Source organism: Phoca vitulina, unplaced genomic scaffold (genome assembly GCF_004348235.1).
Source record: "Phoca vitulina isolate PV1807 unplaced genomic scaffold, GSC_HSeal_1.0 scaffold71, whole genome shotgun sequence".
Taxonomy (NCBI): domain Eukaryota; kingdom Metazoa; phylum Chordata; class Mammalia; order Carnivora; family Phocidae; genus Phoca; species Phoca vitulina.
The window spans coordinates 4,177,762-4,238,709 of NW_022589774.1; the positions used below are offsets into that span (position 1 = coordinate 4,177,762).

General features: G+C 47.6%; 1 protein-coding gene and 1 pseudogene across 2 annotated transcripts; one reads left to right on the forward strand and one right to left on the reverse strand.

Annotated features, from left to right (window-relative positions):
* Positions 1-6,144: 6,144 nt before the first annotated feature.
* LOC116624850 lies at positions 6,145-6,927 on the forward strand (annotated as a pseudogene).
* Positions 6,928-35,178: 28,251 nt separating this feature from the next.
* BATF3 (basic leucine zipper ATF-like transcription factor 3) lies at positions 35,179-46,691 on the reverse strand. Of its 2 annotated transcripts, none has more exons than XM_032393218.1 (3): positions 46,437-46,691; positions 43,436-43,540; positions 35,179-35,668 (listed from the first exon to the last, which is right to left on the reverse strand). In XM_032393218.1, exons 1-3 carry the CDS (start codon positions 46,512-46,514, stop codon positions 35,486-35,488), a joined length of 366 nt encoding a protein of 121 aa, XP_032249109.1. In that variant the 5' UTR covers positions 46,515-46,691; the 3' UTR covers positions 35,179-35,485. The 2 variants fall into 2 exon arrangements, with proteins under 2 accessions (XP_032249109.1, XP_032249110.1); XM_032393219.1 differs by having other exon boundaries at positions 46,397-46,453.
* Positions 46,692-60,948: the final 14,257 nt, after the last annotated feature.

Sequence of the window (60,948 nt, forward strand, 5' to 3'; positions counted from 1 at the left end):
TACATATGAGGAAGTTGAGGCTTAGAGAGGAGAGGGACTTTCCCAAGGTCCTACTTCAAGTCAGCAGCAGAGTTCTGGCTAGCACAGCACAAAACCTAGTCCACAGTGGGTCTCAAAGAATATTTACAACTTTTCCTTCCATTTCTGACTTCCTGGAACTGAAGCCACTTGTTTTCTGTTTCACATTCACTGCCTTAACATTATGATGTCATTTCGGCCTCTTGGTCAAGGAGCAAAACCAATGGTGGCGGGCCTCTGTCCCCAGAGAGGCCTGCCCCAGCCCTGGCCCGGAACCCAGCCTTCAGAGATGGACGGGGGTCTTGTGGATGGAGCAAGTCAGGATTAGGGCAACCAGTCCCCCTCCAACCAACTGACTGTACCCAGACACAGTCGCTCCTTTCTGATGCTGAAATCCGAGAATCCTCTAAGCTTGACTAGCAACGAGCAACTAGCAACCAGTCTGAGGACTCTTCTGGGCATCCAGGGATGGTGAATTTAATTTAAGCTGATGATGACGGAAGGCAGGCTAAGGCTAAATCTGACATGACCTAGGGCAAGAGAGACTGTTTCGTCTGCTAACTCCACTTGGGAGGAGGCGAGGCCCCGAGAGCGGATCCCAGGCTGGGCCACCAGACAGCCCATAGCATCAGGGGCTGGATCTCTAGGGAGGAGCAAGGGCTGGAGAAAACCCTGGGGGTTGGCGCACTGCTCTGGGATCTCAGTGGTAAGGGCATGAAGCCTCTCAGCACTTTTTGTAACCCGCCAGCTCAGCGCTTTCGGCCACTGGTAACAGCTGTGCAAATGGAGGATAAGCTGAGAGTATGACATGGGTTTGCCAGAGGGAGAGTCCCGGAGGCTGGCTGTGTGTGTGAGGCAGGGAGAAATGGCATCTGTGGAGGGCTCTGTTGACAAGGAAGGGCCCACCAGTCACCCCTGCGTCTGGGCACAGTGCGTCCAGGGCATTCCATCCTTCCCTATGGCCCTCCCTCCCCGCCTTCCAGCAGCCCTGTGAGCCGGCTGACAGGGGGTCCTGGACATAGAGAGACACCACTAATGATGCTCAGCCCTCCCTTACCCACAGAGGCCAGACCAGCAGACCCTTCACTGGGAGTGGTACAAACCAGTCAGGCAGGGGTCCGGGCCTTTCTTCTTGCCGGGGTGCCTCCCTCCAGCTCATGTGCGCCTTCTTGCCAAACTAATAGAGGAGCAATTTCTTTTCCTTCATACTCCCCTCCTGGGGAGAGAGGGGAAAAAAGGAACCCACATCATCACCAGTATCATTTCCCAGCCTGTGGTTGGCCAGAGCCCGCGCCCGGCCCTCATCCGCCCGGCCTGCTGCCGGGGCTGCATCCGCTGGGGCCGGAAGTGCACGAGGAGCCCCCACACCGGGCACAGAGCCAAGAAACTGGGAGCCCGCCCCATGCTTCCCTCCAAGCTCCGCAGGCTTTTCCGTGCATCTTACTTGGGGCTGCCACGCATGAGAACGGTAGTATCTACTGAGCGCTTCCCCTCTCGGCAGCCACCGTTCTAAAAACTCCACAGGGGCTATTGGGTTTAGCTCTTTTTCCACAGCTCGACAAAGTCGGCATAATTATTCCCATTTCACGGATGAAGGAACCGAGGCACAGACAAGTTCAAATAACTGACCCAAGGCCGGCAGGGGTGGAGCCAGGATTAAATCCCAAGAGGTCTCCATCCTCCTGACCCCCTCATGGGCTGACTCTGTGGAGTGCGTGGCCTTAGAAGGTATCCGACCCTGCCCCGTGGTGAGCGGCCAGCCCACAGCCAGCAGTCAGTCAGGAAACTCCATGGCTGGGCCCCTGGCTGGCTCGGTTGGTTAAGCGACTGCCTTCGGCTCAGGTCATGATCCTGGAGTCCCAGGATCGAGTCCTGCATCGGGCTCCCTGCCGAACAGGGAGTCTGCTTCTCCCTCTGACCCTCCCCCCTCTCATGTGCTCTCTCTCTCTCATTCTCTCTCTCAAATAAATAAATAAAATCTTTTTTAAAAATTAAAAAATAATAATAAACTCCATGGCTTAGAACACTGGGTGCCATGTCAGGTGCCCCTGGGGGTCACTCCCTTTCCCTCCACTCCTCTGCTATGGACAGCGCCTTTCATTCAGGCCCAGGGTGTCTTGGTCACACTGGAGGAATGAGCTGCATATGTGGGCAGAGTGGTTTGTTCCTTCTGGTTCCAACCTGCTGACCTCTGTCTTACCTGGAACCACTGTAAAATCTGTCATTGGCACTTTCAGTCTGTGACACCTCAGACCATCCCTGGGCAGACCCAAGCGATGAAATTCTGGGCCAACAAGAAAGCCCCGCCTAACAGAGAGGAAAGGAATGGCCCCCAGGGAATCTGTCCGGCCAGGCACTCGCTAACTTTGACCATTCACCTCCTAGATAACAAATGTCCACGCTCCATTTTAACTAGCCACGCAGTGCTTACCCTCCCAGTCTTGCTCCCTCTTACCTCTCCCCCTCTCTCCTTTTCCTACCCGAGGGCTCCCCTCCTGTAGGCTCTCTTAGTCTCCAGTAATGATCTCCATTCTCCTTCCTTCCATCTCCACCCCCAACTTTACTTAGATCTGAAGGTCCCTCCTCACGCAACTCCTGTCCCGCCTCACCCCCCACGCCCGCGTCATGACTCGAATTCCCTCTCCTAGGTTCCACCACATTAAGGATGAAGCTTCAGGGTCCAGAAAACAGAGACCCCCCAACAGAGATCTCAGTGGGCCCAGCGTGAGGATCTGCAGATCAAGGGGATGACAAGACCTCTTGCCTAGATGTCAGGCTGCCACTCTGCTCTCTCTGAGGCTGAGGCTGCCTCGCTCTGCCACATTGGTGGACACAAAAGCTGGAGCCCATTTGCATTAATTCTCTGGGTTGCTTTGACTCAGAGTCCGGGTCTCCAAAGCATGCTAATTTTATACAAACTGAATGCAAATGAATATAGAAAACTATGCGACCCTGAATTTACTGGAAATCAGAGGCTCTCCTGACGGGAAGACTTACAGAAATTTTGGAATCTACTTCCCAAGAGAAATTTAAAAATAGAGTGGCCCCCAGTTGGGGGCTGGGGAGGGACATAGTTGGAAGTCATTCAGAGGAAGGAACACAGTCTGGGTTTCTGTGTCGTTTCTAAGTGACCCAGCAAAAGTCAGAGGAAGAGAAAGCATCTGGCCACCAAGCCTTCCCTCTTTCTCCTCTCTTGGCGCTGAACTCTGGCTCAGCTCCATGCCCTGCCAAAACCACCCTAGAGTGTACATCTTGGAGAGCAGAGCACCCAGGCCATTATGGCATCTTTGGAAATGGGCATTTTATTTAAATCCCACTTTCCATGACAACACTCCACTATTCTCTTCTCCCCTTGCATGTCCTACATTGACCTTCTTCTACTTGTTCTTCATTGGGTGTGGCTGGTCAAGGGAACAGAATATTCTGGAACCTGGCCGGGAGAGGGGGGGTTAGGAAGTCTGGATGTTCGTATAAAGAGGACCTCAGAGGATAGCTCTTGTCTCGATCAACCCAGGCACGAAGACTCAGGCATCTCATTTCCAGGCAGAGGGAGAAAAGGACCACTCTGAGAAAGGACAGGGGAGAGGAATGTGGCTCCAGAAGTAACAGCCCATTCTTCTGATCCTAAACTGAGATGTTCTGAATAACTTCAAAAGGGAGTAGCTGCCCTCTTCTTAAAGATTTCAAGAAAAGAAAAGATTTTTCCAAAATATTTCCACTAAATATGAGTTAAGATTGACCAGTAGTTTGGGCATGATAGAATCAGCACAATCTGATTCCTTTTTTAAAAAGATTTTATTTATTTACTTGGGAGAGAGAGAGAGAGAATGCGTGCACACAGGCAGGGGGAGGGGTAGAGGGAGAAGGAGAAGCAGGCTCCCTGCGGAGCAAGGAGCCCGATGCAGGACTCGATCCCAGGACCCTGGGACCATGACCTGAACCGAAGGCAGACACTCAATCGACTGAGCCACCCAGGTGCCCAGCACAAAGTGATTCTTAAAAGAGAGGGAGGCAAAGGATTATTGACAAGAAGGGAGAAGGAAGGAGTAAAAGGTTTTTAAATTTTCTTTTGAGATAGGAAATCCCGCAAGTATAATTTATAGGGGCTAGAAGACCTCTCCTGCCCCCTCCCCCGAACATTTCCATCTCTACATTCTCTACATTACGGAATTTGTTCTTGGTCTTAACACTCTGTCTGTCTCTCCCCCTTAAAATGATGATCTCTCTAGAAGAGTAACTCATAATTGTCCTATTAGTCAGTTATATCTTATCGTAATGCAGGACTTGGTGGGAACTGATATTTATTGAGTCCTTATCATGTGCCCATTATGTTCCAGGATCTTAAAAATCATGAGTACCTGCTATAATGTGGGCACGGTGCCCGCAGCAGTGAGCCCGGGAAGAGCAGGCACCCTCCTATGGCCAGTCGTTCCTGGCACCAACACTCACGTGGACCAACACTCCGGGGACACCTGGAGTCCCTGAACCTGTGCCCCACCAACAAGCACGAACAGACCTCCGAATCCTGCTGCCTGCCCAGCCAGCCAGGGACTTCCTCCGCCCAGCATCCCCACCCCCCTCCGCCCTACTTCACATAGGACCCCAGCAGCAGACCTCCACTAGCTGCTTGAGAGCCTTGAAGTCATGGCCTCTGCCTTCTGCTCTCCCAGGTGGGATAGGGTGGAGACGGAGGGTAGGGTGGCAGGCAGCTATGGTCCTGTTCTTTTCATTTTTTTTTTAAAGATTGTATTTATTTATTTGAGAGAGAGAGAGTGAGAGCAAGCTGGAGGAGGGAGAGGGACAAGCAGGCTCCAAGCTGAGCGTGGAGCCTGACGCAGGGCTCAATCTCATGACCCCGAGATCATGACCTGAGCCGAAATCAAGAGTCAGATGCTTAACCGACTGAGCCACCCAGGCACCCCGGTCCTATTCTTTTTAGCACTGTGATTCTTATCCTTGATTCTGCCCCGGCTTAATGAGTTGTTTGGGGAGAGTCTGACTTTATATTTGGGAAGAAGAAGAATAGAAATGTTCAATCTGAAAGAATTTTAATTTAAAGTACATTATTTTACTCAAGTTTCGTGTTTTATGGATGGGCAAATTGAGACTCGGAGAAGCTTAGTAATGGTCCCTGGCCACAGCGGCAGAAGTTAGATTTGAACTCAGCTTGTCTGATTCCAAAGTCCTTGCAGGTTGCACTACACCAGTGTTTCTTAAACTGAGTTGCTCCTCAGAATCACCAAAGGATTGTTAAAAATACAGATTCCCGGTCTTGACCCCAGGCTTCTGAATCCCTCTCCAGGGGCAGGGCTCAGCAGTCTGTGTTTTCACACAGCCCGGGTGTGGGTGAAGTTGAGCCAAACCGGAGATACGCTCCCCTGTGGCTCGCAGTGGGAAAGACCAGAGGGTAAGTTGAGAGGGGACGCTGAGGGAATGAAGGGGGGAGAGAGAAGGGGACTTCTGTGCTGTTGCCCAGGGCTGGCCCTGCCCAAACAATGCCGCCTGTCACTTAGTAGTTGAGATCCTGACGTTGGGCCTGGAGGACAATTAATGACATCAAGAAAAGGCCTTTCCAGTCAGCTGTTTTCCTTGCATCTCTACTGTGGAAAGGGGATATCATGCCTGTGGAATTCAGCTGCAAAATTCATCTCCAGATCTATTTTTAAATTCTCCAGAGACGAAGAAAGAAAAGACTGTCAAGGTTCAGAATGTGCTCATCATTTTCCTGACTTAGGAAAACTGCCTTGATTTAGTGCTCATTGCTTGCAAGCCTGTGCTCACAGACAAATGGACTGAGCGTGAGGTATACGGGCAGTGGGGGAGCCTCAGCCGAAGGAGACTGTGTCACAGGGGACTCTAGATGGCAGGAGGGGGGGGTCCCCTTCTCTCACTCCTCCTTGGCTGTGCCCAAGGTCTAGAGCTGCCTCAGGCCGGGTCATCTGAGCACCTTTCCCAGGGCTCCTAGTAGGAGACTTTGTGACAGTCCCTTCAGACGCTATTTAATGGATCTGATAATCTGAGGGAAGAAGTTGTTTTAAAGATGATTAAAACTGGGCTCTCTGTTCCTCCCCATTCGACAGACAGCCCCATCTTCTGGTGCAGGGCCAGCCATGTCCCCGAGACACAATGGAGAAGATCAGAGTACACAGATTTGGCCATATTGGGCACCTGGTCACCAGGGCAGGTTTTAACTCTGGCAAAGTAGATATTGTCACCATCAAGGACCCCCTCATTGACCTCCACAACATGGTCTACATGTTCTAGTATGATTCCACCCACAGCAAATTCGACAGCACAGGCAAGGTTGAGAATGGGAAACTTGTCATCAATGGAAAGCCCATCTCCATCTTCCTGGAACAAAATCCCACCAACATCAAATGGGGTGACACTGATGCTGAGTATGTTCTGGAGTCCACTGGGGTCTTCACCACCATGGAGAAGGCTGGGGCTTACTTGAAGGGTGGGGCCAAGAGGGTCATCATCTCTGCCCCTTTTGCTGATGCCCCCACGTTTGTGATGCACATGAACCATGAGAAATATGACAACTCCCTCTAGATTGTCAGCAATACCTCCCGCACCACCAACTGCTGGGCCCCTCTGGCCAAGGTCATTCATGACAACTTCAGCATCGTGGAGGGACTCATGACACAGTCCGTGCCATCACTGCCACCCAGAAGGCTGTGGATGGCCCCTCTGGGAAGCTGTGGCATGATGGCCAAGGGGCTGCCCAGAACATCATCCCTGCTTCTACTGGCGCCACCAAAGCTGCGGGCAAGGTTTCCCTGAGCTGAATGGGAAGCTCACTGGCATGGCCTCCGTGTTCCCACCTCCAACGTGTCAGTCATGGATCTGGCCTGCCACCTGGAGAAAGCTGCCAAATACAATGACATCAAGAGGGAGGTGAAGTAGGCATTGGAGGAGCCCCTCAAGGGCATCCTGGGGTACACTGGGGCCCAGGTTGTCTCCTGTGACTTTAACAGTGACACCCATGTGCAGGTATGCACATGCACATCACTCACTGGCTAGGAGCTCTCTTGCCCCATCCTTCCCTCCATCCCAGACCTGGGTCCCTGTGTTTAGGGATGGTGGGACTGATGCTGCATGAGCTTGTGTTTGACTCATTTTAATTGGAGGTCATGTGGATGATCAGAAGTTGTGCCTCAGTATAATGAACTTGCAAAATCCCAGACCACCTGCTGCTCTCTGCCTAACCAATTCAACCAGATGTAACTGGTTCCCCTATGGAGCCTCTGCTCCCATCGGTATCCTCCCTGGGTGGTCCACCAAAAAAGACCCAAGGGAGAAGCAGCTGCAGGTATGACTCTTCTCCCCAGTTCAGCTTCCTCACAGATGATGTTCCTTCCAGTGTTTGTCGTTTGTTTTTAACCATATTCTTCTAATTCCTTGAAGGTGTGAATAGCTAACCCGCTACAAACTTGGCTGACACAAACAAGTGTTAGTGTTGTAATTAAACTAAACTTACCCAACAGTCAATAAGACTTGCAAAATGATAGGAGGCATATAGGCATTACTTTGCTTCTTGGTAATTAATCCTGGTGGACATCAATAAGCCCAACTACTGCCTTCCCAAGTATCATACTCAAGCTGCAGCCTTAATAGAGGCTTTTCCAATTCTTAGATATTAGCTGGACTGTCTGGTTTTGTGTTGGCTGGACACCAACCAACATTTCTTTCCTATTGGGGGAGAATCTCCCAGCGTGTAAGGTCTTGGTAGGTGACTATTTTGGAGACTAAAAAGTCCAGGTACTCCTTCTCTCTATACTCAGGTGTCCAGGTCATCAGCCTGACTCAATACAATATATGTGCCAAGACTTCAACGTTGAACAAGTATCACAAAGCACAGAGGCACTAGAATTCTTTCACAGTGATGAGGGGTCCATACCAGGACATTCTGGCTAAAAGCATCTATTGTGCTTCCTGCTTCTTTCCTGCAGACTCACCCCATACCTCTTTCCAATAAATTCCCCTTCGGGTTACGACAACAAGACACTGTTTCTGTTTCTTGTTCCTGAAATCACTCCCTCGGTTGTGGCAGGCACTACCGGTAACCCACCCAATAGCTGCTCCACCCCTTTGTTGCTAATAGAACCCCAAGGTTTCATTCGTTGTACATCCAGCTGGTCCAAGTGGATGGATCATGATTGGTCAGTCCCATCCTCTTGTCCAGTGACCTGTGAGCCAGTTCTGGCCAAAGAGACCCAAGAGGAAGCTGCTAGATAAAAGCTTCTGGGAAAGATTTTCCTTACCGATTGTGCCCCTCCCTCATTCTTCCTGCTGGAGAAGCTGCTACAGGGGAAGAAAAGTTTGGAGTCCCTGCAGCCATCTTGCCATGATGAGGGGACACAGCGGCAGCTGTGAAGAAGGCAGAGAGAGAAGATAGAAGAGCCGGAGTCCTTCATGACCTCCTAGAGACACCACACCAATCCCAGAACCACCTCCCTCTGGTCTATGGGTTTGCTATAATGAATCAACCCATCATTTAGTTCTTTATTCCAAGTGTTGTGTTATTTGCAGCTGAAACATTCATATATGCTGATTCACTAAATTTCACTGCTTTCCCAAATCATTAATCACACGTTATTGGAGCTAGATGACATCTGGGAGATCAGCTAGCTTTGAACCACTTTGTAATAGAAGCAGCTGAAGCAGATGAGTAGGCAGAACCAGAAGAACCCGGACCTCCTTAGTCCTACCTCATGGCAGATTCCCCAACACCCTGAGGCCTGAGCACCCACCACAGGGGCACTGGTAGGCAACCACAGGGACAGAGCCTGAATCCTGGTGTCTGAAAGGTGTGGGCAAAGGGGCAGGAAAGAAGGTCAGAGTGGACTGGGCTTGGACAGGTCTGTGTCCCGAGACACCTGAGACACCAGAGCCTGAGGAAGGGCGAGATGTATTTCCAGCTCGTTCTGTCAGGGCTCACGCACACAACACACACAGGCAAACACCCACCCCCACCCCCCCCACACACACACATACGCACACATACGCACCTTCACCCTGGGCTCCACTTTCCAGCCTCTTGAGCTTCTGGAATCTCCTGTTTCCCTACTGGCCTGGCACCAGGGTCCTCTTCCTCTCATGGATTTTGGTTGGTTTCATGCCCTGTATTTTGCTCTACTTCACAATTTTTCTTGCCCCTGTGCTTAGACCAAAGATAGCTTGAGGAAAGGCTAAAAATTAACTTCTGTACTCTGCAAAGCTGCAGAAGAGTGAAGCAGACCTAGTGGGGATAGCGGTCATGGAAAGCAGCTAGCTGGCAGAGATGCCCGCGCGCTGTGATTTCTTCAGAGGCTTCAGAAAGACCCCTCTCCCCCAGCTGCCACCCCAATCATGCTTCCTTTGCCTGGGAAATCAGTGCTAAATTCCACCATTAGAGATACAGTGTAAATATTCCACAAAATGCCCCACAGCACTTCTCAGGGTGGATGAATTCTTATGATCCTTTCAGGAGGGTAGACATCAGGAGGGATGGGAGCAGTGTGATGGTTAGTTCCATGTGTCAACTTGACTGGACTGCCCGGTGCCCAGATATTTGGTCAAACATTGTTCTAGATGTTTTTGGATGAGATGGACATTTAAATTGGTGGACACTGAGTAGAGCAGATTGCCCTTCATAATGTGGGTGGCCTCATCCAATCAGTTGAAGTCCTAAATAGAATAAAAAAACCAACTTCTCCTGAGCAAGAGAGAATTCTCCAGCCAACTGCCTTCAGACTTCATATGCAATATCAGCTCTTCCTGGTTCTACCACAGATGGTTTCTGGGCTGGAACATGTGTGTGTGTGTGTGTGTGTGTGTGTGTATTTATATATATATATATATATAATAGAATATATATATATATATATATTCTATTAAATCCATTCCTTGGGAGACCTTGACTGATACAAGTGGTATATACCAGATATATTGGTGGGTCGAGGGTAGCATCAGAAGATTCCTTTCGTGGGACACCTGGGTGGCTCAGTCAGTTAAGCGGCTGCCTTCGGCCCAGGTCATGATCCCAGGGTCCTGGGATCGAGTCCCACATCGGGCTCCTTGCTCAGCAGGGAGCCTGCTGCTCCCCCTGCTTGTGTTTGCTCACACGCTCTCTCTCTCTGACTAATAAATAAAATCTTTAAAAAAAAAAAAAAGAAGATTCCTTTCATTGTACAGGATAGTCTCTGCAAGTCTATCCCGCTGACAGGGCACACACAGGGGACCAAGAGGGCAGTGAGGACAGTTGCATCCTTCCAAGGGGAAAAAAGCCAGGGGAAGAAGAGGTCAGGAAGGAGGGTGGCAGGTATGTCAGGCCACAGTAGAGGACCTAAGCCATCAGGGTGAGGAGTGAACAGTTACATTAGTAGTGGCCACTAAGAGTCACTAGAGGTTCTTGAGGCAAAGAGTGGCATAATCCAAACACTAAATCTGGTGGCTCTGCCGGGGAGGGACTGAATGAGGGGACTGATGTCAGGGACTCTAGGGAAGGCACAGTGAAAGGCTGAGCGTGGGCATGGGGGGTTGGGAGAAAAATCATGAGAAAGGAACAAAGTAGAATCCAAGTGGCCAGGTCCCCAAGGACATGATGGGGGAATGCTGACTCTGTGAAAGGAAACTAAAAAGTGAGGCCAGGGAGCTGGCTTGTGGGGAAGAACTAGTGAGTATAAGGTGCTGCTGGTAGGTCATCCAAGTGGAGATATTATTGCAATTATTATTGAGAACATAGTCTCTACCAGGCACCATGTTAAGCCCTTTGCATGCATTATCCCATTTAGTCCTCACAGCCTCCCAATGGGTTGATGCTATTATTATCCCCATTTTACAGATGAGGAAACTAAGGCTTAGAGAAGTTAAGTACTTGCCAAGTTCCCACAGCTAATAAGAACCCAGTTTTCTTGCTCCAAAGCTCCTAACTACCTCTAGGTTCTTGCACTTGGGCAAGAGGTCAGAAGCTGGTTGATGGCCACAGGGATGACAAGAGGGGTCTTAGGACTATCTGGGGCCTCCAAGGAAATTTGGAGGAGGAAATGGACAGGAGAACTAATCTTTATTGAATACCCTTAGACAAGTCACTTAACTATCACCATCTGTCAGTGAGCCTTTAATCAGACCTCTAGGAGCAACTTCCCCTTTCAGCAGGATTAAAGTGGGGTCTGGAGTTGGGGTCGATGTCCCACCAACAGCTCACTAACCACAGCACAGAGTTGCCCTTACCTGAACTCAAAGGAGGCCCCTTGCTCCTTCCACTTTCCAACTCAATTCCCCAATTTCTATTTTTTTTTTCTAACCAGGAGTTCTTTTCTAGTTGTGAATCTGGATAGCAGATGCAGCAGGAGTGGGGATCAGCTTTGGGGGTCAGTATAGTTTTCAATTATTCCCTGGGGAGCTTCAGCGACAGTCTGGGATGGGGAGGCATTGAGGAGACAAGAGAGCCAAGAGGATGGCCAGAGAAGAAGGGATGTTGGAGACAGAGAAACAGGGAAGGAAGGCTTGAGGGCACTGAAGCCACAGAAGCATTCGCCCTCTCAATTCTCGCTTTTATCCACTAACAACCCCACCCTGGGCTTCTTGACTCCCTTTTCATCTCCTAAAAGAAAAGAAACTCAAGAAAACACTTGAACTGAAACTAAATTGATCCCTTTTCCCTCAAAGCCAATCCCATGGCTCTGTCTCCCAGGGACTGCCTTCAGTGCCCTCTCCTTCCACATCCACATCTCTGCAGGAGCCAAGAGCGGACCAGTTCGCCTCAGAAACTTCTCCTTTGTCGGACCTTCCCTGTGACCCCATGAGAAAAGGGGTGAACCTTGGGAACCTGGAGGAAAGTTCCTACTTGCCTACCTTCACCCTCATTCATGGCCTGGCGAGAAGAGGTGGGGATGAATGGCAGGTACCCCACCTCGGTCCTTCCTGCTTCGAGTCTGTCTTCCTCACCCAGGTCTGAGTTCCCAGAGCCCAGCACACCTGGAGTTCTTGACAAGTGTTTGTGGGATAAATGAATGAGTGAACAAACATGAAATCAAAGGTGCCAAGGGCAGAAACTGCTGGATGGAGGAGCCTCCAGTCTCTCTGGCTGGTGCAGCGGAGAGTCACGGGGCTCTCCACACTTCCAAGGCAAAGCTCTGAAAACCATTAGCTCTGACTCAAGCCCAGCTTCCTGGGAGTGGGCTTTAGTCTGCCTGCTGCAGAGGTCACACGCCGGGTGCCCATCCCTGGGACCAGTGGCCTTGCCTCCGGTCCCCAGCGCCCCCAGCCGGCTCCAGGCTCAAACCTCCTGCCATTGTCCTGTTTGGGCAAGGGAGTGGGCTGGAAGCTCCCAGAAGGCGGGGACTTGGGCTCACCACCTGTGTACCCTCAGGGACAGGCTCGCTGTAAGTGGTGGGTGGATGGCAGGGGGAAAAATTGGCCACACAGCTGTCATTCAGGCCACACGGCAGTTCTGGGAGGCAGATGAGGAAATAAACGTGGGCAAAGAACTTAGGAGACTTCTTGAAGCTCTTTTGGTAGCAGAGAGCTGGGGTTGGTTCAAATCAGGTCTTCTGTTCTAAAGGTCATGTTCCTTCTAGCAACCTGAAAAACTCAACTCCCTGGAGCGGGGAGCCATGGTGTCCCAGAGTCCAGGCAGTTAGCGCTCCACTCCTCTCCCCACCCAGGCTGAGTAGGGGAGGACAGCAGCTCCTTTAGGTCTTGAGGTGGCTCACCGACGTGTCACTGAAACTGGGTCTCTGTGGCCTCTCAGATGCCAGGATGGGGGAGGGGCGACTCCTTCGGAGACCTACAGGGCCTGGGTAGGGTCTGGATCCCAAGGGTGGGCCTCCTGTTTCTACCCCCAAACCTTGAGGGCCTCTTCCTCTTGCTGGGGCCTGGGGGCCCACAGCACACAGCCAGAGGTCAGGCCACACCCACGCTCTGGAAGGACCCAGTGTCCCATGGGTGAGAAGAAAGGCAGAGCCAAAGAACCTGGCAAGGGGAGACCGTGGAACCCTTGGTCCCAAAGCAGGGTGAGCACGTGGGCCGACGCAGCCCCTACAAGCATGCTCGGGTGTCTGAGCGGCAGCTTGAAAGGGCCCCAACCACGGTCAGCCAACTCCAGCTGAGTCTGTGCCTTGCCTTCCAGAGCTCTGTGCCCTTGCGCAAGTCACTGGACCTCTGGGACAGCCCTTCCCTGTGATCATCAGATACTCCAGAAGACTCTGATGGGCATCGAACGCGAGTGAAGCACCGCCCAGCAAAGCAGACGAAAGAAACAGAGACAAAACATTCAATTAACGTTTGTTAAATGGAACTGTTCTTATTTCTAGCCAGATGTTGAGTGTGCAGCTTTTACTTAGTTGGATTTGGGTTAATATTCCCTCATATTTTCTCATTCTCTTTTTTAATTTGTACTTGAGTGATTGGGGAATGACAATGAACGTTAATTGACGGTCTAGTATGTGCTAGATTAGTCCTTCTCAAAGTTTGTTCCCTGGACAGATTGTACCAACAACTCCTAAGATGCAAATTAGAAATGCAAATTCTTTGGGCTCACCCCAGATGTACTGATTCGGAAACTCCGGGTGGGGCCCAATGACTAGTATTTCGGTAAGTTCTCTGCTGATGCTAGTGCATGCTAAATCCACTGTCCTAAATGTTTTACATTAATATCTCATTTAATTCCAAAAATGCCTTAGGAGGTGGGAATTAATATCTCTGATTTACAGATGAGAAACGAGCTCCGGTGAAGTTAGTGCCTTGCCCCAGGTTCCACGCTGTTGCCCTTTGCGCTCACTACTACAATGCCTCCCAGAAGTGGAACAGTTTTGTTCCCAGAGGGTGTCCTACGGGCGGGTGTGAGAGGCAGGAGTCACTGGTGAAGCTGGAACATTCTCCTGGGCTGATGAATAGGATAGCCGGATATTTTTACATGGTGTGCCAGGCCAACTGGACAGTGTTCTTTAATGAAAACAGGCAAATATTTAGTGCTAGGGCCGTCCTACTACTGAACTGGCATTCCAAGGGCGTCGCTGCTGGTTTGCGGTGTGCCCAGAGCACCTGCCTTCTGCCAATCAGGAGTTTCAGCAGCACGGAGACCTGTTGCAGACCTGTTGATGATAACACATTAAGGACGTATTGAACTCACGCTGCTAGTCTAGAGGATTTGTAATTTAATCTCCACCCAGCCTTGTTAACGCCCTTTAAAGGATGAGAAGGTGGAGGTCTAGAGAGGCTCAGGGACAAAAGCTCACAATCAAGCGAGTAGGGGTCTGGCCTGCCCGGCTCTAAGGAGCATTCCTCCCGTTATGCTGCCTTCTCATAAGGCAAATCTGGTCCTAGCCTTGGCGCCCAGGCCCCCTTCCCCTGTGGGCTCCTTGCACCAGGAGAAAGCCCGCTGGAGCCCCCCAGCGCAGGTGGGCCGAGCGCCAGGCACCGGAGCCAGGGGAGCCCAGGAGCGCGCTGCCCGCGGCCACAAGATGGCGCTGTGGTTCAGGGGACTCGGGGGCCCGCCTGACACCATCTACTACGACCGAGGACCAGGACCCACCGGGTCAGGCCAGCCTCGCGAGGGGGACCCCCAGGTCGCGGAAAGTGGTTGTGGAGGAGACTCCCCGCTCCCTCCTGCTCCCGGCCGCATCGGGTAGGCGGGACCCCGCGGGACAGGGACTCCGCAGGGCCTCCCAGGCCGCGCCCCCGGAGTCCCGCGGCTTCTCGCTCTCTTCCTCTGTCCCCGAGCGCCTCCCCGCCGGCCGGCCGGGCCCAGCCCACTGCCCTCCCACGTTACGCGTCATTTCAGCCCGCTCCCAATTTGAGGATTTTAAATATTGCAAAACTCAGCCCCAAAAATGATCTTTTCGCAAGTCAGTAATGTGGGAATAGCGTTGTATGGTGACAGATGGGGACTACACTCACCACGGTGAGCCCTGAGTAATGTACGAGCTTGTCGAGTCGCTGGGCTGTACGCCTGAAACTAATATAACATCGGATGTCAGCTATACTTCAATATTAAGAACGTTTTTAAATTGCAGTGAAATGATCTCTTCACCTAAGGTACGCTCCAACTTTAAAACTTAGCTAATGGAGCTAGCTTAGCTAGTGGAGTCAGAGTCCCGTGCCTGCTGTTCCTTCTTTCCCAGTCTTTTCCCATCACTTAAGAAAAACAGGCACAGGTGTGTTTGTGCACATGCACACTCGATGAGGCAGAATTCTGAGCTTGAATCCTGGTCTGCCATTAAAAAATGTGTACCGCCTAGCGAGTTCTTTAATCGCCCGAGGCTCACTTTTCTCACCGATGAAATGGGAATAATAGGGATGCCTGGGTGGCTCAGTCATTAAGGGTCTGCCTTCGGCTCAGGTCATGATACCAGGGTCCTGGGATCGAGCCCCACGTCGGGCTCCCTGCTCCGCGGGGAGCCTGCTTCTCCCTCTCCCACTCCCCCTGCTTGTGTTCCCTCTCTCGCTATCTCTGTCTCTCTCTCAAATAAATAAATAAAATCTTAAAAAAAAAAAAAATGGGAATAACACCAGTGGATTGTCGGAAAAATTAAATCCATATAAACCATGGAGAATAGCACTTTGACATGTAGTAAGTGCTCAATAAATGCTACCACGATGATTTCCTTTCCACTGAGACTTACTGGCGTGTGCTTATTAGTCATGTGCACCAGTCACTTGGCATTCAGTCCAGGCAGCCTTGTGTTTTGGACTGACTTCATTTGGGATATCTTATGGCCGGGGGGAGTGGGGAGGCTGTCTTATGTATCTCTATGCTTAGAAGACCCAGCTCCTCCTGCTGTGAGACACGGTAACTAAAGTGGGTCATCGCGGTCCCCACAGACCACAACCTCCGGCTGCCATTCTTCCTCCATCTTGTCTTCTCCGGCTGGTGGGTGCTCACAGAGACCTGCCATTGCAATTGCGGAGTGTCCCCCCTCTTCTCTGCTGTGGGGCAAGTGATGCCCAGTTTTGAGTGACAGAAACTATAGCCTTCTGTTTTCCTCTAGGCCAGGCAGCCCCTTCTGCCCCCAGGGTTGGGGGGAATGTCTCGAGTGGGTAGGGCGCAGCGCAACCGCATGTTTTATTTCCACTCAGTACTGGAGAGACCCTGTGTTCCGTGGGAAGGCCTGCAAGGGCCGGGGGAGGACCGTGGCTCCAGAGCCTTGGGCAGATGAAGGTGGTGTGCGACTCTCACCTTGCCATGCACGGTCACCCATGTGAACAGGTCAGTTGTAGACGTTTGTGCCTGGAGTTCTTTGGGGTTTCTATTTCTGTCTTTCCTGACTTCTGCATTTCTGAGAGCTGGGTGTTCCCTCACCATCTCTCTGTCTTGCACAAACCAGTCCCCGACAAGAAAGGCTTCGCTGGCAGTGCCCAGGCACTCCACAGTGTGTTGACTGACTGCCTCACAAACTGGCTCTGAGACTTCAGCCCAGATCTTTCAAGAAGCTGCCACTGGACCCATTAGATTCCATCAGGGGGCCCTGCTGAAGCTATTCGAAGATCGCTCCATGTCAACAAAAAGCTAACCGCAGATGCAAATGAGAGTGTTGGAGGGGTGGGGAGTGGGGTTGGTAACCTGGGAGTGGAAAGGGCTTCTGGTTGATCTGGGAAGGCTTTCCAGTTGGGGTGGTGGTGGTGGAGGGTGGTGCTGTTGAAGCCGTAATTAAAACGGATAGAGTTTGACAAAATGAGAGAAGGGGGTGGTTTTAGCCCATAACCCATCCTTTCCTGGTTCAGGTCCTCACTTGAGTCATTCCAGAGTTCCCCTGCCGGCCACTGGGAAGGTTCCAGTGCATGACATGTCTCAGGAAGCTAGCTGAGGTTCCTAGAAAACCACCCACAGAGAGCAGATCTACCACCTCCACCCCCAAATCTCTCTTAGAAATCTTACCTGCAGCTAGGAAGGAATGGATCAGGGATCAAGGATTAAGCAATAACCAAATACTAGGTTTAGGGCACCCCCGTAATAGAAATCTGGTTTCTGGACAGGACCGCTTGCTGGCACCTACTCCCTGGGGGAGGACACAGGAGAGATGTGAGCCGAGCCTGGTGGCGAAGGGGGTGTCTGAGGGGCTCTCCGCTGTCCTGATCTCTCGCTCAGCTGGCAGAGTGGGGCTGGCTCGGCCCAGCTGCTCTCTGAAGCCCTCGCCTTCTTGTTTTCCTCTTGGGACTTTGAGAGGGAAATCTAAACCGCGTGTCTCTGATTCATTACTGTGAACTCATCAAGCTGGTGTTTGGCAAGAGTCCTTGGATGTTTCGGAAAGAGCCTTTGGTTTGGTTTCGTTTGTTTTTGTAGTGCTTTTCCTTCGAAATAGGAAGTCCGTTTTTGCCAAGAGTAAAATGAAAAACTAGATTTGAGGTTGGATCAGAGCATAAGAAGAAATTTAGATATTATCCTTTTGTTTCTCTATTTTTGACTGCGCAATACAAAATAAGTAATAGCTAACATTTAATCTTGCAGATTGGGTCCTATTATTATCATCCCCAATCTACAAATAACAAAACTAAACCCAGAAGAGTTAAGTGAATCACCCAAGTCCATAGAACCGGGAAGTGGTAACCTGATCTACCTGCACAGTACCAAGGGCCCATGATGATCCTTTGGGGGACTTAGAAAAATGTTCTAATTTCTTTTAAACTCAGAAGAAAAAAATGAATTTTTAGGTCTGAAGATAATGTTTTAATACATCATATTAATATATTTGTCTTGGGTGCCTGGGTGGCTCAGTCGGACAAGCCACTGCCTTTGGCTCAGGTCATGACCTCAGGGTCCTGGGATCGAGTCCCGCGTCAGGCTCATTGCTCAGTGGGGAGCCTGCTTCTCTTTCTCCCCCTGCCCTTCCCCTCCCAATCATGCGTTCTCTCTCTCAAATAAATAATACATAATCTTTAAAAAGTGTCTTTATTCCAACATAGCCATGTAAGTTGTAATTATTTTAGAAGCAGCCGCTGAGTTAGGTACCAAGCAGAATTAGAACTCAACAGTAGCAGCTGGTGGTGGAACTACCCAAGTGTGGGCTGATCACTGGGTACAAAGTGACTCAGACACCACATTATCCCCTCACTGGGGGAGCCAGGCGCGCATCCGAAGACACAGCAGCCTAAGTTCGACAAGTGCTACCAGGTTTGCACGGGGTGGGTCGCTAGGGGCTTCATGAAGGAGCTCAGTTCTGAGGAAAGAGGCTTAAACATGAAAGGAGAGAAATGGGAAAGTGGAAGCATTTGGGAGAACGGGGACTTCACTTGTACAGGGAAACTGAGGCAGCTGAGAGGTTGTGTTGATCATCAGTTAAAATTCAGTTCCAAAACTACTTTTGAACGTTTTTCTTATACGTTTCACATCCAGGACTCATTATTTAATTATTAAACTCCATCAGTGGTACTGAAGGCCTAATTGTTACTTAAACTCACAAATGATTATCTTACATAATAGAAGGATAAACAGGACTTCTGTTTTTGTTCATAGTTCTTTCCTGTTAGATATTAACTCATATTCATTCTTTAGCAGTTAGTGTCCCCCAGTATTTAGCAAATTGTCCTAAAGGCCATAAGAAACCAACTCACTTCCTTATTTTTGCATCATAGTGACATATTGAGTTTGCAGGTTTCCATGGAGCAGACTGGTGGTTTACAAACAGGACTTCTCAGAGGTAGAGCTTGGTAAAGATACCCAGAACTGGGGGCCTGGGGTCTTTCTTCATGCTTTAACCCAAATATTAGATAGATAGGTAGATAGGTAGGTAGGTAGGTAGATAGATGATAGATGATAGATAATAGATAGATAGATAGATGATAGATAGATGATAGATAGATGATAGATAGATAGATAGATAGAGATATATACTGTAAAAACTTGAATAAAGGTAAATTAGAACTCCAGGAACTAGTTTATTTATTCTCTGCCTATTCCAAGAACAGCCTAAGGTGACTTACAAAAATAGATATGACACAGTAAGATTTTGGGGGTGGGGGAAGAGAGGGGGAAGGAGAGAGAGAATCTTAAGCAGATTCCACACCCAGCACGGAGCCCCACTCAGGGATCGATCTCACGACCCTGAGATCACGACCAGAGCCAACATCAAGAGTCAGACGCCTAACTGACTGAGCCACCCAGGTGCCCCACAGCAAGATTTTTTTTAAGTAAAAAAGGAAATGGAAAGAAGGGAAATCATGGTAGGAAAAGTCAGATATCACCACGGGAAGGTTCAGGCACCAGTGCCCCAGCAAGGGGCTGGCTGAGGGGTGAGGAAGGATGGGCTGCTGCTGGCGGACGTGGTGCCCCGAAGGGTAGTGCAGACACAGCCTTTCTCGATCTGCAGAACAGGGAGATATTATCCTGGGCAGTGCCCTGAGCTCCCCGTGGATGCTCCTAGAAAATGAGTCAGAGGAAATGTTTGACCTTGGACAGGCTTACCCTCCTCTCTCTTGGCCACCATCCTTATCCTCCCCTTCCCCGGTGACCCACAGACTTGTCGCAGGGCTCTGCCCACCCACCTGGATGTCCTTAGTCCTCTGGTCATGAACCCCTCCCCGTCCTACCCGAGGCACGCCAGTCACCCCCTCAAAAATTATCAGAAAGTGACAAAACTCAGGGTTTCACAGCCAAGGACCTCTACTAAATGAGAATAGCTACCATTTGCACCGCGTGCGCTCTGTGCCAGGCCCTGTTCCCAGCACCTCATACCCATTAGCTCCCTTGATTCTCACAACAATCCTACTCGATGAGTTCTGCTATTTCCCCCATTTGGCAGATCAAGAAACAGAGGTACAGAGAGGTCAGATAACTCGCCCTGGTCATACGACTGGTGATAGCACAAGATTTGAATCCAGTTTGGCTCTGTGCTATTACCCCGTGCGGCCTCTGGGTCCGCCGTGTTCCGGCCTGCTGGCTGGGGATGTTCCTGAGGCTCAGGTCCCGAGTTTTACCCTCAGGTGGGCCTCTCAGCCTCCTTCTGGGCCGTCCCGTTTGGCAGCTGCAAGTGGTACCTTGTGCTCTGGCCCGCGCTAATTGAGAATGTAGATCCCAAAGAAAACCCGAGGTCTGAGGGCCGGCAGGAGCTCGGAAGAGGCCTTCCTCACAGGCGACAAAGCGGTAGGCAAGCTGAGCGTGTGAGGCGGCGTCATGGCTGATCCACAGTTGTATCTTACCAACACTCACAGTTACTGTGACCAATGCCGGGTAGAGCAAGGTGCTGTTCTCGACCCTTCACGCTCGTGATCTCATTTAATCTTCAAACAGCTGAGCGGGCAGGTATTATGAGTCTCACTGTCCAGGGGACGTTGAGCCCTCAGGCAGGTTGGCTGACTCCCCAGAGGGCACAGCTAGATCCCCCCAACCCCGTGCCTTCAACTGGGGGCCATAGTACCTCTGTTCCCTACGTGGCTACCACCCCCGTGCCCCCCAAACCCATTTGTGCACAGGTTTCTCCGTGAGTGTTCTCAGGATCTTTCTTTGCTTCACACTGTGAGTTCCTCAAAAGCTAGGGCTCTATTTACCAGTTCTCTTTATGTACCCCCCTCTCCAACGCCAAGGGCCCCACAGGAAGCTCTTTGTAAGGTGAACTCTAGTTAGATGCTCCAACTTCATGGTTATGCTTGCAGCTGGCTTCTCTGGGAGAAATGCAGAATTAAGGACCCAGCCTAAAATCTAGTTTTCTGATCCTTTATCCCTCCCCGAAATTCCTCGCTTGCCTAGACACGCATGAAGCATGTACCTACTCAAACGCCCCCAAAACGTACCTACAGGTGAGTGTCCAAGACCCAGCCACGTAAATCCTCATGCAAATGAGGTGGCAGCTGGTGAGGTGGCTGCCAAGGCCATCTGCGTCTGTGTCTGCTCACACCCAGAGAGAACTCAAATACTGGCAGGCCAGCCTCACTCCTCCAAGCTCACCCCTGGCCTGATGACTCAGGGAGAAACCATGCAGCGATTCACTCAGCAGCCTCTGAGAGTAGCCTCTCCCCTGCCCTGCCAATCCTCCCGCACCACCCGCCCTGCACCTGGCATAGGCAGGGAGAGGTGATAACAAATGGGCTGTGACCAGCTGTCACTGCCAGGCAGCGAAAATGCCCGCTCAGCCTGCTTCAGGAAAACACACTCCCCTACCTCTGAGTTATCCCTGGGCACGCAGGGGCACAAGGGGGACAACGGGGGCTCGGCCTGGCCTCGGTCTTAGGAAAGTGGCATTCATCTGGATGGGGCACAGATTGTGAAAATGGAGCACCAAAGTTTCCTTTTCCGCCATCTATGAGCAGATGAATTTCAAAGCAAAGAAATTCTATCATTTGTTTGTGTATTCAAAGCATATATGGCTCACACTCAGTGAGGACTAGGGGGAAAAAACTAAAGATAGTCCTTGGTGCCAAGAAAAAAATGGGTAAGATAATCGGTTGTGGTGTCTTTGTCTATGAGAGAGAATCTATCAGGCAATTTCCAAGCCGTATCGGGGCCCGTAGTTCAGCAGGAAAACAGACCTGTGACTCGCAATGTTTCCCTCTTCGTTGGAGCAGATCCATGGGACCTTCTTCTTTAACCATCTGTCGCCCCACTCAGTGAAAATACATGTTTGTAAGAGGCAAAAGCCATTGTGCTTTACAATATTTAAATAATTTATCTTCTAAAAACTCAGACTCTGCTCCCTACCTCAATTATTCTGAATGAACGAGATGACCCTAAAGAATGACTCTGTAAAAATCACCGGGGCTTTGGAATGTGTGAAGCCCTTGCCACTCAGTTTTGTCCGCAGACCAGCAGCATCGGCACCACCTGGGAGCTCGTGAGAGACGCAGGCTCTGCGGCCCTCCGGTCTCCTGGGGCAGGATCTGCACCATGACCTTGGCAGCTGGTCTGTAGGTGGGGAGGAGCAATGAGGGGAGGAAGCCCAGAAAGCAGATTTTCCCAGGGGCAGTGGGCGGCAGGGGGAAGGGGTCTGCACCCTGTGACGGGAAGCATCTGTCTTTGGTGCAGGTGGTCAGAATGGAAGAGAAAAGCCCCTTCAGGATCAGCACAGTGATCCAGGAGGTCTCTACTTCAGCCCAGCCCACAGGGAGGCGGGGGATAGGCTAGGAGCTAAGAAAGGGTCAAAGGCAAAGCCAGGCTGAGAGAGAGCTGGGCCAAGGCCCAATTCATCACTCTTGGAGTGTCTGCTCCTAACTTGCACTAAGATTATGAGAGAGACAGGCTGTGTTCCATGAGCAGGGAGATAAGCCTGGGCTTCTGAGCCTCCAGCTGACAGCGCAGAGAAAGACAAGGGCAGATCAGGGCCGGCACTGACTTAAGACCACCCACACCAACTGCTGCACAGGCAAACGTGTGTAATTTTCTTGGGACAAACCCTGAGCCCATAAGATGAGCACAGGCAACTGCCACACCCCTTCACTCCCCTAATAAAGCAGCATTCCTCCCCCCTCAGCATCTCTCAGGCAGAAGGCAGACCCAAGCTTCCTGAGCCCCTCAGACCGCAAGGACGTATACTGAGGGCTATGAGCTCCCTGTTGAATTTCTCTTTCCTGACTGTAGGGGATCGAGGCAGCCCTCACCAAGCCCTTCACAATCTCCTCTCTCTCTCCCCTTTAATATCTTGGCATAGCTGAGACGTTTCAAGGGTCATATCACCAGCGTTAAGCTACCGCTGGGGTAAATTTTACATACAGCCTACCAATTCCTTTGGAATGTCTTCTCTAACTTGGTAACTGGGCAAGATTCAAAGTCATTATGTGCATTCTGATTTCAATCATATGAAGATAAGGAGATGAGCAAAATTTAAGAGCAGTTTTATTATAGTGCTGGAATTTTCCATACTTACAAAAATCAACAACAAAGTGGAGGTATAATTTCTATACAATATAATACATATAATTTATAAGTGCACATTTGGATTAATTTTGACAAATTTATATACCCATATAACCATCACTACAATCGAGTTACAGAACATTTCCATCATCCCAAAAAGGTCCCTTGTACCCCATGTCATTCAATCCTGGGATCAGTCCCACAGTCAATGATGTGTTTTCTGTCACTATAAATTAGACTTGGCTTGGGTGCCTGGGTGGCTCAGTTGGTTAAGCGACTGCCTTCGGCTCAGGTCATGATCCTGGAGTCCCTGGATCGAGTCCCGCATCGGGCTCCCTGCTCGGCAGGGAGTCTGCTTCTCCCTCTGACCCTCCCCCCCTCATGTCTCTCATTCTCTCTCTCTCAAATAAAAATAAATAAAATCTTTAAAAAATAAAAATAAAAAAATAATAAATAAATTAGACTTGGTTTTTCTAGAGTTTCATATAAATGGAATCCTATAGTATGAACTCCTTGTGTCCTGGCTTTTCTTTTGCTCAGCATATTGCTTTTATCCATCCTCCCCTTCTTCCTTAATAACCAAACCCTCAGCAATGTACCCAGCTAAAAGATTATGCCTCCTAACGCTTCTTGAAAATAGATGTGACCATATGATAAAATTATGGTCAAAGAAACATAATTAAAAGGGTCTTCTGGAAAGTCTCTGTAAAAGTGAGAGACAGATACCCATTTTCTCTTCTTCTCCTTTCTTTTGCTGCTGGCCTGGAATATGGACCTGATGAATGGAGCTCCAGCAGCCATCTTGGAATATGAAGTGACCTTAAGGATAAGCAGAAAAAGAAAAGAAGCCTGGGTCTTTGATGCCACAATGGCCCTGCCATACCAGCTTGACTCCCTTCCCCTCAGGCAGCTTTGACATGGAAAAAATACCTATCTTGTTTAAGCACAAATATTTTGGGCTCTTCTGCTAAATTTTTAGTTGAAACTAACTCTAATTGTGCCATAAGCCTTCTAGCACAAGTTGACTTTTTAAAAAATTATGCATATGTTAGATTAAATTTTTAATTTTAATTTTTTAAAAGATTTTATTTATTTATTTGACAGAGGGAGACACAGCGAGAGAGGGAACACAAGCAGGGGGAGTGGGAGAGGGAAAAGCTGGCTTCCCGCGGAGCAGGGAGCCCGATGCGGGGCTTGATCCCAGGACCCTGGGATCATGACGTGAGCCGAGGGCAGACGCTTAACGACTGAGCCACCCAGGCGCCCTAATTTTAATTTTAAAAATAAACCTTTATGCCAAAATCTGACAAAAACAGTTCAAGAAAAACACCACAGAACACTATTTCTCATGAACATAGTTGCAAAAATTCTTAACAAAATGTTGGCAAATTGAATCCAGCAATATACAAAAAGAGTAATGTACCATGACCAAATGGAGTGTATCCCAGGAATGAAAGTTTGATTTGACATTCAAAAATAAATCAATGTAATTGACCATATTAACAGAATAAAAGATTTTTAAAAATCAAACCATCATCTCAATAGAGGCAGAAAAAAACATTTGAAAAAAATCAGTATTCCCGGGCGCCTGGGTGGCTCAGATGGTTAAGCGTCTGCCTTCGGCTCAGGTCACGATCCCAGGGTCCTGGGATCAAGTCCCGCATCGGGCTCCTTGCTCAGCAGGGAGTCTGCTTCTCCCTCTCCCTCTGCCTCCCCCCCTGCTTGTTCTCTCTCTGTCTCTCTCGCAAATGAATAAATAAAATCTTTAAAAAAAAAAAAAAATCAGTATTCCCTTATGACTAAAAACTCTCAGCAAACTAAAAATAGAAGTGAACTTCTCAACTTGATAAAGGGTAATTCTGAAAAGACAAAAAACAAAAAACCCTACAGCTAACAACATACTTAATGGTGAAAGACTGCATGCTTTCCCCTAACATAGGAAACAATGAAAAGATGACTGCTTTTAATACACCTAGTAAATATTGTGCTGGAGTCCTTAGCCAATGTATAAAACAAGAATTAAAAGGCACAAAATTTGGAAAGCAAAAAGCAAAACTTTCTCTATTTACAGGCAACATGATCGTCTACATAGAAAATCCCAAAGAATCTTAAAAAAAAAAAAGCAAACAATCCAACTAGAATTAATAAGTGAATTTAGCAAAGTTAAAGAATACAAGATCAATATACAAAAACCAGTACACCAGCAACAAACAACTGGGAAATTATAGTCGTATAAATCCCATTTACAAAAACATCAGAAAGCATACAATACTTAGGGGGAAATTTAATGAAAGGTGTGCAAGACCTCTCTGTCGAATATTATAAAACACGGAATATATAAAAAAGCATTATATATAAGCCGAGAGAAATTAAAGAATGCTTAAACAAATGAATAAATATATCACCTTCACGGATTGGAATACTCAAGATTATCAGGATGTTAAATCTTCCCTAAATAGATCCGTAGATGCAGTGCAATCCTATTTGAACACAGCTGTGGTTTTCAGACATTGACGAGGCGGTTGTAAATTTATATGGAATTTTTAGGATAAATATAATGAATCCAGGGTGCCTGGGGGCTCAGTCAGTTAAGCATCTGCCTTCAGCTCAGGTCATGATCCCAGGGTCCTGGGATCAAGTCCCACATTGTGCTACCTGCTCAGCGGGGAGTCTGCTTCTCCTCTCCCTCTGCCTGCCCCTCCCCCTGCTTGTGCTCTCTATCTCTCAAATAAATAAATAAAAGCTTCTAAGAAATGAAAAAAAAAACAAACAATGAATCTAAAATAGAATAAGACAAAACCAAAGCTGTAACAGAGGCAGTAGAGAGGAAGGAAGAATTGCTCCTATCAGGTAACTCAGAAGCTCCTCAAGGGAGACAGACACTGTTTGAACTACTAGTTGAAAGGTGACTAAGTACTTATCAGGTGGAGACATTCATGAAAGGCATTGATTTACTTAGGTTTTCCTGATCGTGAGGAACAAAAATTCATCCCATTTAGTTAAATGAAGTAATTGTCCAGAAGATAAAGTCTCATAGAAATCCTTAGAGACACCTCATGGATTCTGAGCTTGGAGGGCAGTCCTGGATCCCAGGCTCCTCTCCTGGCTTCAGCAGCCGGAGCCCCTAAATCTTTAAGGTTGTCGCCTGTCTGTGTCCATCCTCTCTTGGCTCCTCCTATCTTTTGCTTTATTCTCTCTACACCTCCAGGAATGAAGCTAGAAGGATAGGTTAAAAACAGATGGCAAAAGGCTTTGTTTGCCCAGGCAGTTTGGTTTTTATGATTGTAGCCACTGAAACTCTTTAAATAAGAGAAAGAACTGATCAGATTTAGCTTTGGGGCAGATAATTCCATTGGTGTGTGGAAGAGATGAGCGGCAGGAGGCCAGGGAAGAAAGTACTGCAAGTAAGAGAGAATGAAGCTCAAAACCAATGAAACTCAGTGAATATGGGGTTTGGGTCGTAGCAAGATACATCCTACCTTGGTCGAAAATTTTTCTATCTCTTTAGGAAACAGAGGGAAGGAGAGTTAAAGCACCTGCATTTTGCAAAAGCTCCCCAGTTAATCCTGGTTGAAAACGACTAGTCCAGACAAAGTGGCATTTATAGGGACTCAGTGAGAACAGAGGGAAGACAGGGATGGATTTGGGGACCACTGGACTTGGCGGAAGAAGGCGTCCAGCGAACTCTGCAGTTTCTAGCTGAGGAAGCTGGGTGGATGATGACTTCATTCTCCAGGCCTTGAGAAACAAAGAGCAGACTAGGTTTACATACAGGACTGGAGGTGAGAGAGGTTGAGAGAATTGTTTCTGCATGTCCCACAGAGAGCCCAGGAAGTCCACTGCAGCAGGCAGGGCCAGAGATGGGCCGACTCCCGCCAGCCCTTTAGCTTTGCCTCCCTGGAGCAGGCCCTGCTGGCCAGAAAGGTGCTCTCTGGGCATTAGTTAGTTGGATAGACACTGAGTCTTAGACTCTGAGCAAGTACAAAGCAACTTTCTCTGTGGTTTTGCTGTGGCGGTGGTCGTGTTATTTAGCAAGGACTTCGTTAACCCCTTGGTTTAGAATATGCTGGAACAAATTTCACCAGCATATCCGTCAGGTTCCAGGATTCCACTCTGATGACTCTTCCGAAGAGACTTTACTACAGGGACGGTTTACAGAGATGTGGGCAGGAAAGGGGGGAACCAACAAGGGATGTGGAGGCGTCCAAGGGATTTCAACAGTCGGGAGCTGTTACCACATCGGGGCCTGACATGGCAGAGGGAGAGAATGGTACTACTGAGGCCCCGGGGAAATGAGCTGCCCCTGCAGGAGAAGCTATAGTCACAGAGGAAGCAGCCCCTGCCAGAACGAAGGCTCCACGGTAGGAGGCACAGGCAGGAAAGAGCCCAGCCAACCTCTCCCTGCCTTCACACTCCCGGGGGGTGAGCGCCATCGGGAGAGCCCGGGCCGAAGGATGCAGGGATCGGCCTGCAGACACAGAGAAGGCAGAGAAGGGTGGAGAATGGATCAGGTGTATAGGCTGAGGGGGTAAACGAGATGCACCAGCACAACCCCCCCCCCCCACACACACACACAGGCTGTCTGAAGCGGCGGCTTGGTAAGTCTGTGGAAGAACAGAAAAACCACACCACAGGAAGTCAAGATACTTGGATTCCTGACAGGCCTGACCCTCCCACACACACCGACTGTCCTCAGGGGCACCCTACTGGCATCCTGGCCTTGACTGCCCTAGCTGTGAAAAGAGTGGGTTGGACCACGTGACTTTCAAGGCCTTCCAACGTAGGGTTCCTCGTCGATGCTGTCAGACAGCTTGCTCCCTCGGCCGGCAGACCGACCGGGCTGGGCGCTGGGGTCCCCGCTGCCCGGGCTGCACCGCAAGCCCACCGGGCCCTGAGCCTGACCAAGGGCAGCGCCGGGAGGGGGGGGGCAGAGAATCCTGGGACTGGCTGTCCTCTGGAACTACACAGCATGCTCCCCTCTTCCAGCGAAGCCCTGCGACATGCAGAGTCAACCAGGGACTTTCTTAAACGTATTTTTCACTGTGATGAGGTACATTCAAAAAGAAAGAAGAGTGTATTCATCTCCAAAAAGCAGCAGCTTACAGACCTGCGCCGCCGAGCTCCAGGTCCTATGCCGCAACCCCCCCCCCCCCCCCCCTTCCCGATAACTGAAGATGAAACTTGAACAGCAAAAGGGAAGTCTCCTGTCTCCTACAGGGTATCAAATCCTGTTTCTACCCAGTTTCAGTTCTTAAAGACACAGGATTCCATATTTTCTCACCCAATATGCTGGAAGGCCAAGAACGTTCAGTGACCACCAACCACATTTGTTCGGCCCCGCACTCCCCCCACCCCCGCTCGGGGGTGAAATGGAAGTGCGCTGCAGAGCCTTTCTGAAGCCAGGCTTGAAAAGAGGGTCTGCGTATTTGTGAAATGCATCATCATCTTCCTCCTTATTCACCTAAAGAAGCGGTCTGGGTAAGTGCACAGATTTGCTCAGCCTGATCTGGGGCCCAGGGTGCCTTTAATGCTTTTACTTTCCTAGCTTCCTGCGGGGGACCAGATGACTCATCGTTTTCTTTTGGAGGTGGGAAGTTCTGTGCACCCTGGCTTCAGGTTCACTCCAAGAGTGGCTTCGGGGAGACGCCTGCTCCTCTGTTATGCCATGAAATGTCCCAGGCTACTGGAGAACAGCCTGAGCTGCAATGTCCTGGGGTCCTGCTGCCTTCCCAGCATTTATTTGCAAATACACGTTCAGTTGTGTGGGCGTTTTGTGGGCTCTGTGATTTATCAAAGAGGACAGAGGAGGGGAAAGAAAGAAAGACAAAGAGAGCAATATAAAAAAGCAAAGGTGCCACAAGTGTTAGTAAGGTGCCCACGCATGTGAAAATACACAGTAAAGAAAACAAGGGGATGTGTCCACCGCAAGAGAAGACAGGAAAATGTTTCCACGAAGATTCTCTTTAGGACCAAGACGTTTTCTCATTGAAGTTAGGTAACAGAACAAGCAGTAACAATCAGATGGGATGTGTGCTGTGACTCACATCCAGAATCTAGGAAAGCACCTTAGTAAGAGCTCTTGATCAACTTTGTCGGATCACGGAAGATTGCTGGAGAAAATCACATTTAGTGGTGACGAAAAGGATGCTCAGGAGTTTGAGTAAACAATAAGGAGGAGGAACAGCCAATCAGAGGATTCAGGTTAATAGAGACCAGGACAGCAAAACAGCAGAAATGGTCCCAGAGACTCTGCCCCTTGGAGACAACACTCAATGGCAATCAATACGCTGCCCTGCTTTCTCCGACTCTGTCCACATGGGGAGAACTTCGCCCAGCAACACTAGGGTCGTTTGGCCCTGTTTAAAAATAAAGTGCAAAAAAAGGCGAAGTCATGGCCCTTGTTCAGATAGGAAATGAACAGGTGTTAAAATTTTTACTTATTAAAGATTAAATAAGATCATAAAGATGAAAGGTCATTAATCAACGGGGAAGCTGAGCAGTTATGTAACCAGTTCAAAAGAGAATCCACAGAGCCACCATATTTATAGATTCAAAATATTGAAGTGAACGTGCCAGTGGAAGCAAACTGGTTTCTCAAGGAGGAGGGAGGGAGAAAAGTATATTGACTTCTAGGGACAGGACATAATTTGCATGTCTAGAGATGAGAATCATTTTGCATTGATACCAGCTAGCTATAATTTACAGAGTTGTAAAATGGCTCAAAGACATTGAAAGTCTGTAATTAGATAACCTGAGGAATGTCTTCTTAGACAATACATAGTTTTCCCCACGACTGATCTGTTCAATTTCTTTCTTTTTCCCCTCCAGGCCAGAGCCACTGGTGATTCATGCATCCACCTCCTCTGTGTACACCTGTCAAGTCTAGTACCCCTAAGCAAATATTAAAGACTTAAATAATAGTGTTGTAGAACAAATAAAAATAGAGTAACTATTTACAACATTTAAATAAAATTGAAGAAAACAACCAAGAGGTTTGTTTCCTGTGTGTTTTCTGCCCCACACCTCCACCTTCATCGTCATCAACCTATTGTGCTTTCGACATTATTGTTACAAGATCCTTACGAAACAACTTCACTGCTGACTTACAGGAATCCCTAATTTAAAACAGGCAAACTGACCCAGATGAAGAATTATAGGAACAAAGGAAGTAGGTTAGCTCCATGCCCTTAAATGGGGAAATAACACTGAGAAATTCATATCACAAATGAAGTAATATTAAATGATGGGGGTGTGGAATGGGGGTGAGGACTTACATGGCATGAGGACTGGGGAAGGAGTAGCCCTTCATTTCATCAATCACTCAGATGGATATTTTTAGTGCTTACCATGTGCTAGGCACCATGTTAAACAACCAGGGATGTGTGGATAAATAACACAATCCCTGTCCTATAGTTGTTTACAATCTAAGTAGGAATGTTCCCGGTTCAGACCAGAGGGAGAACATCATTATCTCTCCCCTCCTCAAACTGAAAAAGGTCTGGAGGTGAGATTTCAGAAGTTATATGATAAGGTGATTCTCTAAGGTATGTGCATGTGTTGGGGGGTGTCTGTCCTTTGCGGGTCCTGGTCTCCCCCCCCCACATACATACACACAATGGACGCTTAACTACTGATCGTTTAAACAATAGCTAATTCATAAATTAGTAACGGCTAATCATTAACAGTTTTATTTTTAAATAAGTATTTTATTATTTACTTCTATAAATAAATGTATTGGTTGGGTACAATCAATCGATTATTGGAGTAATTAATTACTAATAAAGTTTAATAATATTAATAATTAGCAAATTCACTGCAATAGTTCGAGAACTACTGCAAGGTACATTCACTGGTTCTTTCCATTCTTTTACCTCAGGATGCTGGCCCCCACTGGTGTTTCTCCAACTCTCTTACTTTCTCAATTTCAGAAAGTACTGCCTGGCAAATTGAGCCTTCTGTGGGTTTGTGACATTTGGGAAGGTACTTTTCTGTCTTGCTGCTGGTCTAGAGGAAAGATTGCAAGGAACTCCATGAATGCCAGGATCCTCGGGAACAGTGCCACTTTCCAGGCCCTGGGCAAGGACCCTGGCTCTGTCCACGAATGAGGGACCAGAGATTGAGACAGAGCAGAAGGTGGTCTCAGGACAGAACAGAGGCTGATGCCCCGCACAAGGCCACTGAGAACTTAAACCGGTTCAAGAAGGGTCTTGATAATGGATGGATAGATACGTAGCAGGTTTTTTAGGGAAATCAGGGAAGTTCCAGTTCCATCTCTGGCCTTTCAGGATGGTGTCTTAGAATGCAAACACTGGACTGTCCCTCGCACTTTCCTCAGCATCGTGGTCGGAATTTTGGGCTAGTGGCCTTTGGCCTGATCTTCGATGACATTTCTGATCTTCTCAAGAATATTGGACCCGAAAAGGTCATGCTAGAACACCCAAAAGAGCAGGTGAGCTGCCTCCAGGGCCAGAGTCTGCCCTGAACATGGCTCCAGATTTAGGACACGAGTTCTTCAAGCATGCCACACCAAGAGCATCGGCACCTGCTAAGTACAGACTTTCAGTGTGGGTCATGCTAACGTTAGGTGATAATGCCCATGGTGGGAGAAGCGAACTCATTGATCTCCTTTGGTCCCAAATAGATAAGTGGGGGTTAATCTCATCAAGGAGGTCCGTTTCCAAATGGGCAATGCAGGAAAGTTCCCTTGACTCCAAGTATGGAGTGGTCTGCAGACACTCTGGCCTTGGCCAGCTCCACTCTCCCCTCCTCGAGTTACATGTCATTATTAGGGGGCTTCCAGCGGCACATCCCCCTGGGGATTCAGCATTACTTGCCCAGGAGCAGGGAGGCTTTATGTTCGGAGTTCAGGATCCCCATCCCCCTCTCCCCATCCTCCTTCCTTCTTTCCCTCTCCCTCTTTTTCTCCTTCCCTTCCTTCCTCTCCCCTTTCTCCTCTCCATTCTCCTTTCTTTCTGCTCACGGGCTTTCGTTTACAAGCTTTCTTGCTGTGGCACCGATGACCTTGCCAGGACTTCCTGGATATCATGGGAGGGAAGACATGTCCGTGAGATTCAGCACCACCCCTTGTCTTCTAGCTCCTGCTAGGACAGAACCCCGCAGCCCTGGTAAGTACACCTGGGACTATGGAAACTCTAGCGTTGATGGGAAAGAAGAGAGGGGCTTTGGGGTCTCTTGCTTTCCTGTCTGTTAGTGTCATCATTCTCAAGCAAGGTTTGGGGCCCAAACTGGGGCCTGATTCAGTGATGGAAACCCCAGTCTTCAAGGCTGGGCTGCTGCAACATAGGGAGGGATTGTGGACAGGAAGTGGTGTGGCCGCGTGGGTGGGAAGGAAGGGTTTCCTCCCTCTGACACTTTCTATGCTGAAGGGGCCTTTCTCAGCCTGCGTCCCTTCCCCCTGCCCCAGCCCAACACAGTCACTCGGAGACTCAGTTCAGATGTGGGGTGCCGGACTGTGCACACAACAGCAGTGTGAATACAACCAAGTAAGTCTAAACCCCAGCAACTTATTGACTTCCCTTGTCCCTCCTGGAATAATACAATAGTTCCTCAAGTTTATACAGAATTTTTGCTTCTTTGGCATAGGAACGGGGGAGCTGAGATGCCCCTGATGGTACTGGGAAGTTGATAAGGACATTCTTAGCAGCCAAGCTCAGTGAACATTTGGTTTTCAGAACTCTTCTCACAATTGCCAGTCATCCTGGAGGGGACTTGGACCCCAGCGCCATGACTCATTTCCCTGGGCTTCCCTAGTTTGGGTTCCTTGACTCCACATTTACTGCTCTGACATCAGAAGTGGAGGCAGCCCCACCTCAGTGAACACACAGCTCAGGGGGGAAGGCCCCCATGTTTAGGAGCTAGTTGGAATCAAAGCCTTGTTAGCAGATAAAGCAATTAGCCCATCGGAGCGAAGTGACTGGATCTGGGGCTATTTAGGAGGCACAACTGAAGGGCTTGGTGAATTATGCTGGGGACACAGTGCTTCCAACTATGAAACTATGATGCCAGGTGGGGGACAGAGACCTTTATTCAATAGGTGAAAACAGATCGAGAAGCATCTTTGAAGGGAAGACGATGAGATCATGAGTACAGCTGTGAATGTGTTGAGTGGGATACGTTTGTGGGACATCCTCGGAGGCATGGGAAGGGCAGCTGAATATAGCTCCCCTCATTCTGGGTACGGATGTGGGAATTATCAGTTTAGGGATAGATGGAGATGGAGGCCCCAAGAGGAGGAGTTCCTTTATACTGTGAAGCGGCAGGTAGAGAGACAGAAAGAAATGCAGAAGCTAGCGTCTTAATTTGAGGGATGAAAAGAAGGTAAGACCTGAGATATGGCCATTAGATTTGGCAGCCAGAGCTTACTGGGGACCTGCAAGTGGGCAGTTTCAGTGAGGGGGTGGGAGCAAAAGCTGGAATCTCTTCTGGCAGAGACTGACAGATAGTCCCCAAATCCGATTTGTCCCCCACTGAGCACATGGCTGAATTTCAATCCCCAATGTCCCTGATAGCTCAGCGAGGCCGTGTGACTGAGGGCTGGCCACAAACTGTGGGCGGAAATGGTATACTATCACTTCTGAGATAGATCTGCTCCCCACCATCCTCCCTGGGCCCCTTGTCCCGAGTCTCCTGGCCAGAGTAGAGGAACCAGGGGACCCCAAGGCCTTAGGGGCACAGAGCAACTAAATGGAAGGAGATAGTCTTTGAATTATCATGTGGAGCCAGGGGACTCAGGCCAGGGAGGCCAGCAGGCACAGACAGCCTGGGGTTAACAGTGGAACAGGGGAGTGCCAGAAGGGGTCACCGCAGATCAGCGGGCAGTACCGCCGAGGACTGTGCAAGCCAGGACAGACGGAAGTACTGCAGGATCAGGCTGAGACCCAGCCAGAACAGAAGGTGCTCCCTACAGGGACAGAAGGTGCTGGAGTTGAAAGACGGCAGCTTCAAAACACCTGCAGGTACAAGGCACACAATGTGTTCGTACTCACAGCCACATCAGCCCCTGGGACCCTGGCTCTGAGTCTGCCCCTCGTGGATGGGCTGGTCACCTGGACTGTGGCGGTCCTGGCCAGCCTTGTGAGGTTCTGACAGAAGGTCATGCCACGTATAGACCCCAGGTCCTGTCCTAAGTCACCTCCTGCGACATGGCTTCAGCCTGAAGCTATCAGCTCTTTGGTGGGTCAGGAGTCATGTCAGACCCTCTGGGGTTCCAACTTGGTTCTGCTCCTTGCTCACGGGGGACCTTGGGCAAGGCCTCTCCCCCACCACATCAGAGCCCCTTGTCTGCAAAGTGAATGATCAGGCTGGATGATTTATCAAGTCTCTCTTATTAAGAAATACCACCTTTCCCCTGAAACAGCTGTATTCAGGAAGCTTCGGCCTGGTTCTACAGCAGCCTGGGTCTCTAATGGCAGACTTCCAATGCCTCTGACCAGGGCAACCTTGCAGCTTTCAGCCCGTGTGAGTTACAAGAGACCCGCAGACCTCCAAAAAGCCTGGGGGGTGGGTGCGGGGGACACTTCCCCAAGAAAAGGGAGGCTCACGAGGAGTAGCCAAAATGAATACTTGTATGAAGTCAGCAAGTTGGTCACCCCTGGGAGGGGCTGGGTCCTCTTTCTTTTCTTACTTTCTTCTTTTTCAACATCACATTTACAACAAAGCATCTTCCTTCTGTTCCCATTTCTTGTGCCCTTTACGATGGCATGGCTCCACCTTCCACAACTCCCTTGGTCCAGGGAAAAAGAGAATTGGAAGAGGATGAGGAGTCCTCTGCCATTTTGCTTTTCTCACTGGGGCCACCTTTGACTTGTCTTGGTTCTGCTTTTCCTGAAATAATAGTTAGACGGGACTTTTGAAAGGAAATTGCTCTCCTCATCTGCCAAAATATTTGTTTTTTTAAACGAGGGGACAGATTTCCCCATTCTGTTGTGACTCATACTAACATAAAGTGAAATTGTCCTCTGATCCTATGCCTACTTATGGAATGGGGAGGTGGCCCAGGAGTGTACAGAGCAGACAGGAAAACCAGCCTGGAATAGAACAGTTCCCATGAGAGTCCAGCATGGGCGGGGGTGTTGACTGAGACGGAGGGCTACCCAAAACAGAAGACAAGCACGAGTCATGCCCAGCATGACTATCCCTTGGTGACCCAGCTGGGGTGGCAAGAAGTCCCACTGGCCTTTGCTCTGCAGGCCCACAAAGGTGCCTCTTGCATCGAGCACAGTTACGGCCTCGGGGACGATGACCAGGAGGAGAAAGCAAGACCCAGGAGCCACAAAACAGCCTGAGAAGACAGAAGGTGACGACCTCTCCAGGACTAGGAAACGTATTGTATTTCCAAATTCCAAGAACTTGGCAAAAGGAGAGATCATAACCATCTTTATTATTCAAATTCTAGAGGTAATAATCCTACACAACAGGGAACCTACTAGCTGCCAAAGTGGATTGAGGTGACTCCTGAGGGTGGCCTCCCTGCCCAGATCCACTCAGGACTCTGAGAGGCGCCCGCAGGAGTGTCCTGCAGAGCCATCCGCTGAGGACATGGCCAGGAGCTCCGAGGAGGTGACCTGGCCCCCGGTCCCCCTGGACACAGATGCGGAGGGAACCCTCCTCCCCACCCTCCGCCCAGATGTGAAAAAGACCAAGGCTCCTCCGTCGGCAGAGGAGGACGATCCTCGGGCTTCATCGGGGCAGGCAGCCGGCCACAGGGTCCGGCCGTGGCACCGGCACAAAGTTCATGGGGCACAGCAGCGGGCACATCTTCTCGTGCTCCTTCAGTGCCTCGCTCAGATGCTTGAGCTCCTCCGTCAGCTTCCCGATCTCTCTCCGCAGCACGGTGTTCTCTTGCTCCAGGCACTCGTACTCCTGGACAGAGATGCAGAATGCGTGAACTGGTTGCTGCAACCACATTCCCTCCCCCGGGGGGGTGGGGGGCTTCCTCCCTAACCGCGCCCCCTTCCACCACTTTGCTTGCTTCGTGTTGCTCTCCTCCCACCAGGATAAAAGGTCCACAAGGGCAGGGCTGTGCTTTTTGAATCAACCGGACTGAGATACGATTTACATCAAGTAAAATACACCAGTTCTATGGGTCTCATTCAGTGAGTTTTGGCAAATGTCAACCAACGTGGATCAAGAGAACGTTCCTGTCACTCCTAAAAGTTCCCTCATGCCCCTGTGCAGCCCACCTCCCCTCCCCCAACTGCTGAGCGGCTCTCTGAAGATCTCTGTTGGGGTCACTGCTGTGGCCCCAGCACCTGGAACAGCGCCTGGAACATAATACGTGTTTGCTGACAGCATGAGTAAATGAATGAAAGTATCCCTTGCCTTGGCTTCATCCCAACACTCATCTGTGAAGTTCCCACTATATCCAAGTTTTCAGAGGCTTACACCTGGAGGGGCTCAGCCCAACCCACACAATGCAGAAAACAGACATCCAACGTGTGCTGGGCACTCTCTTCTTCAAAGGACAGTCCCCACCATTTCTGAGCTGCTCTATCAGAAAACTCCTCTTTGCACTGATACAAAATCTCTTGCTCCTTCAAACCCACCTATTGGGCTTGGTTCCACCTTATGGAACCACACAGAGTAAATTCAATACTTTTTCAACATCGCAGTTCTTGAAATATTAGGAGACAGCCCCATACCACTTCCCCTTAGGTATTCTCTGAGCTCAACTGTCTCAGGCATCCTGAGTTCCTTGGGTTTTAAGACTTCTGGTCCTTCTGCCCTCCTGGAGGTCATCCCAACACACACTCTCATCTGCCGGGATCTCTCTGAAAAAGTGTCATTCCCAAAGGGCAGTGCATGATTCTGGGGATGGCTTGACCATGCAAAGGGAGATGTATGGAGGTGGCCTGCCCTGGGGCTGGACCCACACCTGCAGCCACCTCACCCTGGGGAGTCTCCCTGAGCTTGCAGAGAAGTGCAAGTTTTGTTCACCTCTGCTGCTTCTCTGTCTATATTTGGATGGTGACTGATGTTCTGAAGATTAAGTGTGGGCTCTACATCCACTTCTCCTGACTTTCACTCTGTTCACTTGGGCATCTTCCAGCCTAGCAAAATCTTCCTGAATCTTAATGTGTCAGTTCATGGATCATGATACTACACAGCTGTAAGCTGTCCATTAACTTGATAAGTAGGTCTTCCTTTTCTTCCTCCAAGTCATTGACAAGTTCTACAACACTTGGCCAATGGCAGAGCCCTAAGGCATGCCAATAGAGACCATCTCAAAGCTGACAATCTTATTTAAATCTTGCTGCAATTTTGTTTACCATGCATTTCCTGAGGTGGCAACCCAACCTTATTATTATCCAACACATCTTTTCTCTGACTAGTAAATTTTTTAAAATAGCACTAAAAAAGTCTGATCTTTTTGCAGGCCTCTAAAGCACATGCAAATTCTCAACTCTGCCCCTTTGCTAATGCTATTCTCTTCCACTAGACTACCTTCCTCCTTTTCTGTGTGAGCCCAGCTCAAGCCCACCACCTCCAGGAAGGCTTCCCTGATCACAGCACCTAATGGAACCACATCCCTCATTATGTGTTCTATTCAATCTTGTATCCTATTCAATCTTACTTATACTAAATAAGATCGCTCCCCAAAGATCAGAAATGTATAGCACCTAGGAGCCTCTTCTACCCTCTCCTGTAGCCGTGCCTGATGGGCCATTGCCCAGTGACTCCTCTGCCTCCTTCTCTCACCCGCTTCCTTCCCTCCCCACCTCTAGGCACCAGAGGGGCTGCACACAGAGGCCATCTGAGCCCTCCCCAGGCAGACCCTCAGGATGGTCTGGAATACTCTCCAAGGCAGCAAGCTGCACCCTTCCCCCCCCCCGCCCCCCCGCCCCGCAGGCTGTCCCAGGTCAGGCTGACTTCACTAGCGCATGGGCTCCATTCCGCCTTCAGCCCTCCTGCCAACCCCAACTCCTCACGCTGTCCTCTGGCCTCTGACAGGCTCTGGTCCTGGAGCCCGAATTCCACCTACATCGCAGCAACAAGCCCTCCGTGGGCCAGGGGAGCGTGTGAATGGGAAGACAGGGACAGTCATCGTGGGAAGGCTGCCTGCAGCAGCGGGATGATAGGCTGCAGCTCTGTGGAGCGCGTGTACACACACACACACACGCACGCACACACACACACACACACATGCACGCACACGCGTGCACTCCAGCCCACAACTAGAAATGCTCTTCACCTCCCAGTAAAATGGAGAATATATGTTCCAATGGTCCATCCCCGCGTCCTCTCAACCAATAGGTTTCAATGAGCTAACATTTTAACTAGATTCCAAAAAACAGGAAAGTCTCTTGCTGTGGCAGAATATTCTATTTCTATATTAGCTTGTTTGCCCTTCTATATTTATCGAATTTTGTGGCAGGATGCCGTGAGCTTCTGAGCTTTATCTCTGAAAGCCATGAGGGGCCACACTGCCTAACGTCTTCCTGAGGTACCACTGCTTCCCCCGAACCCCAGTCCAGCAGGCCCCTCGTCTGCCTTCTCTGTGGGGACCTTCTCTTCTGGGATTTGACTTTTACTCATAAACCTGCTAAGGGACTTTCATGGAGCTGAGGGAATAAAAAGGAGAGAAGAAGTCAAGATCTTCCGGTGAGGCCAGCTCAACAAAAATAAAAGGAGTAGCTGGGACAGGTGGAGAGGAGGTGAGAGGACGCGGGGATGAAAGGGGAAAGAATAAGACCCCCTTCACACCGAGAAGAAGGTACCTGGACTTGACATACGTGAAAAACATCCTACAGAGCACAGTGCCCCCCAAACAAGGAATTATCTGGCCCCAAATGTCAACAGTGCCAAAGTTAAGAAACCCTAGTCTGGGCATCTAAGAGAGGCTGACTGTGGAATGAGGGCCTGTCTGGGGGTATCCAGGGTCCAAGGATGAAAAACCGGCAAATGAGCTAATGTGGGTCCCCAGGACCAGAGATGATAGCGAAGGAAGAAAGGAAATGAGGGGGTGGAAAAGGCCATAAGGAGGGCACAGCCACACACAGACCCCATTTCACAAGCGAAGAAAGTGAAACTCTGAGAGGCGCAGTGACTTTTCCAAGGTCGTGCAGGCTTGGAACCTGATTTCAAGGTCAACTGCAACCCTTGAGCAAGGAAGTAATTCTGCTTTCACTTGGCAGGGCCTGGCCCCAAATTTCCCCGAAGTGCTTACCAGCAGTAAAGGGCTGTAAGCGCTCAGGATTTTACAATAAAGCCTATTCCCAAGCACTACTCTGATCTCCTTCCCAGCAGAAAAATTGTGTCATCAGGACGGGCTGTACAAATTGGTGTCATCATCAGTTTCTGAACTAAGGGGGGATGACATGAAGCATTCTCTTAGAACATGCAACATCTGAAGAAGCCATGACAACGCAGACCACAACCGAATTGCCCAAGAAATCTGTCAGTTGCTGACATTTGGGGTTCCTGAGGATGGCATCACTGCCTTCCTTTTCTGACTCAATGTTCTTTCTCAGTCTTACACCTTGGGCTGCCTGGCTCGAACCAGTCTGACCCACTTCTGAGACACCTTTCAGCCTGCTGTAGAGAGCTGGACTGTTCACGCGCGTCCCTATTTGTGGATGTGGACTCAGGCGTGTGCCTAATGTTCAGAGATGAATAGGGGCTGAAATCCCCATGAGAGGTGTAAGCGCCTCGACAGGACGATTTGAAAAGCCACAGTGAGCGCTGAGGTACAAAGACACACGTGAGGAACAGCTTCTCGGCACCACACCCGGGCTTCCAGCAACCACCTCTCTGAGGGGAAAACTCAGATTGAAGAGTGACCCCAGCCTCTCTCAGGCTCTCCGGGCCCTGCCCTCCACGGAGGCCCTGCCCTGACGGACTGTCCCCGCCCCCCCATGGAGAACTGGGAGCAGCTGGAGGTGGCCCAGAGGCTTCTAGGAGCTAACACTGGCGGAGGTTTCTCAGGGTGCTGGAGGTAAGGGAGGCTCAAGGTGAGTGAATGAGGTGGGCAGGAGAGAAAGGTGGGAACTCTAAACAAGCTCTAAATAGTCCCCTTCGTGGTATGCAAGATAGGCAAATAAAGATCTTGAATTCTTTTGAGATATGCAGCAATGCTACGCCACAGGATGGGATAGAGAAAGGACTGAGTATAGCCCTTCTCATGGGCTAAGCTCCAGGGAGTGGCGGCGGCCCTGGCTATGAGGTGGCAGCTTTCTGCACCCTTTAGAGTCTCTGAGAGAGCAGGCCTCATCCCAGGTTGGAGGAGTTTTCTGAGAACTGTGTCTGGTCCTCGCTTGCCCCATCCTTGACGTGGCCTGGAGCCCAAGGGGGCCTGACGGGCTTTTCTGCCATGACCCTGAGCAGTGTGCTAGGGGCTCTGCCCTCAACTCACTCCTTGGAGCACAGTAAAACAATTCTTCACCACATTTTTAAACCCGATACCCCACCCTCAATATGCAGATTTTTTTTCAAAGTTAAAAAAAAAATACTCATTTTTTTTACTATATTTACCTTTTTTTTTTCCTATGTTGGCCCCGCAGAACATAGATCCCCATAACTGGGATGCCCTCCCTGGAAGGAGGTGAGGAATTAACAGCAGAGCTATCATTCGTGTGCTACCCTTCGGCCCAGAGATGACATTCCTTCTACCTTAGGATTGGGATGTGTTTCCATTTTCCTGAGCCAGCCACCTGCTTCCCCACCTCCCCTTGTGACCAATAACACTAGTATGTAGCTAGGGACAGTAAAGGTATGGGCTACAGCTTTGGGGTCTGCATATGGATGGAGCCACTGTCCTGGCCTCCTGAACACTGTGTTTCTCAACAAGACTGGCCTTGATGAGGTGATGTGCCAGTGGTGGGTAAACCTGATCTAGTCTTCTGGCTCCACAGAGTCAGAGAAGGGAGTGTTCTCCCATGGAGGGACTGGGTTTCAGATCAATTAGTCCCATTTCCCAAAAGAGCACCTGGCATAATTGGTCATGTGACACAGTGTATGGACAGCAGAAGAAGCTAGGAACCCTACAGAAGGGCCCCCCACCATGGTTCTAAGAGGGATTGGGCAGGAGTAAATGTGGTACCACCCCTAACTTTCCCAGGCATCTGGCTCATTTGGGTATCAAATCCAACAATGACAGATACTGAAAGAAACCCATCTTCTTTGACACTGTAGTATTTATGTTACCTTCTGAGGTGGGCAGAATAAAGGCCTCCCAAACATGTCCAAAGATGTCTACATCCAACCTCTGGAATCTGTGACTATGTTACCTTATGGGGCAAAAAAGACCTTGCAGATGTGATTAAGAATCTGAACGTTGGGAAGATTATCCTGGATTATGCAGGTGGACCCAATGTAATCACAAGGGTCCTTAAGGAAAGAAGAAGTCAAGAGTCAGAGGAGATGTAACAACACAACAGTGTCAGAGTAACGCAGCATGAGAAAGACTTAACTAGCCAGTGCTGGCTTTGAAGATGGAAGGGGACCACAAGCCAGGGAACACAGAAGCCTCTAGAAGCCAGAAAAGGCAAGGAAATGGATTCTTCTCTGGGGCCTCCGGAAAGAATGCAGCCCTCTTGTTAATTTTAGCCCCATGAGACCCATTCCAGACACCTGACTTCCAAAATTGTAAGATAATAAATCTGTGTTGTTTTAAGCCACCAAATTTGTCATAATTTATTACAGAGTCCATAGGAAAAGAATACACTTTCCTTGAAAACTCTTATGCTTCCAAAAGTAGGAATGAGATCTTACTCCTCTCTGTGACCCAGCAGCAAGGACTTGCCCATGGTGGTGCTAACAAATATTTGTGGAATGAGTCTACTCACCCTTGCTCCATGGAAGGTCTTGTCGATGTCATTTAGCCACCACCACAGACATAATCACTTGGGACTTACAACTGAGTGTCCCCTAGTGTTTTCTTATATTAATGCACCTGGCTTGGACGAGAAGCTTCTTGAGGGGAAGGGCCCTGGTTGCCCAGCTGGCACACGGGGTCTGAACGCAGGGCCATGCGCTAATTGAGCCGCAAGTGCCTTCTGGGGTTATCTGGTAACATGAGGCTAGAACCAGGACTGCTTCAGGAGCAAGGGGGAAGGAAGAAAGGAGGCAAAGGACATCCCACCTCTTCTTTGGAAAGTTTACAGGACCAATTCAGGCTGGGAAGGACCTTCTCTGATTCTTACCTGAGGATCCTATCTCTTTTTAGGGGCCGGCCTTCCTATTTCCAGGAAAGAGTCTGATATTTGTAATTTATGCCCACTGTGAATTTCTATCAGTGGGTCACCTCTCCCTGGAGTATATGCATCCTAAATCTCTTCTCAGTTCACTGTGAAAAGGTTTTCAGAGATCGTTTTTCCCCCTCATAACACCTCGGTATCTACTATGCTGTCAATGCCCCCAGACTCACCTTGCTAAGATAAGCTGTGACAAGAGAGCAGGCAGGGAAGGGCTAAATTAAAATCCTCAATTATTCACACCAACCCTGTCTAAAGGTGAGAGTTCAGAACCGTCACCAATTCTTTGGACAGATGCTTGGATGCCTTTGAGGCCAGTGCCTGATAGGGCAATTCTCATGTCCTGGCTGTGAGATTACGTGGGATTATGCACAAGGGTAGAGGAAAATGGAAGAGTTCAGGACAAACCCCAGGTTCCTGATGTGGGTGATGAGAAAGGTGGTTAAGTCCATTAACTCAACTTTAAGACAGTGAGAAGAGAGAGTCTCAGGGTAAACACACATATCACGGTCACGTTGCAGCCAAGCAGCCTGCAGCAGACCCATCTGGACACATCTAAGCAGACACTGGAGATACAGGTTCGGGGGTCTGGATCTGAGGTCCTGCCTGGAGCAATCAACGTGGGGAGCTAATGCTGAGAGAACAGATTAACAGATCATATCTTCCAGGGTGGGAAGGAAAAAGGGCAGGGTCTGAAAGCGTGGTCAACATCAACACTTAAGAGAACTGACAGAGGAAGAGAAGGTAGCAAAGAAACTGAGAAGAAAGGTGGTTAGGAGCGTCAAGTGGGAAATGCGGTCTCTTAGAAGCTAAAGACCTTGAAAGAAGGTCTCAGAGAGGGGGTAGGGTCAACGGTGTCAAATGTTCCAGGAAGGTCACGGTTGATGAGTCTAGAAAGAAGCCCCTGGATCAGGCAGTGCCAAGGCACTAGAGCTCTCCGTGTGAGCAGCTTCGGTAGGAAGCTCTGTGTGTGCGCGCGCGCGCACGTGGGCGCCTGCGTAGGGTGGTGTGCGTGCGTGCGCGTGCGTGCTGGGTGGGGAGGGGTGGCAGAAACGCTAGCACGGAGGACTGGGCAATAAATGGCACTGAGCTCATGGAGACAGAGGGTCTCTCTGGAAGGAGCAGGGAAGGGAGGAAGGAAAGAAAATAAATGGGACAGTAGCTTGAAAAGGAAAATGGGATCAAGAGGAGGTTTTGTTTCATTTTGTTTTGATTTATATTGAAAGGAACTTGAGAGTGAGGAACAACCAGCGGATGAGGGAGAAAGGTGTCAGTGAAGAATCAGAATACTGGGCTGGAAGGACGCAGTGAAATCAGATGTATGTGTCCAAACTGGTGGTGACCGGGACATGACCTTAGGGCCACCACCACAGTGTGAGGGTGGAGGCTGGCTCCTCTCCGTGGCCCTAATGGGGCTCTGTCCCAACCACAGGCTCACCTCGTGGAGTTTGTCAGCCTTCTGGGTCTGCTTCTTCCGACTTCTCTGAGCAGCAACTCGGTTTTTTTCTCTCCTTCGGACCTTCCGGTCATCATCCTCTGGGCTCTGGGGGGAAATGTCTGGTTAGGTGTGCTGTCGGGGCGCCTTGCTTCACCCTCCTCTGTCCTGTCTCTTTCCCCAGCATCGCTTCACCATTTTATTTGTAGTCCCGGCAGTGCTTGTTGCTACATGGGTGGGACAGCAGTAGCCCCTTGTTCAGCCATGTGCCGTGGCTGAGTTTAGCTGTTCATCCCCATGACCCCCTGAGAAATGTGTGGTGTCACTGCCATTTAAAAGATGAGGATAAGAAACTCAGAGGGGGTAAGGAACTTGCTCCAGGTATCACAGCTAGTAAGTGGGTAAATGGGAAGTGGAACTCAGGTCTGTTGGACTCCAAACAAACGTTCATAAACCTCTACCCCACAGGGTGTGTGCCTGGAAGAGGTGCAGTGTGAAAGTCCCATCTGCGAACAGGGAAGGCAGAAGGCATGTGCTCTCTGGAACCGGCTGTGTGCAGGCCTTACACCACCACACACAAACAGGTACTTTTGATACTGAATGCAGATTTTACACTGGTAACTAATTGCAACCACACAACTCTACCAACACACCAGATGATCTTAAACACCACCTCGTTTGAACAATGCTTGATGGACATTTTGTTTCACAGGTCGGAGTGAATCAGAAAGCAAACTGATGATGTGTCTTGAAAGCTCTCAGCTCTATATGAGATTTAACCAAACCTAGTTGAATCCTTCAAGAGTTATCCTGAAACAGGCAGGCTAAAAAAAAAATGTACCTACCAAGGTAAAAACACTTCAATTATAGAAAAAAACATGGAGAAGTAGAGAGTATTTGCTTTCCGGAACCCTGTGAGAAGGTACCAAAGGGGCGGGGAGGGGGTATACTACTTTTAAACAGTTTAAAAGCCAAGCGGTTAGTAGGATACAAACACAGGAAAGCTACTCAATTATTAACATTAATGGAAAACAAATATTGATAATATAAAATAATGGGTAATTTCAGTTATTTTATCTGGTCTTGTATTCCAAATATGGGAGACACTTATCTTCTCCCCAAGTTCCAGTGGGTAAAGAATTTTCAGTATGTGGAAGAATATAAGCCTATAGAAGGAGACAGATGAATAACATATATATAAATAATATAACAAATTGATGTGGTCCGGAAGAAATGCTTAAGGGAACAGGCACAAGGTGTTAAAATGTAGTTTTTTAGAGGCAAAGAAGCCTTGGTTAACATAAACAGAACACCACAGGGGCAAAATGTGGTGTACAGGACAGAACTTTAGCTTTAGAAATACATAGCCACTGGTTTTGTCTCTTACTGTCAATATAGCCTAGGGGAAATGGCTTAAATTCTCTGAATGTTCAATTTTCTCATTTATCGTTAAGTGTGAGTCATTCATTCTTTCAATAAGTATTAACTGAGTACCTGCCATGTGCCAGGCACTGTTTTAGGCACTGGAGATGCATGCCCTGAACAACTGATCCGTAATCACTGCAGAAATCATTCTAACAGCCTAATGCTTGGGACTAGCATATGATAAAATGAGATTTTTTTTTTTTTAAAGATTTTATTTATTTGACAGAGAGAGACACAGCGAGAGAGGGAACACAAGCAGGGGGAGTGGGAGAGGGAGAAGCAGGCTTCCCGCAGAGCAGGGAGCCCGATGCGGGGCTCGATCCCAGGACCCTGGGATCATGACCTGAGCGGAAGGCAGACGCCAAACGACTGCGCCACCCAGGTGCCCCGATAAAATGAGATTTTATCCTAAAGCTCCCAGCACATGATATACCCTTAGTAACCTCTGTGGAGGTTGCTATTTTTTGAGTCTCCCATAGTGCTTGTCACCAAATCATGCCTTTTTGTTCACAATCAAAAAGTCATAGAGCCCAAGGAAAAAACCTGCATCCTGCTCTCTGGGAGCAGACCCTGTAAAGTGGATTTATCACCTATCACACCTGATAACCCAGCAGTAACATTTAATCAAAACAGAAAGAGGGAAGCAAAGTGTTAAGATACTCATAAGTTATTAACTATATCTTAATTAGTCCTCATAAAAATCTCGAGAGGTTATTATTCATTTTACAGGTGGGGAAATTGAGGCTCACAGTAGTTAAGCAAAATGCCCAAGGCCACTCAGCCTGTGTGGTAAAACCGAGGTCCAAACTCAGAAATGTGTGACTCTCTAGCGTCACCTGATGACACTACGTGCCAGGCATCGAATTGGGAAGGGGGGCTGCATAACGATGAAGACTGTACAGAACAGCAGAGTGGGAAGTTCTCTGATGGCCATCCCCGCGGGCAACTTTATCTCAGTTTCCTGAGTACGCAGTTGTAAATGTTGCCGAGCACAGCATGGAGGGCTGAATGCGGGCCGAGGGGTTTCCACCAGCAGCGGGGTTGGAGTCCTCCCACTGTGGGCCCCCACCCCGCACCCTTAGGCTGATGGGTCCCGAGTTCCCCATTCGGACGGTAGACGTTGGGAGTGCCTGGATACGAGCTGCTCCTTCGGGCCTAATTTCCCCTCTGCGCACGCTGGCACCCGGGAAGGGTCACGCGTGCCGGCGATGGGGTGGCAGCGGGCGCCAGCGCCAGGATGGCGACACCGGGACAGCGCGGATCCCACGTGCGGGGAAGCGTGGACGGTGCCTGGGCGTCTGCGCCCTCCGGTCTCTCCGCTTCCCGGGGCGCAGAAGCCGGGTCACCGTTCCGGACGCGGCGGGCACTGTGCGTGAGCTGGGGACCACCGGGCAGAGGCGCCCGCGGGGTCCCCGGACCCACCCCGCGCCCCCACTCCTGCCGGTCTCTGGCTCCCGCAGCTCCCTTCACCCCAGCACTCAGAGTTCACCACCCCGGAGCCCCAGACCCACCTCCTCGTGCCCCTCGGCGCTCCCATACCCGCATGCCCGCGGGCCTCCCTGAGCCTCTAGGCCACTACCTGCGGCTGCGGTTGGTTCCCGGGCGCCACGACGCTCCTCTGCAGGACGCTGCCGGCCGCCGGGAGCACTTGCGACATGCCGGGCGCTCCTCCGGCCCGGCCCGCCCCGCCGCGCAGCCTCGCGGAGGAGCGGCCGCGCGGCCTGCCGCGCCCTGCACGCGGGGCACTGCCTTACCGGCACTCTCCGGTCACCCGCATCCTCGCGCCCCCGCACCTGCCGGCCGCCGCCCTCCGCCCCGCCCCCTCGGGCTTCCCGCTCTCCCGGCGCGTGCGGCCGCGGCACTGCCCGGGTTTCCCCACCCCTGGCCGCGGCCCGCCGGCCTGCGCGTCCCCGAGTCTGCCCGCCCCTCCTTCTCTCACTCCCGCCCCGTTTCCTCCTCTCCCCGCCCTCTCGCCGCACCTCGGGGTCCCAAATCCCACCCCTGCCGCGGCTTTCCGCTGGGCCCCTGCGCTTCGTGGAAGTCACGTGGTGGCTCCGAAACCCGGGAGGGAACGCGAAGCCCCCCCAAGAGAGGTGACGCTGGGGCGGCTAGGGGTTCAAGGAGACGCAGCGCAGCCTTTGGGGTCCTTCGGCGGCTCTCGGGGAACTCAGGCTGAGAGACACAAATGGGTGGCTTGGGCGGGGCGAGGGGGTGTTGTCTCCCGGTCCCATTTCGGCATCTCCCTGCGCACCCGCCTCGCCTCTCCCTAGCGCAGGGATCACACTTTCTCGGGACTTTCTTCGGGGCGATCGGTCACCCAGGCGCCACTCTTCACTCCTTCCTCGACCAGGGGCCGGAGGGCCAGCTTTGCCGGGTCCCGCTGCGCACCCTGAGAGCTGCGGCACCCCAGGGCCTCTCTGCGGGGGACATGTGTCCTTCTTCCCACGGGCGCCGCAGGGCGGTGGGAGAGAGCGAGGCGGGGCGGCCCCGAGGGTGAATTCCCTCCGTGTGGGGTGGGGAGGAGGAGGTTGTCCTGAGAGCGAATCTGCCACGGTGGACGTCACTGTTGACAGGATCTGAACCTCAGATGCTTTTTCTTTTTCAAGATTAAAGTGGATGCTCTGCGTGCCTTAATGCCAAACTGGGGACGGGGTAGAGGTATTGGAGCGTTCCCCTCCACCTGCCTGCCAGTGAAAAGATACAAAGTCAAGCAGTATCGTACTTGGTCCCAGCAAAGAAAAAACGAGCGGTTTCGGGTTTGTGGTCGCATACTTACTGCGAGCCCCGAAGGAAAGATAACCGCGAACCTAGATGGGCGGGTGGGAACCAGCACCAGGAGGTCAGACTTGCCTTCCGACTGTGGTCGCTTAAGTCTTGAGGCTCGTGGGCAGCGGCAGGGGATGGGGGGCGGGCACTTCGGGCTCTCAGTCCAGGGCACGTGGCTCTCCGCCAGGATTTAAGACCCTGGCAACAGCTTTGAGACGCAGCTTGAGTGAACTTGATTGCCTGGCGTGGGGGCAGGAAAATAAGTGGACGATCTTGTCTGTGGGATCAGGGGCTTCGACCGACCAAACAGAGGGGCTGAGGTGCCAGGCAGCAGGGAGGACTGCGGGTGGGAGCACCTCTTTCTAGGGACAGTGCCATACCCCTAGACCATCAGGGCTACACAGCCGAGCCATCTCTACATTAGGTTATCCGCCTAGATTTATCTTGTCATCTCTCGTTTATCCTTGTCATCATGCTACCTCACTCATGGTTGCCCCGGAGCTATTACTTTTGCAAACCACACAGGTACACGGTGTTCCTAGTACAGCGCTACACACACACACACACACACACACACACGTGCGCAGTAAATTCATTGCAGTAGGTCGACTGAGAGCCCTCAATTCCTGGAAACATAAGGACTCTAGCAAGATAGGAAAATCTCTGGGTCAAGTGGTCTTGAATTTTCAGAAGTGCTTTCATTCTCCAGTGCTGGTTAGGAAGGGAAAGGGTAAGGTGAAAGCACAGCGGACATTTAGGTGCAGTCCCATCGTGCATTCTGGGTATCGCCACTCTGCTGTTCCCACGGAGCCACACCACCCCCTAAGTCCTCTGGGGCTGTACCTTCTCCTTCGCTCCCCACAGAGCCTGGATCCAAGTCCCAGCACACGAGAACTCTTCATATAGCCATAGGCCTACTCTCTTACTTCATTCACGGGTCTCTTAAAATATAAAGGAGGAGTCTTGGTTAACTAGCAAGCATTTAAGGAACAGGTCAATTGACCTACCTATTACACATCAAAATGAACGGATTAAATAATTAGATACAGAGAATAAAATCAGGGAAATAAAACAGAATTAAATTCTTTATTAAAGCCCTGGGATTAAGGCATCATAGAATTTTCTAAGACATGTGACAGGAGATATCATATTGGAAAGATCTGAACTGTACAAGAATGTTCAAGTCCTGGGGTGCCTGGGTGGCTCAGTTGTTAAGCATCTGCCTTTGGCTCAGGTCATGATCCCAGGGTCCTGGGATCAAGCCCCTCATTGGGCTCTCTGCTCAGCGGGAAGCCTGCTTCTCCCTCTCCCACTCCCCCTGCTTGTGTTCCCTCTCTCACTGTGTTTCTCTCTGTCAAATAAATAAATAAAATCTTTAAAAAAAAAAAAAAAGAATGTTAATGTGCTTTAGATGAGAGCATGCCCAGAAATTACAAAGAGATAGGGAAAAAATATTCACAATAGCTATGATAAAGGGTTAAAATCTCTGCTATATATATAGCCCATGAAAAGGAATAAGAACAATATTGAGACAGCCTCTCAAAAGTAAACTGCACAAGGGACATGAACTGTTATTTCCCAACAGAGGAAATAATCAAGGAAAATAAATACAGGAAAAAATACATATTAGCATGAGAAACATTTAAAAATATTAAGTTAGCAAAATAAAAAGTATCAAATGTTGGTGAGAGTGTGGTGAAATTGCTGCTTACATATTTCATTGGCATTGTTGTAAATTGGTACAAACTTATTGGAAAGCAAATTTATTGTCATTTTTAAGAACCATGAAATAATCATCGCTTTTGACTTCATTTTCCTTAGAAAAGTTCTAGAAAATCATCATAGGAAGATCACTGTAAATACTAAAGAGAAAAATACTATATGCACTGAAAGCTCATATTTTTAAGAGTAAAAAATTATAAGCAACATAAATGTCCAATTATAGGGGAATGGCTGACTAAAATATGTTTTAGTCATGAAGTAGAACAGTATGCATCTTTAAAATTACAAGCATGCAGACAGATTTGCCACATGGAAGATTTATTGGATATAAGATAAAGTGAGAAAAAAAATCGGGTTACAAGAAGTGCAAGTATAACACGTACAAAAAATGTGTAACACTACTATACTATATGCTTAAAAAATGGTTAATATGGTAAATTTTATGCTGTGTTTTTTTTTTTACCACAATGACAAAGTATATGCATATAAGAAAAAATTGGAAGAGAATAGAACAAAGTGGTAGCTTTTCTGCTGTGGTGGTGGGATTATAAGTAATTTTCCTTTTCCTTTTTTTTTTTAACTTTTTGGAGAACATTTTATTATGTTTACATCTTAAAACATTTTATATTTACAAGCACTAACTATTGCTTTCCCTGATACTAAGCTCATTTGTCACAGCAGAATGCCAACACCTCTTTGACCAAGTGGGATGCTCTACTGACAGCCTATTTTCTTGCTTTTCTGTAATATTTTCTGGTTCATTTTATTCTAGGTCAGAAGGAGAAAAAACAATGAAAATGAAGGAAAGATAAACAAGAACAGACATTTCAAATGTCTCCTTTTCTTCTTCTGCCTTTCCTTTTTATCCGTAGTTTTTCCTTTGAACTGGGGGAGAGAAATTACAAGGTTTGGCAATTTCCTATTACTACCACAATGACCCTGGATTACATCTATAGGGACAGGGGGTGGTGGTGCAGGAGATTTATAGCTCAGTGATCAAATCCTCTGGGGATTCACTTCATAAGGTAATAGTTCTTTATAAAAACAAGTTGCTCACATGCTAGGAAACCCTGTCACTACTCACTCTCTTTTAGGGAAACTGGCTTTCCAGTAACTATATTTTCCCTGCTCTTTCTCAGAAGGTGATCCTGTGGGCTTCTGGTGGGGCTAGAGAAAGGAAAGTTTAAGGCAGAGACCCCTGTGCTTCCCAGAAATCAGTCATTGTGTCAGGCAATGGACAAAGCCAAGATCCACACCTCAGGGAGCTCACATTCTAGAGGGAGATAAACAATAAACAAAATGTAGTATTTAGCGGGGGGAAATGTAGTATTTAGATGGTGGTATGATCTATGGAGAAATATAAAGGAGGGATGAAAAATAGGGAATAGTGAAGGCAGACCAAGCAAGGTTCTCCTGAAGGAGGTGAGAGAGGGGGCCATGTGCATATCTGGGTAGGGGTGATCCAGGCTGCATGAACAGCAAGTGCCAGAGCCCCTAGGAAGCATGCCTGACCATTCCAGAAACTTTAGGACACTGGAGGGTAGTAAGGAAGGGCATACCAAGAGGTGAGGTCAGAAAGGCAATGGGGCAGGCTTTTACTCGAAGCGAGATGAGAAAATATTGGACTTTTGAACAGAGTGTGACATGATCTAACCTTGTATAGGATCCCTTTGGGCTAGGTGTTTAAAACAGCCCAACAGGGGTAAGGAAGAAACAAGAGGTGATGGCAATAATCCAGGAGAGTGGGGATGAGGGCTTGGAAGATACTGAGAGCAATGGGGGCCAAGACACATGTGCCAGGAAGTCAGTGTGCATAGGCTTACAGTTCTTCACTTGGGCAGGCCCCTTTCAAGACCCAGAGGGGGCCTAGCAATGTGTTCATATGGTGATAGGCTGTAATAAATTTGCAAAAGTGGGATATTTTAACTACAAATGGTTAAGACCACTGTCTCTTTTCACCCCAACCTCCCTTCACGTCTGGTGGTGTTGAACTGGCTATGGGCATCTGGGGGACTTTGCCAAGGAAGGCTCATCAGAGCTGTACTTCTGTATTGGGATATATGTATGTGGTTTGCAGTCACTTCTGTCTAGAGTCATATTATTGCAAGCTGTATGGCTGCCAGGAATATCCCTACTGCCCACCATGCTAACTCACCTGAGAAGGTTCTTTGTACTGAGAAATGAACATTTTCACACAGCATCAATGTGGATGGTGGAGAAACGTTTGAAATGTATGGCCCCAGAAGCAAATCTATGAAAATTCTCCAGATCATCACACATGCAAAATTGTAAGCAGGGGATTGAGTTCTTGTGTTTGTCTAGTCAAAACAGCATCCTCTCCTGCCAGGAATGAAATCAACAATACAACTTATATAATTATAAATATATATATATATATTATAAATATAAATATATAAATATATATAAGGAGTGTTTACTTTGCTAGGTGGCATATTTTATAAAGCTTGATTATAACATTTTAATTGTTGTTTGGAAATGTGTTCTGGAATATTTTCAATAAAAGTTAGAAAATACAGACTCCTGATTTGTTCATATACGAATGGCACCATCCTTTATCATTTCTAAACTTATTTATGTATTAAAGAACTGAGAGAAAAAATATATAAAATTAGTGAGATGTAAAAAAGGGTTGAAGATAAGCAATTAAAATCAATGGAAAATTTTCTGACATGAAAAAGCAATCTGTAAAAACAAATTTCGGATTATACTATAAGCAAAGACATCAGAAGAAAAGATAAGTGTCAGATGGAAGCAATGAACAGGCTCGTGTATGGTCTGATGATGCAATAATGAAGTAGAGTGGACCATATACACAATGGAAAAACATTTACCATTTTTGCTGCTCTCGTGTTGAAACAACGACATTGATGAGGATAATGTGCCACTACAGTGAGGACGTCAGTAATGATTGCTTGATGGGTGTCACCAGTTCTAAGAACATTTAGGATGAATCCGTGGAAAACAAAAGGAAATGCCCTGAAATATTACAACTCACACATTAAAAAACTTAAGAGGTTTTTCCAAATGTGACAATTCTAAAAAATGACATTACTAATAATGTGTTGTGAAGGAAGTTATCTGAATATTTTTAAGTCAAATTTTCAGCCACATGGAAAGACTGGATTATCTTTCTACTCCAATTATAGAAACACTACATTACAGAAGCCTTGTCTTATGAAGAAGAGAACAAAGAGTATGCAGCTTACAATTGTAAGAAAAAAAGTATTATAGAGGTATGTCAGGGAGGTAATTAAAAATAAGGTATTTTTCTGCTGTTTTTGGTATTTGTCAGTTTTTTTTAATTTGTAATTTATTGTACATTTTTTTAGAATGAGAAAATTCCTTTCCTGATGTCAGCCCTGTTGTGTGATAGCCGATGACATTGTAGTAAAGGTAAGCAGGTAGCTGGCTAAGAGTCAGCTAGCTGACTTTATAACCTTTGATATTTTTATGATTCTTGGTCATACATGATAATAAAATCTAGAGTTGACTGGAAAGCATACAAAAGAGAAAGACTTCCCATTATCCATGCACCCACCCATACAGAGATGACTCTGTTAATATTTTAGCATATTGTGATAGTCAATTTTATGTGTCAACTTTACTGGGCAAAGGGACACCCAGATAACTGGTAAAACATTATTTCCGGGTGTTTCTGGAAGAGATTAGCATTTGATTCAGTAGACTGAGTGAAGAAGATCCTGCTTCACCAATATGGAGATTGTCCAATCCATTGAGGACCCAAATGGAACAAAAGGGTGAATTCCCTCTCTCTTTTTGAGCTGGGACATCCATCCATCTTCTCCTGCCATTGGACTTCAGAGCTCCTGAGCTCTTCAATTTTGGTCCTTCCGACTCTGGGACTACTTACACCAGCAGCTCCCCACACTACCCCCAACCCCTGGTTCTTAGGCCTTTGGACTCTGACTTAATTATACAACCAGCTTTCCTGGTTCTCCAGCTTGAAGATGGCAGATTATGGGACTTCTCAGACTCCATAGCCATCGGAACCAATTCCTATAATAAATCCCCTCTTATGTATCTCTCTATATATATCCTATTGGTTCTGTTTCTCTGGAGAGCACTGACAAATACACATATATTACTTTCCCACATTTTTTAATGTAAGGATATACACATATATGTGTTTACATGCATAAAACCATACTCCAACTTGCTTTTTCCCTTGAGAACATCATAAACCTCTCTCCATGACAATAAATATGCATCTACATCATCATTTTAAACAGGCATAACCTCCCACTATAGAACTTTACCACAGTTAATCTACATATCTATTACTTCACTCTGTTGTTTTCAGTTTTTCCTTATATGTGAACAACGTTGTTACAAATATCATTGTCTTAGTCAGCCCGGGTTGCCATAACAAAATACCACAGACTGGGTGATTGAAACAACAGAAATGTATGTCTCACAGTTCTAGAAGCTGGAAAGTCCAAGAACAGGTGCTGATCAGTTGAGTTTCTGGTGACTCTCTTCCTGGCTTGTAGATGGCTGCTTTCTCACTGTATCCTCCCATAGTGGGGAGAGAGAAAGAGAGATGTCTCTCTCCTCCTCTTCTTAGAAGGCCATGGTCTTATTAGATGGGTGCCCCACCCTTATGACCTCATTTAACCTTAACTACCCTCTTAAAGACCTAATCTCCAGCTATAGTCACATTTGGGACTAAGGCTTCAACATATGCATTTGGGGAGGGACACAATGCAGTCCATAGCAATCATTGTACTCACATAGTTTCACACCTCTCTGATTATGGCCTTGGGTTTAATTCCTAGGAATGGAATTGCTAATCAAAAGGAATATACCTACTTTCAAGGTATTCGACCTATATTGCAAAATGGCCTTACAATTAATAGTCCTTCCAGCAGTGTATGAAAATCCTACTAGCTAATTAGGGAACATTTTTAGGTGAGCTACTGTTCAGGGTCAGAAGGATTGAACTTGTTTCTCGGGTCACTTGTTGGACTCCTGGTAAAGAAGAAAAAGAAAAACAGGAACAGATAAATATAAGATGAGGACCTGCCCCAAAGAACCTGTCAAGGGTTGTTTTTAGCAACTTCCCTTCCATGGCCCCTTCTAGAAACATCCACTCCCTGAAACTGTCTCCCTGGTGCCTAGGATTCCCCAAGAGGCATGCAGCCCAAGGCGAAGCTCTGGACTCTGCAGCCCAGTCAGAAACACATCACCGCATTTCTTCCAGCCAAACTTCCCACCCCTCAGGCTTTTCTCTCCCTCACTTCTCAGAGAGGAAAGACAAAGACAGCAAGTCAAACCTGGGTGTTCATAGTATCTCTACTGAAGGTATTTGCATTTCAAAAGGAAAAAGTATTGATGATGCATTCACACAAAGGACAAATATCAAATAGTGGAATTGTAGGCTCCCTAACTCTACCAGTGGGAAGATATTTGGAGAATGTGATTTAATCACACTGTGTTAGGCTACTACCCTCTTACTCCTATGTATAGAATTGGCACTGAAAAAGGACTGACTCTTGATTTCAGCTCAGGTTATGATCTCAGGGTTGTGAGATCGAGCCCATGTCGGGCTCCACTGCTTAAGATTCTCTCTCTCTCTTCCTCTGTCTCTCCCCCCTCTAAAAAAAAGTTTATGTATATGTAATTGTGTCAGCTGCATCATCAGGTATGACCTGAACAGTGAGGACTCCCTTTTTTTTTTCAAGATTTTATTTATTTACTTGAGAAAGAGAGAGAGTGAGAGAGAGGGAGCATGAAAAGGGGCAGAAGGAGAGGGAGAAGCAGACTCCCCATTGAGTAGGGAGCCCGAGGTGGGGCTCAACCCCAGGATCCTGAGATCATGACCCCAGCTGAAGGCAGACACTTAACTGACTGAGCCGCCCAGGAGCCCCAAGGACTTCCTTTTTGACTAGGCATCCATGAGCACCGAATCTTCCATTGTTATATAGCTAATAATTGGAAGGCTTGGCCAACAACTAGTTTTGACTGAGTATATTTCAAACCTCCACTGCCTGCTTACTTTTGGTGCCAACACCATAGGATACATTCATATCACAATAACCTCTGCCCTGCACCTTCACATGGCAGGTGAGTTGGCATGGTGGGTGTTAAGAGTATCCTGGAAGCCATTCCTACACCAGTCTCCCAAACTAAATGTATACCAACCCAAATCCCCTTCGCTGTCTCTCAACAATGTACATGGTCATCCCAGTGCCACCTGACAGGAAAGAAAATATGCCAGAGAGAAAGTTGGAGTGAAAAGAAACCACAGTTTTAATTAACCGCAGTTAAAATATCTTTCCTTTGCTAATTTTATGAAAATATATAACCGAGTGAACATAGTGCTATGATCCCTTCTCGGGCCTTGGAAAGATCTAAGTGATGGGCTCGCACTTCACTGGCTTCAGAGTAAATCCATCTCTGCTTCTATCTCCAAACTTCTCTGTAATTCCTCCCTCCTTTCATTCCCTCCTCCCCCCACATCCTCTTTTGCCTGGACCATAGAACAGCCCTATAATAGACCTTCCTTCTCCTGCTCTCCTGAGCCTCCCGCCCATCTAAAAATGCAAGTTTGCCACATGACTCTTATATTTAAAACCTTTCCTTGTTACCAGGTGTCCTTTGTCACCAGGATGAAGAACTACTCTTCTTGGCTTCCGTGGCTCCCTCCACCTCTCCAACCTTCTCTTGCTTCTTGGGCCATATCATCCTTTATGCTCATGTAGTAGGACTGCTGGGGATCCTCCAGACCATGCCAAGTGTTCTCCACTCTCTGTGGCTTTTGTCTTTCTGTTTCCATCTTCTTTTTTCCAAACATATCCCCTTCCCACCCCTAACTCAGTTGGCATGATGAACATCTACTCCCTTTCATGGTGTAGCTTAAGCATCTCTCCCTCCATAAAGACTTTCCTTGATGATCAGAATTAGCAACATATCTTTTTACTCCACTATTTTATGAAGTTCAAATTTTTTAATTTACATAACAAATACATGAATACACTCTCATTGTAAAAAAGGGGAGACTCAACCATTATGGGTAAATTGAATGTTCACCACCGCCAATGCCAGTCATTAGTTGGGTGTGTGTCTTTCCAGCTTTTATATGTATTAATGCCCCATTCCTCATTTATACATCTTTCTTCCCCTACTAGATTAGAAAACCCAGGAGGGCAAAGGCAATGTCTTATTCATCACTCTATCCTGACTCCCCAGCCCAGTGCTTGGATGTAGGAATAGCCAGCACTAGAAATGAAAGCACTGAAGCAGAGAGCTTAAGGAACTTGCCCAGAAAAGTGGTAGAGTTGGTATTCAAACTCAATTAGAACATGTACTCACTAAAGGTTTAATTGATTAATATATAATGAAAACCCACATTGGGACAAGTAGCATTTGGATTAGAAGAGTTGCCCCCAGAGAAGGTCCACCACATACCATCAAAGCAGATGTGAGTGTGCTTAATGACCACCATAAGCACCACGGTAGCATATTTCACAAAAAATTAAATGATTGCTTTTTTTTTTCCCCTCCAATTTTGTTTCCTATGGAAAGACATCTAGTAAAAGTTTTCACTAGTTATACAATGCTAGTATCTAGGGCAGCCCTAAGTTAGAGCATACCATGAGAATTATAATAGTTTAGTATCTGAAGAGGTTGCTCATTATTCTCTTTAAAACAATGAGTAAGACATTTGTGACTCACTTTTTAAAATAATTTAACTCACTTCCTATACAACCTACCACTATCTACAACTAATTTGTAATTTCCTTGGGGGCAGCTCTTTCTTATTTTGTCTAACACAGAGCTAGGTTCAGAGCACTAGTCATACATCTGCTGAATGAATAAGCTATGAATGACTTCCACTGACAATGCAGTAGATTTCACTAGATGGAGAACAATAGCTTTGATAGTCCCCGAGACATTCAAGATGAAATCTTTTTTCTCTCTTAACAATCACCCATGCTCTTGGCTTGTTTACAGCTGAAAGAGCCTTAGGTTTCTGTAAGAAAGCAGCCCAAAGTCTGCTTCTCAAAAGAAGCTGGGCTAGTTCCCTTCTAGACGTCAGGTACACAAAATTGGATTAACCTTTATTCTTGGTCCCTTCTACTCTGTCATCATTGGTTCATCAATGGATTTCTTTTAATTGTTTATTACTTTTTAAAATTTATTAATAACATAATAAGCATCTCTAAATCCACCACCTGGGGTGCCTAGGTGGCTCGGTTAGTTAAGCGTCTGACTTGGGCTCAGGTCATGATCTCAGAGTCCTGGGATTGAGCCGCGCGTGGGGCTCCACGCTCAGTGGGGAGTCTGCTTGTCCCTCTCCCTGTGCTCCTCCCCCACCCCACACTCATGCATGCGCTCTCTCTCTCTCAAATAAATAAATAAAATCTTAAAAAAAAAAAATCCACCACCTAATCCAAGAATCAGTGCACTGACAATCTCTCTCATTCTCTTTTATGTTCCTCCCTATTCCATCCCTTTCCCCCTTCACTATCCTAAATTTTGTGTTTACCATTTTGTTGTTTTGTTTTGTTTTTTACTTAAATTTTTTATTTGGAGATATTTTAGATTTGCTTGCAGTGAGATCCCATGTGCCCTTTACCCAGTTTCCCCCAGTGGTAAAATCTTACAAAACTGTGGTACAGTATCACAACAGAGACTAGCATTGATACAGTCAAGATATAGAACATTTCCATCACCACAAAGATCATGAGTGTTGGCAATACCTGCCATGGCCACAACCACTGCTATCTCACACTTGGTCCACCCCACCCTTAATCCCTGGCAACCACCGATCTGTTCTGCATTTCTATAATTTTGTCATTTCAAGAGTGTTGTATAAATGTAGCCATACAATATATAATCTTTTGAGATTGACTTTTCTTCATTCAGCATGATTTTCTGGAGATTCATTCAGGCTGTTGCCTGTATCAGTAGTTCATTTTTGTTGTTGCTATTGGTGAGTAGTATTCTATGGTATGGATGTACCACAGTTCATTTAACCATTCACCCACTGAAGGGCATCTGAGTGGTTTCCAGTTCTTAGCTATTATGAATAAAGCTGTTATAAGCATTTGCGTATAAGAATTTGTGTGAACGTGGGCGCCTGGGTGGCTCAGTTGGTTAAGCGACTGCCTTCGGCTCAGGTCATGATCCTGGAGTCCCTGGATCGAGTCCCGCATCGGCCTCCCTGCTCAGCAGGGAGTCTGCTTCTCTCTCTGACCCTCCCCCCCTCATGTACTCGCTCTCTCTCATTCTTTCTCTCTCAAATAAATAAATAAAATCTTTAAAAAAAAAAAAAAGAATTTGTGTGAACGTAAGCCTTCCTTTCTCTGGGAAAATGCCAAGGCATGCAATTGCTGGGTCATAGAGTTGTTGAATGTTTAGTTTTTCAGGAAACTGTCAAAGTGCTTTCCAGAGAGGCTGAATCATTTTAAATTCCCACCAACAATGTATGAATATCATTTTCAGCATGCTCTCCAGCATTTCATGTTGTTACTATTTTTTATTTTAGCCATTTTGATAGATGAGTAATAATAGTTCATTGTGGCTTAAATACGCATTTCCCTAATGGTGAATGATGTTGAATATCTTTTCATGTGTTCGCCATCTGTCTATGCGCTTCAGTAAAATGTCTCTTTATGTCTTTTGTCCATATTATAATTGGTTTGTTGTTCTTGTTTTGCTGTTAAGTTGTGGTCTTTATATATTCTTTTTTTTTTTTTAAGATTTTATTTATTTGACAGAGAGAGACACAGCGAGAGAGGGAACACAAGCAGGGGGAGTGGGAGAGGGAGAAGCAGGCTTCCCACTGAGCAGGGAGCCCGATGCAGGGCTCCCAGGACCTGAGCCGAAGGCAGATGCTTAACGACTGAGCCACCCAGGCACCCCAAGATCTTTATATATTCTTGATACTAGTCTCTTGTCAGATGTATGGTTTGAAAATATTTTCTCCCACTTTGTAATTTGTCTTTTCATCCTTTGAACAGGGTCTTTTGTAGAATAAAATTTTAAATTTTGATGAAGTCCAACTTACCAATTTTTCTTTTTATTGATCATGTTTTTAATATAAAGTCTAAGAACTCTTTGACTAGCCCTAGATCCTAAAGATTCTCTCTTATTCTTTTTCTAAATGTTTCAGTTTTTGCATTGCATTTTATATTTAAGTATGTGATCCCTGTTAATGTCTCTGTAAGGTATGAGTCTTAGGGCGGTTTTTTTTGGTGTTTTTTTTGGGCTATGGATATCCAACTACTCCATTTATTGAAAATACTGTCTTTCCTCCACTGAATTGCTTTTGCATCACTGTCAAAAATCAACTGAGCATATTTGTGCTCAGTTTTGCATTACTGACAAAAATCAAATGAGCATATTTGTATTTCTGGGTTCTTTATTCTGTTCTATTTATATATGTGTCTCTCTGCCAATACCACATAGTCTTGATTACTATACCTATAAAATGTCTTAAAATTTGATAGACTGATTCCTGCCAGTTTCTTCCTCTTTTTCAAGATTGTTTCAGCTATTCTAGTTTGTCTTTCCATATAAATTTTAGAATAATCTTGTGTATATCTACAAAATCCGGGATTTTTATAGGAATTGCATTAAGCCTATATATAAATTTGGAGAGACTTGGCATCTTTACTAGATTGAGTCTTCCAATCCATAAGCACAATATGTCTCTCCATTTATTTAGATTTTTTATTTCTTTCATCAGCATTTTGTAGCTTTTAGCATACAAGTCCTATATGTGTTTTGTTAGATTAACACCTAAATATTTCTCCTTTTTTTTAGTTATTATAAATAGTATTGTATTTTAAATTTTGGTGTCTATGTGTTCATTTGATTTTTGTAGGTTTATCCTGTGTCCTGTGAACTTGTTGAACTCACCTATTAGTTTTAGGAATTTTTTGTAGATTCCTTGGGATTTTCTATGTGAACAATCATGTCATCTGAAAATATGGACAGTTTCATTTCTTCCTTTTTGATCTGTATACTTTTTATTTTATTTTCTTGCCTACTGCACTGACTAGAATATTCAGCACTGTGTTGAATAAGAGCGAACTTTATTACCTTGTTCCAGATCTTATAGGGGAATGCATTCAGTCTCTCACCATTAAGTATAATGTTAGCTGTAGGTTTTTTTGTAGATGTTCTTTATCAAATTGAGGAAGTTCCCTTTTATTCCTATTTTTCTGGGAGTTTTTATCATGAATCATTATTGAATTTTGTCAAATAGTTTTTCCACATCAATTGATATGTGTGATTTTTCTCTTTTAGTCTGTGAAGTGGATTATACTGATTGATTGTCAAATATTGAAACTGACTTGTATCTCTGGAATCAACTCTATTTGGTCATGGTGTATATAATTCTTTTTATATATTGATAAAATCTGTTTGCTAATATTTTGTTAAGTTTTTTTTTTTTCTATATTCATGAAGTACTGACTTTGTCTGATTTTGGTATCAGGATAATACCAGTTTCACAAAATGAAATGGGAAATGTCCCCTCTTCTATTTTCTGGAAGAGATTGTATAAAAGTTGTGCTAATTCTGCTTTAAATGTTTAGAATTCCCCAGTGAAA

Excerpts from the sequence above, each read along its gene's own strand:
- BATF3 (XM_032393218.1), bottom strand. The coding sequence starts at position 46,514 with ATGTCGCAAGTGCTCCCGGCGGCCGGCAGCGTCCTGCAGAGGAGCGTC. Across the intron at positions 43,541-46,436 it reads GGAACCAACCGCAGCCGCAG|AGCCCAGAGGATGATGACCG; the intron begins GTAGTGGCCTAG and ends ATTTCCCCCCAG. Across the intron at positions 35,669-43,435 it reads AGGCTGACAAACTCCACGAG|GAGTACGAGTGCCTGGAGCA; the intron begins GTGAGCCTGTGG and ends ATCTCTGTCCAG.